Source organism: Carassius gibelio, chromosome B3 (assembly GCF_023724105.1).
Source record: "Carassius gibelio isolate Cgi1373 ecotype wild population from Czech Republic chromosome B3, carGib1.2-hapl.c, whole genome shotgun sequence".
NCBI classification, from domain to species: Eukaryota; Metazoa; Chordata; class Actinopteri; order Cypriniformes; family Cyprinidae; genus Carassius; species Carassius gibelio.
In genome coordinates, this window is record NC_068398.1 from 48,301,061 (window position 1) to 48,373,149 (window position 72,089).

The following is a 72,089-nucleotide window of genomic DNA, read 5'->3' on the forward strand; positions in this document are numbered from 1 at the left end:
TATGAAATAAAACTAAACAAAACAAAATACTATATATATTCAATATCTGGAAAAGCATGAATGAAAAAATATATTGTAATTATAGATGTATAATTCCTCATTTTGTTATTTTTCTAAAGTAGGTATACCTTGAGGACAAAGCAATCCCAGAATACATTGCAACAAGCTTAGTGAAAATACAAAATTGCAAAAAAAATTATGAAAATGATGATAAAACTATGATTTTAATCATGCAAAATTTTTAAAAATTTATGTAAAAGTAAATCATACTGTTTTTCTTCGGTTTTGAAGTGTTTGGAAATTAAAAATGCAGGAAAATTTATAATTCCATTATTACTGTCATGTAAAAAAATCACCACGACAAAACCATCCAAGCTATCCAAAACCCATTCACAATTTAAGTTCCTCAATGTTTTTTCAACATGTAGACAAAGTTTGGTGTGTATAGTGTTACTCTCCTCTGAGCAGTATGCATTAATTCACAGCTAAATGTAAAAAACAATCCACATTCAAATCAAAATAGCCGACTTCCTGTTGATCGTAGCTGATGACTGTGAATTAGAAAGTTGTCCGTCTTGATAAGAACAATTTTTGTACTGAGTTTGGTGTCTGTAGCTAAAACTAACCCCCCCACTTTTGACAAAAGGTGGCGCTATAGAGTGCCTCTTCCACGCCCTCTTATGAACTTTTGCCAGTGTCTATCTGTCACTAATACTGATATGTGTTCTGAGTTTGATGAAATTCTAAGCCTGCACTGCAAAAAACGCCCCCCTTGAAACAAGCAATATGTGCTTAAATCCAGTCAAAGTGTACTAAAATCAAGCAAAAAAATCTGCCAATGGGGTAAGCAAAACTGACTTGATAAGAATTCTTGAAAATAGCATACATTTCTAGTCACTAATAAATGCAATTGGATCTTAAAACTAGACAAAAATGCTTAAAGCTATGCAGTATTTTCTTTTTATAAGACTCTAATAATGAATAAATTTAGTCAAAATTGCATTAAAACTAGAATATTGTACTTAAATCTAGTCACTAAAAATACTGTAAGATCTTATAACTAGACAAACATGCTTATAATTATGTAACTTTCACTTTTTATAAGAACTGAATAAGTAATATTAATGCAGATATTTAACCTTAAATTCATCTTATTTTGATTTTTTAACAATGCTCAATAACCTGAAAATAGATAAAAATTCTTGAAACACCCCAATAAAGAAACTTAAAATGTACTAAATGAATAAACAAACAACTTACATTTGCTGAACATTTATTTAAAAAACTCGTCTTAAACAAATGGAGCATATAAGCAGGATGAACTGATTCCAAGACACATTTACACACACACACACACACACACACACACACACACACACACACACACGCACACACACACACACACACACTCTCACACACACACTCTCACACACACCAACAGCAAATGTTCTGCACAAAGAGATAGCATCAGTCTATAACCTGCATTCACTATAACCTCAAACAGCAATTACTCAATGAATGTATTGCATTTATGGCAAATTCAATAAACAGTACTGAAAACTGGGAGAAACTAAAAAATAGCACAATTAAAGTGCAAAACAAATAATAATAAAAAAAAAAAAAAAAAAAAAAAAAACTGCGGCTCTCACTGCCTTAGCCATACAACATATTAGAAAAGAAATTACTCAACAAACATTTTCCATTCATGAATGGCCTTCTTGTACGAGGAGGTTGCATCCTGCTCGTGGATGACATCTCCAAGTACTTGTGTTTGTAACACAGACAAGAGTGTGGCAATACACTTGGGATATGTCAGGTGAAATGCATAGTAATAGGCCAGGAGGTAGAGAGGTCCCTCGTAGAGCAAATCTTTCTCAAAAGTTACAACTGGAGTTGTACCTACAACCACAATGCAGTTCTGCTCACCAATCAGCAAGACAGGACTAGAAAGCACACGCCGGTGGATGTAGGTATCAGGATCCTCAGAGGGCTAGAAAACCAAATAAATACAGAATTTAGACTACAAACACAGCAAAAAAAAAGCAAAGTAAGTAATGTTTGTGTTTCATATGTTGTTGGGTGGACACGGTTAATGAGGAAAAGGAAACATCTTTTTCAAGTTTGAAGCTCTTCCCGGGTAAAAATGCATCTAATATAAAACATATAAATAAAGCTCAATTACACTTAACAGCATTTACACCCTTCTAAATGACTGGTTATTATGGGTATTTTTTCTACCAAAGGCGGGGTCAAGGTTATTTTTTTATTATTATTATTATTATTTGTTTCATGGCCAGTTTTTTGAGTAGCCCAATTAGGACGTTTTTTTTTTACCAAGTATTTTATTGACAGTGTAGGCATCTTAGGCACCTGCTAAGTTATCACTACTGAAGTTAAACTTACCGTGAGGACGTGGAAAAGAGCCTCACTGATTGGGACCAGTTTCTTAGGTGCTGCAGAGCCAGATGGGAAGAGCAGTGGCAGGGCAGTAAAAACTGCAATGGCATGTTCAACTAAAAAAACAAGAAAAAAAAAACAAGAGAGGAAATCGATATTGATATGCACTTAGGAATTAGGTTAACACTTTATTATAAACCATACAAGAATAAAGTACATCAAAATCATTAACAAACTATTAGTTTATAGTTAATTCGTAGTTAATATACATATATTAATATACAAATAGTGAGTACACTGTCACAGCAACTAGTTATTATTGTTTAATTAGCTCGTAGTAAAGGAATTGTTAATTAACTAGGAATAAATAGATTAATTCAGTTCAACTCACATTCATTTATATAGCGCTTTTCACAATACATAGTTTTAAAACAGATTTACAGAGAGAATGCATGTCAACATTACAATTTAGAATGATCTGTTATCAAATGGCTGTCCACTTTACAACATTAAAGTTGAATCACTGAACTCACTTGAGCTGTTTTAAATATGTCTTTAGTACCTTTATGGATCTCGAGAGGTTATAAAAAGTATAAAAAGTTTAACCCCTGTAGTCACATGAACTGTTTCTGAATCTTGAGAGGTGCAGTGTCATTACAGCTGGCAATAGAGGCCTCTCTGAACCATCATATTTCATCAAAAATATCTTTTGTGTTCTGAAGATGAAGGTCTTATGGGTGTACAACAACATGAGGGGGAGTAATAAATTACACCTTTTTTTGTTTTTGGGTGAACTAACCCTTTAAGTTGTAAACAAATCATAATAAATATTAACTAAGTTATTACTTATGAGCTAATTAAACAACAATAACTGTTAATTCCACTGAAAATGAATGAAGACTAATTGCATATAGCCTATTAATGTATTACCAATGTAGATACTACAATATAATAACTATGAATTAAATATAAACCAGTAAGTACTATAATGTTAAGTACTTTATTACTGTATACTTATTATAAATTATTACTGAAATCAGGTAGGTCAATCAATGAAATACATCTTTACCTCCATTTAATGTCCTTGGAGGCTTCATGACTTTCTTCATGACGCCATAAAACTGAACCTTGGAGTAGAAGTTCTCCCACCTGCCTTTCACCTCAGAAGTGTATTGGCTATTGTTTGGCTCAATGACTCTCCGCAGTTCATCCATTACCTGAGAGAAATATTGAAAGTTTTAAAAATCATTAATCTGTATGTCTGCAGTTAGGCAGATGATATGGGACATTTCTCACTCAGTCTAAAGTATGTTTCAATGTGTATACCCACATGGTCCAGTTCTTTGAAGCACGGGTATGCCTGTAAAATTTTTGTGGGTCGGTCTTGCTCCTTCAAAGCATTTGAGTCAATGAAATTTCTTCTGGACTGGAACTCCAGGTCTAATAGATGAGTTACAGCAGCTTTGTTTGGCTTCTTTGCTTTGTACATTTCTTGTAGAGTCCTGTAATGTCGTGCCTGTGTTTTCTGGCTGTCAAGGCTGTTGTCTGGACCGTCGGCTATAATTCAGGCATTCAATATAATTAGAACAAGAATGTATGCCATGCCACATAAAAATAAATAAGGCAGAATTAGGATTACATATATTACCAAATATTATGTTATTACTTACTGCAAATACTATACTTGTGAATTTTCTTGTAAATGGTAATGTACATACATGCTTCATCAATGCTGTCATTTTCTTGCTGTGGGGTGCTTGATCTTGAAGGTGGTGACAGATGAACTGTTGATGCACTGGAATCAGCATCATAGTCACTTGCCACTGCAGCAGATGGTACTTCATTCAGACGTGCTCTCTTGGATGGAGGGTGTTTGGCCTTCACAGGACTTCGGATATTTGAAAGTCGCTTCAAGAGCTTTTTGGCAACAGTGTCCTGTAAAAAAGAAGGAAGCATCAATGAATAGTTTTGAAACAATGTTAGCAGGAAAACATGTTTTGACTATAAATATTCAAGCAAATGAAGTCTCTCACCCACTCATGACTTGATCCAGTTGACTTATCTTTTATCATAGGGTAGTATTCCACTAACCGCTTTGCCATGGCAATAACTTCATGTTTAGTGGGATATTTGTAGTCATCTGAAGAGGCTCTTGCAATAGATATCATATTTGTCATGGTATTTCGGATGAGTCGGCAGAAGAGCTCCTTTGATAAGGTGACTTCACCCTCTTTTCCAAGACGTTGCTGCTCGAAGTATGCACGTCTCACATGTTGTAGTTCACTATCAGTGAAGAGAACGTATTCTGGGCTGGGTAACTTCAAAAACTTTGAAGTGCTGGGGTCATCTCTTTTTGGACTTCCATTATGTTCATCATCAGCTGATGAACCTTGGGGTTCAACAGGAATGGTGTGCTCCTAAAATACAAAATGTATACATTAATCAAATCAGAAAAGTAATTTATCATTTTATTCCAGAGGGTCACACTTGAATGTATAAGTGTTAATCTTTAACCACACCAATTTACATATAAATCCTCTGTGCTGAAAATGTAATTACCGATAACCGGTAAAAAACATCCAAAACACAAATATTTTAACCTTAACTGTCACTATCCCACTGATGGGACACTTGACACTCTTCTTATATATTGCCTTTTTTCATATAACATATTTTATTAATCAACACCACAATTAGGTCCGACCTAATAAAACCTTTTTAAATCGATGTGGTGTTACCATGGAAATGGTACTTTCATTTCTTTTAGTGAGCTCCTACCCTAGCAGGTGATGTCATGTTACAAATTACAATATTTAGTTTAGCTACTTTATAGTCAAATCTTGAAAAAACAAATAATGTTGGAAAAGTCTGAGTCTCACGGTTCAATATTTGCCAAATGTTTTGATATTTGGACAGACATTTATAAATTTGTAATAGTCATATAAAAATAATAGTAAAATGTATCAATAGTTAAAATAAAAAAAATAAAAAAAAATTAACAATGTCTGGGTTTAAGTAAAAATACCTGTTCTTCCTTATGAATAATAAGCCAAATGGCTTTGCGTCGCAGGAAGTGCTCAGGACCAGGAAAGAGATCTCGGATATCATCTCGGATATCATCCCGTGTGAGAGTTGGTAAAATGTCTTCCCCAATGTTAGCAGCTTAGAACACATGTAAATATGTTAGTTAGCATAGCTCAGGTGCATTATACATTGTATGCATAACTTTTTCAGATATTGTGAAAATGCATTCACTTGATTATAGTTATTTAATAAGAGAAATAGAGACATTTTTGTTTTATAACATGGTCCTAACATGGCAGAAATATTAAGTCTATGAAATGGCTTAATGAAGTGAAATAAACAGGCAATAATGATAAAATATTCTTAACACTTGACAAAAAGGTTATTTTTGTCAGCATCAGTAAATGCATTAGGTAATATGAAAAAGCAATAAACAGTTTTAGAGCATTTAAAAGTATTGGTATATGGTTGTACAAATGTTCATTGTATGTTCATTATGAAATAACTAATGTTGTGGTATGCACATTTAAAAAAAAGATCTATATATATTTGTCCATGAAACACAAGGATCAATAAGTGCTGCAAAACAAATGTTGTAAAACAGCTGACTATTGTCACTGAATACAAATTTATTATAAAGTGTTAACGATAAAACAACAGAAGTGATAGTTTAATTGAATTTGCCTCAGGGTGACGTCACAAAACAAATTGAGGTCATATTTGGATATAAGCCGCTTTTAATAAATTAAGTATTATTTAATTTGTACTAACTAGTACAACTAAAAAGATGGAAAGCAAAACGGGACAGGCTGAAATTTCAGACAAAAGATGTAACGTTACGTTAAGTTACTGAACATCTCAAGAAAAAGACTGAATGATCAGCTTCATTCAGTTACAGGAGGGCTGTTTCTGGTAGGAAAAATTTTAGATTACAATTCAACTTCAAATATACAGAATGGCCAATAGAATTAACTGATTTTCAAAAAATATGTATAAATTACTAACCTTTTAGAGTACAAATCGCAACTTCATCGAGTCCGTCCATCGTGAGAAACTGGCGGGAGGAAGTGCATTCGTTTCCTTCCTGCACTTTTGCGCGCTGATTGCGCATGCGTATTTCAAAACGTTAACACGTCACAGGATCGACGCACTGTTGCGCATGCACGCTCGCGCGTTTTTCTTATTTCCTGTGTTGTACGTTTTTAATTTGGCACGTTAAGAACGTTACAGTAGTTATTAAGGCTTTAACGTAGTTAATTGGTTACCTTTGAAAGATACATTTGACATTAGTTTTATACTCAACATCTCTTCTGTTTTATTTGAGGTCACTATGAAAGCTTGCTTTGATTTTACCGGAGAAAATGATTTGGCGCTGCATAATTAGGGCCCGAGCACCGAGGTGCGAGGACCCTCTTGTATCTGCTTTGTTTTTAGGGCCCGAGCACCGATGGTGTGAGGACCCTCTTGGAATTGCTCCGTTTATTATTATTATTATTATTATTATTATTATTAGGGCCCGAGCACCGATGGTGTGAGGACCCTCTTGTTTCTGTGTTGTTTATTAGGGCCCGAGCACCGATGGTGTGAGGACCCTCTTGGAATTGCTCCGTTTATTATTATTAGGGCCCGAGCACCGATGGTGTGAGGACCCTCTTGGAATTGCTCCGTTTATTATTATTATTATTATTATTATTATTATTAGGGCCCAAGCACCGATGGTGTGAGGACCCTATTGGAATTGCTCCGTTTATTATTATTATTATTATTCTTCTTCTTCTCCAAAATGAATCGCATTTTTGAGGGCCTAAACATACTCAAAAAGTCATGAAACTTTGCACACACCTCAGAACCGGCGAAAATTTACATCTGATATGGGTTTCAGAAGTGGGTGTGGCAAAATGGCTCGACAGCGCCACCTATACACTTTCAGCGGTGTGCGCCTCGAGCTATGTTTCACGTACATGTATGAAAATCGGTACACATATGTAACACACCAATAGCTACAAAAAAGTCTCCTGGTACAAAATCCGAATCCCAACAGGAAGTCGGTTATTTTTAATAATATGAGCAAATTTTGTGTCATTTTTGCCATTTCCATGAGTTGTATTTTAACGAACTCCTCCTAGAGACTTATTCAGATCAACACCAAATTTGGTATGCCTAATCTAAAGGCCTTTGCGATGTTAAATTGCGAAGATTTTGAGTTTTCGTCGAAGGACGTGTCAGTGGCGGCCTGGCGAATTTCGATGATTCGCCATGAAAAATGAAGTTGCTATAACTCAGACATACAATGTCCAATCTGCCCCAAACTTCACATGGTTGATAAGACTCTAGAACTGAACAGATTGACATGCCCATATTCAGTTATAGTCATAGCGCCACCTATTGGCAACAGGAAGTGTCATATTTTATGCTCCGAAGAACTACTCCTAGAAATTTTATGACATCAATGTCTTTTTTGTGGTCAGTCTAATCTAAAGGCCTGTGCAATGTTAAACTGTGAAGATCTTGAGTTTTCGTTAAAGGGCGTGTCCATGGCGCTGTGACAAAGTTCGATGTCTCGCCATGGGAGTAGAAGTTGTTGTAACTCAGGCATAAAATATCAGATCTTGCCCAAACTTCACCTGTTTGATAAGAGTCCTGGCCTGAACACATCTGAAGGCCAATATTCCATTGGGTGTGGCAAAATGGCTCGATAGCGCCACCTATACACATTCAACAGAGTGCGCCTCGAGCTATGTTTCACGTACATGTACAAAAATCGGTACACACATGTAACACACCAATACCTACAAAAAAGTCTCTTGGTAGGAAATCTGAATCCCAACAGGAAGTCGGTTATTTTGAATTTTCTCTGCAAAATTGGCATTGTTTTTGCCATTTTCAGGGGTTGTACTTTAACGAACTCCTCCTAGAGATTTATTCAGATCAACACCATATATGGTCAGTTAAATCTAAAGGCCTTTGCAATGTTAAATTGCGAAGATCTTGAGGTTTCGTTAAAGGGCGTGTCCATGGCGGCCTGACAAATTTCGATGTTTCGCCATGAAAAAGGAAGTTGCTGTAACTCAGACATACAATGTCCAATCTGCCTCAAACTTCACATGTTAGATAAGACTTCTGCCCTTAACAGATCTACATGCCCATATTCAGTCATAGTCATAGCGCCACCTGCTGGCAACAGGAAGTGTCATGTTTTACACTGCAAAGAACTACTCCAAGAAATTTTATGACATCAACATTTTATTTTGGTCAGTCTAATCTAAAGGTCTTTGCAATGTTAAATTGTGGAGATCTTTAGATTTTGTTAAAGGGCGTGTCCATGGCGCCATGACAAAATTTGATGTCTCGCCACAGCAAGAGAAGTTGTTGTAACTCAGGCTTGAAATGTTCGATATTCCCCAAACTTCACATGTTCGATAAGACTCCTAGCCTGAACACATCTGAAGGCCAATATTCCATTATAATGATAGCGCCACCTATTGGCAACAGGAAAATTGGCACAAATAAGTGACTTTGACATATTCCACTTATATTAACGATTTGAAATGCATATTTCTCACCTTCACCTTTTTACTAAAGCCATACGATTGCGGTGAGCCCGGGTGCGAGGGCCCGTTCATCGCTGCTTGCAGCTTTAATTATTATTATTATTATTATTATTATTATTATTATTATTATTATTATTATTATTATTATTATTCTCCAAAATGAATCGCATTTTTGAGGGCCTAAACATGCTCGAAAAGTCATGAAACTTTGCACACACCTCAGAACTGGCGAAAATTTACGTCTGATATGGGTTTCAGAAGTGGGTGTGGCAAAATGGCTCAACAGCGCCACCTATACATGTTCAACGGTGTGCGCCTCGAGCTACGTTTCATGTACATGTATGAAAATCGGTATACACATGTAACTCTCCAATACCTACAAAAAAGTCTCTTGGAGCAAAATCCGAAACCCAACAGGAAGTCAGTTATTTCTAATATTATGAGCAAATTTTGTGTCATTTTTGTCATTTCCATGCATTGTATTTTAACAAACTCCTCCTAGAGATTCATTCAGATAAACACCACATTTGGTATGCCTAATCTAAAGGCCTTTGCGATGTTAAATTGCGAAGCTTTTGAGTTTTCGTTGAAGGGCCTGTGTGTGGCGGCCTGGCGAATTTCGATGATTCGCCATGAAACAGGAAGTTGCTATAACTCAGACATACAATGACCAATCTGCCCCAAACTTCACATGTTTGATGAGACTCCTGACCTGAACAGTTTGACATGAACATATTCAGTTATAGTCATAGCGCCACCTATTGGCAACAGGAAGTGACATATTTTACACTGCGACAAACTACTCCTAGAAATTTTATGACATCAATGTCTTTTTTGTGGTCAGTCTAATCTAAAGGCCTGTGCGATGTTAAATTGTGAAGATCTTGAGTTTTCTTTAAAAGGCGTGTCCATGGCGCCATGACAAAGTTCGATGTCTCGCCATGGGAATAAAACATGTTATAACTCAGGCATAAAATATCTGATCTTGCCCAAACTTCACATGTTTGAAAAGAGTACTGACCTGCACAGATCTGAAGGGTAATATTCCATTGGGTGTGGCAAAATGGCTCGATAGCGCCACCTATACATTTTCAATGGAGTGCACCTCGAGCTACATGTCATGTACATGTACGAAAATCGGTAAACATATGTAACACACCAATAGCTACAAAAAAGTCTCTTGGTACGAAATCCGAATCGCAACAGGAAGTCGGTTATTTTTAATTTTCCCTGCAAAATTGGTGTTGTTTTTGTCATTTTCAGGGGTTGTATTTTAACGAACTCCTCCTAGAGATTTATTCAGATCAACACCAAACTTGATCAGTGTAATCTAAAGCCCTTTGCGATGTTAAATTGCGAAGGAATTGAGGTTTTGTTAAAGGGCGTGTCCATGGCGGCCTGACAAATTTCGATGATTCGCCATGAAAAATGATGGTGCTATAACTCAGACATACAATGTCCAATCTGCCCCAAACTTCACATGTTTGATAAGACTCTTGACCTGAACAGATCTACATGCCAATATTCAGTTATAGTCATAGCGCCACCTATTGGCAACAGGAAGTGACATATTTTACACTGTGACAATCTACTCCTAGAAATTTTATGACATCAATGTCTTTTTTGTGGTCAGTCTAATCTAAAGACCTGTGTGATGTTTAGTTGTGAAGATCTTGAGTTTTTGTTAAAAGGCATGTCCATGGCGCCATGACGAATTTCGATGTCTCTCCATGGGAATAAAAGATGTTATAACTCAGGCATAAAATGTCCGATCTTGCCCAAACTTCACATGTGTGATAAGAGTCCTGGCTTGAACACATCTGAAGGCCAATATTCCATTATAATGATAGCGCCATCTGCTGGCAACAGGAAGATTGGCACACATATGGAATAAACTTTGATATATTGCACTTATATTTATGAGTTTAAATGCATATTTCTCAACTTTCACCTTTTTACTAAAGCCACACGATGGCGGTGAGCCCGGGTGCGAGGGCCCGTTCATCGCTGCTTGCAGCTTTAATTATTATTATTCTTCTTCTCCAAAATGAATCGCATTTTTGAGGGCCTAAACATGCTCGAAAAGTCATGAAACTTTGCACACACCTCAGAACTGGCGAAAATTTACGTCTGATATGGGTTTCAGAAGTGGGTGTGGCAAAATGGCTCAACAGCGCCACCTATACATGTTCAACGGTGTGCGCCTCGAGCTACGTTTCATGTACATGTATGAAAATCGGTATACACATGTAACTCTCCAATACCTACAAAAAAGTCTCTTGGAGCAAAATCCGAAACCCAACAGGAAGTCGGTTATTTCTAATATTATGAGCAAATTTTGTGTCATTTTTGCCATTTCCATGCGTTGTATTTTAACGAACTCCTCCTAGAGATTCATTCAGATCAACACCAAATTTGGTATGCCTAATCTGAAGGCCTTTGCGATGTTAAATTGCGAAGCTTTTGAGTTTTCGTTAATGGACGTGTCCGTGGCGGCCTGGCGAATTTCGATGGTTCGCCATGAAACAGGAAGTTGCTATAACTCAGACATACAATGACCAATCTGCCCCAAACTTCACATGTTTGATGAGACTCCTGACCTGAACAGATTGACATGCCCATATTCAGTTATAGTCATAGCGCCACCTACTGGCAACAGGAAGTGACATATTTTACACTGCGATGAACTACTCCTAGAAATTTTATGACATCAATGTGTTTTTTGTGGTCAGTCTAATCTAAAGGCCTGTGCGATGTTAAGTTGTGAAGATCTTGAGTTTTTGTTAAAAGGCATGTCCATGGCGCCGTTACGAAGTTCGATGTCTCGCCATGGGAATAAAAGATGTTATAACTCAGGCATAAAATGTCCGATCTTCCCCAAACTGCACATGTGTGATAAGAGTCCTGGCCTGAACACATCTTAAGGCCAATATTCCATTATAATGATAGCGCCACCTGCTGGCAACAGTAAGATTGGCACATATATGGGATATACTTTGATATATTCAACTTATATTTAGGACATTAAATGCATATTTCTCAACGTTCACCTTTTTACTAAAACCACACGATGGAGGTGAGCCCGGGTGCGAGGGCCCGCTCATCGCTGCTTGCAGCTTTAATTATTATTATTAGGGCCCGAGCACCGAGGTGCGAGGACCCTCTTGTATCTGCTTTGTTTATTAGGGCCCGAGCACCGATGGTGTGAGGACCCTATTGGAATTGCTCCGTTTATTATTATTATTATTATTATTATTCTTCTTCTCCAAAATGAATCGCATTTTTGAGGGCCTAAACATGCTCGAAAAGTCATGAAACTTTGCACACACCTCCGAACTGGTGAAAATTTACGTCTGATATGGGTTTCAGAAGTGGGTGTGGCAAAATGGCTCAACAGCGCCACCTATACACGTTCAACGGTGTGCGCCTCGAGCTAGGTTTCATGTACATGTATGAAAATCGGTATACACATGTAACTCTCCAATACCTACAAAAAAGTCTCTTGGAGCAAAATCCGAAACCCAACAGGAAGTCGGTTATTTCTAATATTATGAGCAAATTTTGTGTCATTTTTGTCATTTCCATGCCTTGTATTTTAACGAACTCCTCCTAGAGATTCATTCAGATCAACACCAAATTTGGTATGCCTAATCTAAAGGCCTTTGCGATGTTAAATTGCGAAGCTTTTGAGTTTTCGTTGAAGGGCCTGTGTGTGGCGGCCTGGCGAATTTCGATGATTCGCCATGAAACAGGAAATTGCTATAACTCAGACATACAATGACCAATCTGCCCCAAACTTCACATGTTTGATGAGACTCCTGTCCTGAACAGTTTGACACGACCATATTCAGTTATAGTCATAGCGCCACCTATTGGCAACAGGAAGTGACATATTTTACGCTGCGACAAACTACTCCTAGAAATTTTTGACATCAATGTCTTTTTTGTGGTCAGTCTAATCTAAAGGCCTCTGTGATGTTAAATTGTGAAGATCTTGAGTTTTCGTTAAAGGGCGTGTCCATGACGGCGTGACAAAGTTCGATGTCTTGCCATGGGAATAAAATATGTTATAACTCAGACATAAAATGTCCGATCTTCCCCAAACTTCACATGTGTGATAAGAGTCCTGGCCTGAACACATCTGAAGGCCATTATTCCAACGGGTGTGGCAAAATGGCTCAATAGCGCCACCTATACACATTCAACGGAGTGTGCCTCGAGCTATGTTCCACGTACATGTACAAAAATCGGTACATATATGTAACAGTCCAATACCTACAAAAAAGTCTCTTGGTACGAAATCCGAATCCCAACAGGAAGTCGGTTATTTAGAATTTTCTCTGCAAAATTGGCGCTCTTTTTGCCATTTTCAGGGGTTGTACTTTAACGAACTCCTCCTAGAGATTTATTCAGATCAACAGCAAACTTGGTCAGTTAAATCTAAAGGCCTTTATGATGTTAAATTGCGAAGATCTTGAGGTTTCGTTAAAGGGCGTGTCCATGGCGGCCTTACAAATTTCGATGTTTTGCCATGAAAAAGGAAGTTGCAGTAACTCAGTCATACAATGTCCAATCTGCCCCAAACTTCAAATGTTAGATAAGACTTCTGCCCTTAACAGATCTACATGCCCATATTCAGTTATAGTCATAGCGCCACCTGCTGGCATCAGGAAGTGACATGTTTTACTGTAACTCAGACATACAATGTCCAATCTGCCCCAAACTTCACATGTTAGATAAGACTTCTGCCCTTAACAGATCTACATGCCCATATTCAGTTATAGTCATAGCGCCACCTGCTGGCAACAGTAAGTGACATGTTTTACGCTGCGACAAACTACTCCTAGAAATAGTATTACATTAATGTTTTTTTTGTGGTCAGTCTAATCTAAAGGCCTGTGAAATGCTAAATTATGGAGATCTTTTTTTTTTTTTTAAAGGGCGTGTCCATGGCGTCATGACAAAATTTGCTGTCTCGCCACAGTAAAGGAAGTTGTTGTAACTCAGGCATAAAATGTTCGATCTTCCCCAAACTTCACATGTTTGATAAGAGTCCTGCCCTGTACACAACTGAAGGCCAATATTCCATTATAATGATAGCGCCACCTGCTGGCAACAGGAAGATTGGCACATATATGGAATAACTTTGATATATTCAACTCATATTTATGAGTTTAAATGCATATTTCTCACCGCTCACCTATTTACTAAAGCCACTCGCTGCCAGTGAGCCCGGGTGCGAGGGCCCGTTCATCGCTGCTTGCAGCTTTAATTATTATTATTCTTCTTCTTCTTCTTCTCCCGAATGAATCACATTTTTGAGGGCTTTAACATGCTCAAAAAGTCATGAAACTTTGCACACGCGTCAAACCTGGTGAAAATTTTCGTCTGATATAGGATTCAGAAGAGGGTGTGGCAAAATGGCTCGACAGCGCCACCTATACTAAGAAAATCAACAGCCTTCCAGCTATGTTTCACGTACATGCACGAAAATTGGCACACATATGTAACACACCAATACCTACAAAAAAGACTCTTGGACCAAAATTCTAAACCCAACAGGAAGTCGGTTATTTTTAATATTATGAGCAAATTTTGTGTAATTTTGGTCATTTCCATGTGTTGTATTTTAATGAACTCCTCCTAGAGATTTCTTCAAATCAGCACCAAATTTGGTATGCCTAATCTAAAGTCCTTTGCGATGTTAAATTGCGAAGATCTTGAGTTTTTGTCGAAGGGCGTGTCCGTGGCGGCCTGGCGAATTTCGATGATTCGCCACGAAAAATGTAGTTGCTTTAACTCACACATACAATGTCCAATCTGCCCCAAACTTCACATGTTTGATGAAACTCTGAACCTGAACAGATTGACATGCCCATATTCAGTTATAGTCATAGCGCCACCTATTGGCAACAGGAAGTGTCATATTTTACGCTGCGACGAACTACTCCTAGAAATTTTTTGACATCAATGTCTTTTTTGTGGTCAGTCTAATCTAAAGGCCTGTGCGATGTTCAGTTGTGAAGATCTTGAGTTTTCGTTAAAAGGCATGTCCACGGCACCATGGCGAAGTTCGATGTCTCGCCATGTGAATAAAAGATGTTATAACTCAGGCATAAAATGTCCAATCTTCCCCAAACTTCACATGTGTGATAAGAGTCCTGACCTGAACAGATCTGCAGGCCAATATTCCACCGGGTGTGGCAGAATGGCTCGATAGCGCCACCTATACACTTTCAACGGAGTGTGCCTCGAGCTATGTTTCACGTACATGTACAAAAATTGGTACACACATGTAACTCACCAATATCTACAAAAAAGTCGCTTAGTACGAAATCCGAATCTCAACAGGAAGTCGGTTATTTTGAATTTTCCCTGCAAAATTGGTGCTGTTTTTTCCATTTTCAGGGGTTGTACTTTAACTAACTCCTCCTAGAGACTTATTCAGATCAACACCAAACTTGGTCAGTGTAATCTAAAGCCATTTGCGATGTTAAATTGCGAAGGACTTGAGGTTTCGTTAAAGGGCGTGTCCATGGCGGCCTGACAAATTTCGATGTTTCGCCATGAAAAAGGAAGCTGCTGTAACTCAGACATACAATGTCCAATCTGCCTCAAACTTCACATGTTAGATAAGACTTCTGCCCTTAACAGATCTACATGCCCATATTCAGTTATAGTCATAGCGCCACCTGCTGGCAACAGGAAGTGTCAATGTTTTACACTGCAAATAACTACTCCAAGAAATTTTATGACATCAACATTTTATTTTGGTCAGTCTAATCTAAAGTTCTTTGCAATGTTAAATTGTGGAGATCTTGAGATTTTGTTAAAGGGTGTGTCCATGGCGCCATGACAAAATTTGATGTCTCGCCATAGGAAGAGAAGTTGTTGTAACTCAGGCATTAAATGTTCAATCTTCCCCAAACTTCACATGTTCGATAAGAGTCCTGGCCTGAACACATCTGAAGGCCAATGTTCCATTATAATGATAGCGCCACCTGCTTACAACAGGAAAATTGGCAGATATATGGAATAAACTTTGACATATTCCACTTATATTTCTGAGTTTAAATGCATATTTCTCACCGTTCACAGATCTACTAAAGCCACTTACTGCCTGTGAGCCCGGGTGCGAGGGCCCGTTCATCGCTGCTTGCAGCTTTAATTAGGGCCCGAGCACCGATGGTGTGAGGACCCTCTTGGAATTGCTCCGTTTATTAGGGCCCGAGCACCGATGGTGTGAGGACCCTCTTGGAATTGCTCCATTTATTATTATTATTATTATTATTATTATTATACTTCTCCAAAATGAATCGCATTTTTGAGGGCCTAAACATACTCAAAAAGTCATGAAACTATGCACACACCTCAGAACTGGCGAAAATTTACATCTGATATGGGTTTCAGAAGTGGGTGTGGCAAAATGGCTCGACAGCGCCACCTATACACGTTCAACGGTGTGCGCCCCGAGCTATGTTTCACGTACATGTATGAAAATCGGTACACATGTGTAACTCTCCAGTACCTACAAAAAAGTCTCTTAGAGCAAAATTCTAAACCCAACAGGAAGTCGGTTATTTTTAATATTATGAGCAAATTTTGTGTCATTTTTGCCATTTCCATGCGTTGTATTTTAACGAACTCCTCCTAGAAACTTATTCAGATCAACACCAAGTTTGGTATGCCTAATCTAAAGGCCTTTGCGATGTTAAATTGCGAAGCTTTTGAGTTTTCGTTAATGGTCGTGTCCGTGGCGGCCTGGCGAATTTCGATGATTCGCCATGAAACAGGAAGTTGCTATAACTCAGACATACAATGACCAATCTGCCCCAAACCTCACATGTTTGATGAGTCTCCTGACCTGAACAGATTGACATGCCCATATTCAGTTATAGTCATAGCGCCACCTACTGGCAACAGGAAGTGACATATTTTACACTGCGATGAACTACTCCTAGAAATTTTATGACATCAATGTATTTTTTGTGGTCAGTCTAATCTAAAGGCCTGTGCGATGTTAAGTTTTGAAGATCTTGAGTTTTCGTTAAAAGGCGTGTCCATGGCACCGTCACGAAGTTCGATGTCTCGCCATGGGAATAAAAGATGTTATAACTCAGGCATAAAATGTCCGATCTTCCCCAAACTTCACATGTGTGATAAGAGTCCTGGCCTGAACACATCTGAAGGCCAAAATTCCATCAGGTGTGGCAAAATGGCTCGATAGCGCCACCTATACATTTTCAACAGAGTGCGCCTCGAGCTATGTTTCACGTACATGTACAAACATCGGTATACACATGTAACACACCAATACCTACAAAAAAGTCTCTTGGTACGAAATCCGAATCCCAACAGGAAGTCGGTTTTTTAGAATTTTCTCTGCAAAATTGGCGTTGTTTTTGACATTTTCAGGGGTTGTACTTTAACGAACTCCTCCTAGAGATTTATTCAGATCAACACCAAACTTGGTCAGTTAAATCTTAAGGCCTTTGAGATGTTAAATGGTGAAGATCTTGAGGTTTCGTTAAAGGGCGTGTCCATGGTGGCCTGACAAATTTCGATGTTTCGCCATGAAAAGGAAGTTGCTGTAACTCAGACATACAATGTCCAATCTGCCCCAAACTTCACATGTTAGATAAGACTTCTGCCCTTAACAGATCTACATGCCCATTTTCAGTTATAGTCATAGCGCCACCTGCTGGCAACAGGAAGTGACATGTTTTAGGCTGCGACAAACTACTCCTAGAATTTTTTTGAGATTAAAGTATTTTTTGTAGTCAGTCTAATCTAAAGGCCTGTGCAATGTTAACTTGTGGAGATCTTGAGTTTTTGTTAAAGGGCGTGTCCATGGCGCCATGACAAATTTTGATGTCTCGCCACAGTAAGAGAAGTTGTTGGAACTCAGGCATAATTTGTTCGATCTTCCCCAAACTTCACATGTTCGATAAGAGTCCTGCCCTAAACACATTTGAAGGCCAATATTCCATTATAATGAGAGCACCACCTGCTGGCAAAAGGAATATTGGCACATATATGGAGTAAACTTTGATATATTCCACTTATGATTTATGAGTCTTATGAGTGAGATGTTCTTCTTCTTCTTCTTCTTCTTCTTCTCCCGAATTAATCGCATTTTTGAGGGCTTTAACATGCTCAAAAAGTCATGAAACTTTGCACACGCATCAAACCTGGTGAAAATTTTCGTCTGATATAGGATTCAGAAGAGGGTGTGGCAAAATGGCCCGACAGCGCCACCTATACTAAGAAAATCAACAGCCTTCCAGCTATGTTTCACGTACATGCACGAAAATTGGCACACATATGTAACACACCAATACCTACAAAAAAGACTCTTGGACCAAAATTCTAAACCCAACAGGAAGTCGGTTATTTTAATATTATTAGCAAATTTTGTGTAATTTTGGTCATTTCCATGTGTTGTATTTTAACGAACTCCTCCTAGAGATTTCTTTAAATCAACACCAAATTTGGTATGCCTAATCTAAAGTCCTTTGCGATGTTAAATTGCGAAGATCCTGACTTTTCGTTGAAGGGCGTGTCCGTGGCGGCCTGGCGAATTTCGATGATTCGCCACGAAAAATGAAGTTGCTATAACTCACACATACAATGTCCAATCTGCCCGAAACTTCACATGTTTGATGAAACTCCGAACCTGAACAGATTGACATGGCCATATTCAGTTATAGTCATAGCGCCACCTATTGGCAACAGGAAGTGACATATTTTACGCTGCGACGAACTACTCCTAGAAATTTTATGACATCAATGTCTTTTTTGTGGTCAGTCTAATCTAAAGGCCTGTGCGATGTCCAGTTGTGAAGATCTTGAGTTTTCGTTAAAAGGCTTGTTCTTGGCGCCGCGACGAAGTTCGATGTCTCGCCATGGGAATAAAAGATGTTATAACTCAGGCATAAAATGTCCGATCTTGATCAAACTTCACATGTGTGATAAGTGTCCTGGCCTGAACAGATCTGAAGGCCAATATTCCATTGGGTGTGGCAAAATGGCTCGATAGCGCCACCTATACACTTTCAACGGAGTGCGTCTCGAGCTATGTTTCATGTACATGTACAAAAATCGGTACACACATGTAACACACCAATATCTACGAAAAAGTCTCTTGGTACAAAATCCGGATCCCAACAGGAAGTCAGTTATTTAGAATTTTCTCTGCACAATTGGCGTTGTTTTTGCCATTTTCAGGGGTTGTACTTTAGCAAACTCCTCCTAGAGATTTATTCAGATCAACACCAAACTTGGTCAGTTAAATCTTAAGGCCTTTGAGATGTTAAATGGTGAAGATCTTGAGGTTTCGTTAAAGGGCGTGTCCATGGTGGCCTGACAAATTTCGATGTTTCGCCATGAAAAGGAAGTTGCTGTAACTCAGACATACAATGTCCAATCTGCCCCAAACTTCACATGTTAGATAAGACTTCTGCCCTTAACAGATCTACATGCCCATTTTCAGTTATAGTCATAGCGCCACCTGCTGGCAACAGGAAGTGACATGTTTTAGGCTGCGACAAACTACTCCTAGAATTTTTTTGAGATTAAAGTATTTTTTGTAGTCAGTCTAATCTAAAGGCCTGTGCAATGTTAACTTGTGGAGATCTTGAGTTTTTGTTAAAGGGCGTGTCCATGGCGCCATGACAAATTTTGATGTCTCGCCACAGTAAGAGAAGTTGTTGGAACTCAGGCATAATTTGTTCGATCTTCCCCAAACTTCACATGTTCGATAAGAGTCCTGCTCTAAACACATTTGAAGGCCAATATTCCATTATAATGAGAGCACCACCTGCTGGCAAAAGGAATATTGGCACATATATGGAGTAAACTTTGATATATTCCACTTATATTTATGAGTTTAAATGCATATTTCTCACCGTTCACCTAATTAATAAAGCCACTCGCTGGCGGTGAGCCCGGGTGCGAGGGCCCGTTCATCGCTGCTTGCAGCTTTAATTATTATTATTATTATTATTATTATTCTTCTTCTCTAAGATGAATCGCATTTTTGAGGGCCTAAACATGCTCGAAAAGTCATGAAACTTTGCACACACCTCAGAACTGGCGAAAATTTACGTCTGATATGGGTTTCAGAAGTGGGTGTGGCAAAATGGCTCAACAGCGCCACCTATACACGTTCAACGGTGTGCGCCTCGAGCTACGTTTCATATACATGTATGAAAATCGGTATACTCATGTAACTCTCCAATACCTACAAAAAAGTCTCTTGGAGCAAAATCCGATACCCAACAGGAAGTCGGTTATTTCTAATATTATGAGCAAATTTTGTGTCATTTTTGTCATTTCCATGCGTTGTATTTTAACGAACTCCTCCTAGAGATTAATTCATATCAACACCAAATTTGGTATGCCTAATCTAAAGGCCTTTGCGATGTTAAATTGCGAAGCTTTTGAGTTTTCGTTGAAGGGCCTGTGTGTGGCGGCCTGGCGAATTTCGATGATTCGCCATGAAACAGGAAGTTGCTATAACTCAGACATACAATGACCAATCTGCCCCAAACTTCACATGTTTGATGAGACTCCTGTCCTGAACAGTTTGACATGACCATATTCAGTTATAGTCATAGCGCCACCTATTGGCAACAGGAAGTGACATATTTTACGCTGCGACAAACTACTCCTAGAAATTTTTGACATCAATGTCTTTTTTGTCGTCAGTCTAATCTAAAGGCCTGTACGATGTTAAATTGAGAAGATCTTGAGTTTTCGTTAAAGGGCGTGTCCATGGCGCCATGTCAAAGTTCGATGTCTCGCCATGGGAGTAGAAGTTGTTGTAACTCAGTCATAAAATATCAGATCTTGCCCAAACTTCAAATGTTTGATAAGAGTACTGACCTGAACACATCTGTAGGCTAATATTCCATTGGGTGTGGCAAAATGGCTCGATAGCGCCACCTATAAATTTTGAATGGAGTGTGCCTCGAGCTACATGTCATATACATGTACGAAAATCGGTAAACATATGTAACACACCAATAGCTACAAAAAAGTTTCTTGGTACGAAACCCGAATCCCAACAGGAAGTCGGTTATTTTTAATTTTCCCTGCAAAATTGGTGTTGTTTTTGTCATTTTCAGGGGTTGTATTTTAACGAACTCCTCCTAGAGATTTATTCAGATCAACACCAAACTTGGTCAGTGTAATCTAAAGCCCTTTGCCATGTTAAATTGCGAAGGAATTGAGGTTTCGTTAAAGGGCGTGTCCATGGCGGCCTGACAAATTTCGATGATTCGCCATGAAAAATGATGGTGCTATAACTCACACATACAATGTCCAATCCGCCCCAAACTTCACATTTTTGATAAGACTCTACACCTGAACAGATCTACATGCCAATATTCAGTTATAGTCATAGCGCCACCTATTGGCAACTGGAAGTGACATATTTTACACTGTGACAAACTACTCCTAGAAATTTTATGACATCAATGTCTTTTTTGTGGTCAGTCTAATCTAAAGACCTGTGTGATGTTCAGTTGTGAAGATCTTGAGTTTTTGTTAAAAGGCATGTCCATGTCGCCATGACGAAGTTCGATGTCTCGCCATGGGAATAAAAGATGTTATTACTCAGGCATAAAATGTCCGATCTTGCCCAAACTTCACATGTGTGATAAGGGTCCTGGCTTGAACACATCTGAAGGCCAATATTCCATTATAACGATAGCGCCACCTGCTGGCAACAGGAAGATTGGCACACATATGGAATAAACTTTGATATATTGCACTTATATTTATGAGTTTAAATGCATATTTCTCAATGTTCACCTTTTTACTAAAGCCACACGATGGCGGTGAGCCCGGGTGCGAGGGCCCGTTCATCGCTGCTTGCAGCTTTAATTAGGGCCCGAGCACCGATGGTGTGAGGACCCTCTTGGAATTGCTCCGTTTATTATTATTATTATTATTATTATTATTCTTCTCTAAGATGAATCGCATTTTTGAGGGCCTAAACATGCTCGAAAAGTCATGAAACTTTGCACACACCTCAGAACTGGCGAAAATTTACGTCTGATATGGGTTTCAGAAGTGGGTGTGGCAAAATGGCTCAACAGCGCCACCTATACACGTTCAACGGTGTGCGCCTCGAGCTACATTTCATGTACATGTATGAAAATCGGTATACACATGTAACTCTCCAATACCTACAAAAAAGTCTCTTGGAGCAAAATCCGAAACCCAACAGGAAGTCGGTTATTTCTAATATTATGAGCAAATTTTGTGTCATTTTTGTCATTTCCATGCGTTGTATTTTAACGAACTCCTCCTAGAGATTAATTCAGATCAACACCAAATTTGGTATGCCTAATCTAAAGGCCTTTGCGATGTTAAATTGCGAAGCTTTTGAGTTTTTGTTAAAGGGCCTGTGTGTGGCGGCCTGGCGAATTTCGATGATTCGCCATGAAACAGGAAGTTGCTATAACTCAGACATACAATGACCAATCTGCCCCAAACTTCACATGTTTGATGAGACTCCTGTCCTGAACAGTTTGACATGACCATATTCAGTTATAGTCATAGCGCCACCTATTGGCAACAGGAAGTGACATATTTTACGCTGCGACAAACTACTCCTAGAAATTTTTGACATCAATGTCTTTTTTGTCGTCAGTCGAATCTAAAGGCCTGTACGATGTTAAATTGAGAAGATCTTGAGTTTTCGTTAAAGGGCGTGTCCATGGCGCCATGTCAAAGTTCGATGTCTCGCCATGGGAGTAGAAGTTGTTGTAACTCAGTCATAAAATATCAGATCTTGCCCAAACTTCAAATGTTTGATAAGAGTACTGACCTGAACACATCTGGAGGCTAATATTCCATTGGGTGTGGCAAAATGGCTCGAAAGCGCCACCTATACATTTTCAATGGAGTGCGCCTCGAGCTACATGTCATATACATGTACGAAAATCGGTAAACATATGTAACACACCAATAGCTACAAAAAAGTCTCTTGGTACGAAACCCGAATCCCAACAGGAAGTCGGTTATTTTTAATTTTCCCTGCAAAATTGGTGTTGTTTTTGTCATTTTCAGGGGTTGTATTTTAACGAACTCCTCCTAGAGATTTATTCAGATCAACACCAAACTTGGTCAGTGTAATCTAAAGCCCTTTGCCATGTTAAATTGCGAAGGAATTGAGGTTTCGTTAAAGGGCGTGTCCATGGCGGCCTGACAAATTTCGATGATTCGCCATGAAAAATGATGGTGCTATAACTCACACATACAATGTCCAATCCGCCCCAAACTTCACATTTTTGATAAGACTCTTCACCTGAACAGATCTACATGCCAATATTCAGTTATAGTCATAGCGCCACCTATTGGCAACTGGAAGTGACATATTTTACACTGTGACAAACTACTCCTAGAAATTTTATGACATCAATATCTTTTTTGTGGTCAGTCTAATCTAAAGACCTGTGTGATGTTTAGTTGTGAAGATCTTGAGTTTTTGTTAAAAGGCATGTCCATGTCGCCATGACGAAGTTCGATGTCTCGCCATGGGAATAAAAGATGTTATAACTCAGGCATAAAATGTCCGATCTTGCCCAAACTTCACATGTGTGATAAGGGTCCTGGCTTGAACACATCTGAAGGCCAATATTCCATTATAACGATAGCGCCACCTGCTGGCAACAGGAAGATTGGCACACATATGGAATAAACTTTGATATATTGCACTTATATTTATGAGTTTAAATGCATATTTCTCAACGTACACCTTTTTACTAAAGCCACACGATGGCGGTGAGCCCGGGTGCGAGGGCCCGTTCATCGCTGCTTGCAGCTTTAATTATTATTATTATTCTTCTTCTCTAAGATGAATCGCATTTTTGAGGGCCTAAACATGCTCGAAAAGTCATGAAACTTTGCACACACCTCAGAACTGGCGAAAATTTACGTCTGATATGGGTTTCAGAAGTGGGTGTGGCAAAATGGCTCAACAGCGCCACCTATACACGTTCAACGGTGTGCGCCTCGAGCTACGTTTCATGTACATGTATGAAAATCGGTATACACATGTAACTCTCCAATACCTACAAAAAAGTCTCTTGGAGCAAAATCCGAAACCCAACAGGAAGTCGGTTATTTCTAATATTATGAGCAAATTTTGTGTCATTTTTGTCATTTCCATGCGTTGTATTTTAACGAACTCCTCCTAGAGATTCATTCAGATCAACACCAAATTTGGTATGCCTAATCTGAAGGCCTTTGCGATGTTAAATTGCGAAGCTTTTGAGTTTTTGTTAATGGGCGTATCCGTGGCGGCCTGGCGAATTTCGATGATTCGCCATGAAACAGGAAGTTGCTATAACTCAGACATACAATGACCAATCTGCCCCAAACTTCACATGTTTGATGAGACTCCTGACCTGAACAGATTGACATGCCCATATTCAGTTATAGTCATAGCGCCACCTATTGCCAACAGGAAGTGACATATTTTACACTGCGATGAACTACTCCTAGAAATTTTATGACATCAATGTATTTTTTGTGGTCAGTCTAATCTAAAGGCCTGTGCGATGTTAAGTTGTGAAGATCTTGAGTTTTCGTTAAAAGGCGTGTCCATGGCGCCGTCACGAAGTTCGATGTCTCGCCATGGGAATAAAATATGTTATAACTCAGGCATAAAATGTCCGATCTTCCCCAAACTGCACATGTGTGATAAGAGTCCTGGCCTGAACACATCTGAAGGCCAAAATTCCATCAGGTGTGGCAAAATGGCTCGATAGCGCCACCTATACACTTTCAACAGAGTGCGCCTCGAGCTATGTTTCACGTACATGTACAAAAATCGGTATACATATGTAACACACCAATACCTACAAAAAAGTCTCTTGGTACGAAATCCGAATCCCAACAGGAAGTTGGTTATTTAGAATTTTCTCTGCAAAATTGGCGTTGTTTTTGCCATTTTCAGGGTTTGTACTTTAACAAACTCCTCCTAGAGATTTAGTCAGATCAACACCAAACCTGGTCAGTGTAATCTTAAGCCCTTTGCGATGTTAAATTGCGAAGATCTTTAGATTTCGTTGAAGGGCGTGTCCATGGCGGCCTGACAAATTTCGATGTTTCGCCATGAAAAAGGAAGTTGCTGTAACTCAGACATACAATGTCCAATCTGCCCCAAACTTCACATGTTAGATAAAACTTCTGCCCTTAACAGATCTACATGCCCACATTCAGTTATAGTCATAGCGCCACCTATTGGCAACAGGAAGTGACATGTTTTACGCTGCGACAAACTACTCCTATAATTTTTTTGAGATTAACATATATTTTGTGGTCAGTCTAATCTAAAGGCCTGTGCAATGTTAACTTTTGGAGATCTTGAGTTTTTGTTAAAGGGCGTTTCCATGGCGCCATGACAAAATTTGATATCTTGCCACAGCAAGAGAAGTTATTGTAACTCAAGCATAAAATGTTCAATCTTCCGCAAACTTCACATGTTTGATAAGAGTCCTGGCCTGAACACATCTGAAGGCCAATATTCCATTATAATGATAGCGCCACCTGCTGGCAACGGTAAGATTGGCACATATATGGGATATACTTTGATATATTCCACTTATATTCAGGACATTAAATGCATATTTCTCAACGTTCACCTTTTTACTAAAGCCACACGATGGCGGTGCGCCCGGGTGCGAGGGCCCGTTCATCGCTGCTTGCAGCTTTAATTATTATTATTATTAGGGCCCGAGCACCGATGGTGTGAGGACCCTCTTGGAATTGCTCCGTTTATTATTATTATTAGGGCCCGAGCACCGATGGTGTGAGGACCCTCTTGGAATTGCTCCGTTTATTATTATTATTATTATTATTATTATTATTATTATTCTTCTCTAAGATGAATCGCATTTTTGAGGGCCTAAACATGCTCGAAAAGTCATGAAACTTTGCACACACCTCAGAACTGGCGAAAATTTACGTCTGATATGGGTTTCAGAAGTGGGTGTGGCAAAATGGCTCAACAGCGCCACCTATACATGTTCAACGGTGTGCGCCTCGAGCTACGTTTCATGTACATGTATGAAAATCGGTATACACATGTAACTCTCCAATACCTACAAAAAAGTCTCTTGGAGCAAAATCCGAAACCCAACAGGAAGTCGGTTATTTCTAATATTATGAGCAAATTTTGTGTCATTTTTGTCATTTCCATGCGTTGTATTTTAACGAACTCCTCCTAGAGATTAATTCAGATCAACACCAAATTTGGTATGCCTAATCTAAAGGCCTTTGCGATGTTAAATTGCGAAGCTTTTGAGTTTTCGTTGAAGGGCCTGTGTGTGGCGGCCTGGCGAATTTCGATGATTCGCCATGAAACAGGAAGTTGCTATAACTCAGACATACAATGACCAATCTGCCCCAAACTTCACATGTTTGATGAGACTCCTGTCCTGAACAGTTTGACATGACCATATTCAGTTATAGTCATAGCGCCACCTATTGGCAACAGGAAGTGACATATTTTACGCTGCGACAAACTACTCCTAGAAATTTTTGACATCAATGTCTTTTTTGTCGTCAGTCTAATCTAAAGGCCTGTACGATGTTAAATTGAGAAGATCTTGAGTTTTCGTTAAAGGGCGTGTCCATGGCGCCATGTCAAAGTTCGATGTCTCGCCATGGGAGTAGAAGTTGTTGTAACTCAGTCATAAAATATCAGATCTTGCCCAAACTTCAAATGTTTGATAAGAATACTGACCTGAACACATCTGGAGGCTAATATTCCATTGGGTGTGGCAAAATGGCTCGATAGCGCCACCTATACATTTTCAATGGAGTGCGCCTCGAGCTACATGTCATATACATGTACGAAAATTGGTAAACATATGTAACACACCAATAGCTACAAAAAAGTCTCTTGGTACGAAACCCGAATCCCAACAGGAAGTCGGTTATTTTTAATTTTCCCTGCAAAATTGGAGTTGTTTTTGTCATTTTCAGGGGTTGTATTTTAACGAACTCCTCCTAGAGATTTATTCAGATCAACACCAAACTTGGTCAGTGTAATCTAAAGCCCTTTGCCATGTTAAATTGCGAAGGAATTGAGGTTTCGTTAAAGGGCGTGTCCATGGCGGCCTGACAAATTTCGATGATTCGCCATGAAAGAGGAAGTTGCTATAACTCAGACATACAATGTCCAATCTGCCCCAAACTTCACATGTTTGATGAGACTCCTGTCCTGAACAGTTTGACATGACCATATTCAGTTATAGTCATAGCGCCACCTATTGGCAACAGGAAGTGACATATTTTATGCTGCGACAAACTACTCCTAGAAATTTTTGACATCAATGTCTTTTTTGTTGTCAGTCTAATCTAAAGGCCTGTACGATGTTAAATTGAGAAGATCTTGAGTTTTCGTTAAAGGGCGTGTCCATGGCGCCATGTCAAAGTTCGATGTCTCGCCATGGGAGTAGAAGTTGTTGTAACTCAGTCATAAAATATCAGATCTTGCCCAAACTTCAAATGTTTGATAAGAGTACTGACCTGAACACATCTGGAGGCTAATATTCCATTGGGTGTGGCAAAATGGCTCGATAGCGCCACCTATACATTTTCAATGGAGTGCGCCTCGAGCTACATGTCATATACATGTACGAAAATCGGTAAACATATGTAACACACCAATAGCTACAAAAAAGTCTCTTGGTACGAAACCCGAATCCCAACAGGAAGTCGGTTATTTTTAATTTTCCCTGCAAAATTGGTGTTGTTTTTGTCATTTTCAGGGGTTGTATTTTAACGAACTCCTCCTAGAGATTTATTCAGATCAACACCAAACTTGGTCAGTGTAATCTAAAGCCCTTTGCCATGTTAAATTGCGAAGGAATTGAGGTTTCGTTAAAGGGCGTGTCCATGGCGGCCTGACAAATTTCGATGATTCGCCATGAAAAATGATGGTGCTATAACTCACACATACAATGTCCAATCCGCCCCAAACTTCACATTTTTGATAAGACTCTTCACCTGAACAGATCTACATGCCAATATTCAGTTATAGTCATAGCGCCACCTATTGGCAACTGGAAGTGACATATTTTACACTGTGACAAACTACTCCTAGAAATTTTATGACATCAATGTCTTTTTTGTGGTCAGTATAATCTAAAGGCCTGTGCAATGTTAACTTGTGGAGATCTTGAGTTTTTGTTGAAGGGCGTTTCCATGGCGCCATGACAAAATTTGATGTCTTGTCACAGCAAGAGAAGTTGTTGTAACTCAAGCATAAAATGATCAATCTTCCCCAAACTTCACATGTTTGATAAGAGTCCTGGCCTGAACACATCTGAAGGCCAATATTCCATTATAATGATAGCGCCACCTGCTGGCAACGGTAAGATTGGCACATATATGGGATATACTTTGATATATTCCACTTATATTTAGGACATTAAATGCATATTTCTCAACGTTCACCTTTTTACTAAAGCCACACGATGGCGGTGAGCCCGGGTGCGAGGGCCCGTTCATCGCTGCTTGCAGCTTTAATTATTATTATTATTATTATTATTCTTCTTCTCTAAGATGAATCGCATTTTTGAGGGCCTAAACATGCTCGAAAAGTCATGAAACTTTGCACACACCTCAGAACTGGCGAAAATTTACGTCTGATATGGGTTTCAGAAGTGGGTGTGGCAAAATGGCTCAACAGCGCCACCTATACACGTTCAACGGTGTGCGCCTCGAGCTACGTTTCATGTACATGTATGAAAATCGGTATACACATGTAACTCTCCAATACCTACAAAAAAGTCTCTTGGAGCAAAATCCGAAACCCAACAGGAAGTCGGTTATTTCTAATATTATGAGCAAATTTTGTGTCATTTTTGTCATTTCCATGCGTTGTATTTTAACGAACTCCTCCTAGAGATTCATTCAGATCAACACCAAATTTGGTATGCCTAATCTGAAGGCCTTTGCGATGTTAAATTGCGAAGATCTTTAGATTTCGTTAAAGGGCGTGTCCATGGCGGCCTGACAAATTTCGATGTTTCGCCATGAAAAAGGAAGTTGCTGTAACTCAGACATACAATGTCCAATCTGCCCCAAACTTCACATGTTAGATAAAACTTCTGCCCTTAACAGATCTACATGCCCACATTCAGTTATAGTCATAGCGCCACCTATTGGCAACAGGAAGTGACATGTTTTACGCTGCGACAAACTACTCCTATAATTTTTTTGAGATTAACATATATTTTGTGGTCAGTCTAATCTAAAGGCCTGTGGAATGTTAACTTTTGGAGATCTTGAGTTTTTGTTAAAGGGCGTTTCCATGGCGCCATGACAAAATTTGATATCTTGCCACAGCAAGAGAAGTTATTGTAACTCAAGCATAAAATGTTCAATCTTCCGCAAACTTCACATGTTTGATAAGAGTCCTGGCCTGAACACATCTGAAGGCCAATATTCCATTATAATGATAGCGCCACCTGCTGGCAACGGTAAGATTGGCACATATATGGGATATACTTTGATATATTCCACTTATATTCAGGACATTAAATGCATATTTCTCAACGTTCACCTTTTTACTAAAGCCACACGATGGCGGTGCGCCCGGGTGCGAGGGCCCGTTCATCGCTGCTTGCAGCTTTAATTATTATTATTATTTTTCTGAAACTTTCTCGAAAAGTCATGAAACTTGGCACACACGTCAGAGCTGGAAAAATATTAGGTATGCAATGGTTTGCTAAGGTGGGTGTGGCAAAATGGCTCGACAGCGCCACCTATAAATTTTCAACGAAGTGCATCTTGAGCTACGTTTCACGTACTTGTATGAAAATCGGTACACACATGTAACACACCAATATCTTCAAAAAAGTCTCTTGGTACGAAATCCAAATCCCAACAGGAAGTCAGTTATTATTTTTTTTCTCATCCGAAATTTTGCAATTTTTGCCATTTCCGGGGGTTGTACTTTAACGAACTCCTCCTAGAGATTTATTCAGATCAACACCAAAGTTTGTCAGTGTAATCTAAAGGCCTTTGCGATGTTAAATTGCGAAGATCTAGAGTTTTCGTTTGAGGGCGTGTCTGTGGCGGCTTGGCGAATTTTGATGTTTCGCCATGAAAAATGAAGTTGCCATAACTTAGACATAAAATGTCCAATCTGCACCAAACTTCACATGTTTGATAAGACTCCTGACCTGAACAGATCAACATTCCCAAATTTAGTTATAGTCATGGCGCCACCTGCTGGCAACAGGAAGTGAATACCTTACGCTGCAATGAACTACTCCTAGAAATCTAATAAAATCTAAATTGTGTTATGGTCAGTTTAATCTAAAGGCCTTTGCGATAGTGAATTGTGATTATCTTGAGTTTTCGATAAAGGGTGTGTCCTTGGCGACGTGACAAAGTTTGATGTCTCGCCATGGGAATAAAATTTGTAACTCAGACATAAAATGTCTGATCTTCCCCAAACTTCACATGTTTGATAAGAGTCCTGGCCTGAACACAACTGAAGGCCAATATTCCATTGGGTGTGGCGAAATGGCTCCATAGCGCCACCTATACATTTTCAACGGAGTGCACCTCGAGCTATGTTTCACGTGCATTTACAAAAATCGGTACACACATGTATCACACCTATACCTACAAAAAAGTCTCTTGGTACGAAATCCGAATCCCAACAGGAAGTCGGTTATTTAGAATTTTCTCTGCAAAATTGGCGTTTTTTTTGCCATTTTCAGGGGTTGTACTTTGACGAACTCCTCCTAGAAATTTATTCCGATCAACACCAAACTTGGTCAGTTAAATCTAATGGCCTTTGCAATGTTAAATTGCGAAGATCTTGAGGTTTCGATAAAGGGCGTGTCCATGGCGGCCTGACAAATTACGATGTTTCACCATGAAAAAGGAAGTTGCTGTAACTCAGACATCAATGTCCAATCTGCCCCAAACTTCACATGTTAGATAAGACTTCTGCCCTTAACAGATCTACATAGATCTAAAAGTCCTGCCCTGAACACATCTGAAGGCCAATATTCCATTATAATGATAGCGCCACCTGCTGGCAACAGGAAGATTGGCACATATATGGAATAAACATTGATATATTCTACTTATATTTATGAGTTTAAACGCATATTTCTCAGTGTTCACCTATTAACTAAAGCCACTCGCTGCCGGTGAGCCCGGGTGCGAGGGTCCGTTCATCGCTGCTTGCAGCTTTAATTAGGGCCCAAGCACCGATGGTGTGAGGACCCTATTGGAATTGCTCCGTTTATTATTATTATTATTATTATTATTATTATTATTATTATTCTTCTTCTCCAAAATGAATCGCATTTTTGAGGGCCTAAACATGCTCGAAAAGTCATGAAACTTTGCACACACCTCAGAACTGGCGAAAATTTACGTCTGATATGGATTACAGTAGTGGGTGTGGCAAAATGGCTCAACAGCGCCACCTATACATGTTCAACGGTGTGCGCCTCGAGCTACGTTTCATGTACATGTATGAAAATCGGAATACACATGTAACTCTCCAATACCTACAAAAAAGTCTCTTGGAGCAAAATCCGAAACCCAACAGGAAGTCAGTTATTTCTAATATTATGAGCAAATTTTGTGTCATTTTTGTCATTTCCATGCGTTGTATTTTAACGAACTCCTCCTAGAGATTCATTCAGATAAACACCAAATTTGGTATGCCTAATCTAAAGGCCTTTGCAATGTTAAATTGCGAAGCTTTTGAGTTTTCGTTTAAGGGCCTGTGTGTGGCGGCCTGGCGAATTTTGATGATTCGCCATGAAACAGGAAGTTGCTAAAACTCAGACATACAATGACCAATCTGCCCCAAACTTCACATGTTTGATGAGACTCCTGACCTGAACAGTTTGACACGACCATATTCAGTTATAGTCATAGCGCCACCTATTGGCAACAGGAAGTGTCATATTTTACGCTGCGACAAACTACTCATAGAAATAGTATGACATCAATGTATTTTTTGTGGTCAGTCTAATCTAAAGGTCTGTGCGATGTTAAATTGTGAAGATCTTGAGTTTTCGTTAAAAGGCGTGTCCATGGCGCCCTGACAAAGTTCGATGTCTCGCCATGGGAATAAAACATGTTATAACTCAGGCATAAAATATCTGATCTTGCCCAAACTTCACATGTTTGAAAAGAGTACTGACCTGCACACATCTGGAGGCTAATGTTCCATTGGGTGTGGCAAAATGGCTCGATAGCGCCACCTATACATTTTCAATGGAGTGCACCTCGGGCTACATGTCATGTACATGTACGAAAATCGGTAAACATATGTAACACACCAATAGCTACAAAAAAGTCTCTTGGTACGAAATCCGAATCCCGACAGGTAGTCAGTTATTTTTTATTTTCCCTGCAAAATTGGTGTTGTTTTTGTCATTTTCAGGGGTTGTATTTTAACGAACTCCTCCTAGAGATTTATTCAGATCAACACCAAACTTGGTCAGTGTAATCTAAAGCCCTTTGCGATGTTAAGTTGCGAAGGAATTGAGGTTTTGTTAAAGGGCGTGTCCATGGCGGCCTGACAAATTTCGATGATTCGCCATGAAAAATGATAATGCTATAACTCAGACATACAATGTCCAATCTGCCCCAAACTTCACATGTTTGATAAGACTCTTGACCTGAACAGATCTACATGCCAATATTCAGTTATAGTCATAGCGCCACCTATTGGCAACAGGAAGTGACATATTTTACACTGTGACAAACTACTCCTAGAAATTTTATGACATCAATGTCTTTTTTGTGGTCAGTCTAATCTAAAGACCTGTGTGATGTTTAGTTGTGAAGATCTTGAGTTTTTGTTAAAAGGAGTGTCCATGGCGCCATGACGAAGTTCGATGTCTCGCCATGGGAATAAAAGATGTTATAACTCAGGCATAAAATGTCCGATCTTGCCCAAACTTCACATGTTCGATAAGAGTCCTGCCCTGAACACATCTGTAGGGCAATAGTCCATTATAATGAGAGCACCACCTGCTGGCAACACAAAGATTGGCACAAATATGGAGTAAACTTTGATATATTCCACTTATATTTATGAGTTAAAATGCATGTTTCTCACCGTTAACCTATTTACTAAAGCCACTCGCTGCCGGTGAGCCCATGTGCGAGGGCCCGTTCATCGCTGCTTGCAGCTTTAATTAGGGCCCGAGCACCGATGGTGTGAGGACCCTCTTGGAATTGCTCCGTTTATTATTATTATTATTATTATTATTATTATTATTATTATTATTATTATTATTATTATTATTATTATTCTCCAAAATGAATCGCATTTTTGAGGGCCTAAACATGCTCGAAAAGTCATGAAACTTTGCACACACCTCAGAACTGGCGAAAATTTACGTCTGATATGGGTTTCAGAAGTGGGTGTGGCAAAATGACTCAACAGCGCCACCTATACACGTTCAACGGTGTGCGCCTCGAGCTACGTTTCATGTACATGTATGAAAATCGGTATACACATGTAACTCTCCAATACCTACAAAAAAGTCTCTTGGAGCAAAATCCGAAACCCAACAGGAAGTCGGTTATTACTAATATTATGAGCAAATTTTGTGTCATTTTTGTCATTTCCATGCGTTGTATTTTAATGAACTCCTCCTAGAGATTCATTCAGATCAACACCAAATTTGGTATGCCTAATCTGAAGGCCTTTGCGATGTTAAATTGTGAAGCTTTTGAGTTTTCGTTAATGGGCGTGTCCGTGGTGGCCTGGCGATTTTCGATGATTCGCCATGAAACAGGAAGTTGCTATAACTCACACATACAATGTCCAATCTGCCCCAAACTTCACATGTTTGATGAGACTCCTGACCTGAACAGATTGACATGCCCATATTCAGTTATAGTCATAGCGCCACCTACTGGCAACAGGAAGTGACATATTTTACACTGCGATGAACTACTCCTAGAAATTTTATGACATCAATGTATTTTTTGTGGTCAGTCTAATATAAAGGCCTGTGTGATGTTTAGTTGTGAAGATCTTGAGTTTTCATTAAAAGGCGTGTCCATGGCGCCGTCACGAAGTTCGATGTCTCGCCATAGGAATAGAAGATGTTATAACTCAGGCATAAAATGTCCGATCTTCCCCAAACTGCACATGTGTGAAAAGAGTCCTGGCCTGAACACATCTGAAGGCCAACATTCCATCAGGTGTGGCAAAATGGCTCGATAGCGCCACCTATACACTTTCAACAGAGTGCGCCTCGAGCTATGTTTCACGTACATGTACAAAAATCGTTATACACATGTAACACACCAATACCTACAAAAAAGTCTCTTGCCACGAAATCCGAATCCCAACAGGAAGTCGGTTATTTAGAATTTTCTCTGCAAAATTGGCGTTGTTTTTGCCATTTTCAGGGGTTGTACTTTAACGAACTCCTCCTAGAGATTTATTCAGATCAACACCAAACCTGGTCAGTGTAATCTTAAGCCCTTTGCGATGTTAAATTGCGAAGATCTTTAGATTTCGTTAAAGGGCGTGTCCATAGCGGCCTGACAAATTTCGATGTTTCGCCATGAAAAAGGAAGTTGCTGTAACTCAGATATACAATGTCCAATCTGCCCCAAACTTCACATGTTAGATAAAACTTCTGCCCTTAACAGATCTACATGCCCACATTGAGTTATAGTCATAGCGCCACCTATTGGCAACAGGAAGTGACATGTTTTACGCTGCGAAAAACTACTCCTATAATTTTTTTGAGATTAACATACATTTTGTGGTCAGTCTAATCTAAAGGCCTGTGCAATGTTAACTTTTGTGATCTTGAGTTTTTGTTAAAGGGCGTTTCCATGGCGCCATGACAAAATTTGATGTCTTGCCACAGCAAGAGAAGTTGTTGTAACTTAAGCATAAAATGTTCAATCTTCCCCAAACTTCACATGTTTGATAAGAGTCCTGGCCTGAACACATCTGAAGGGCAATATTCCATTATAATGATAGCGCCACCTGCTGGCAACGGTAAGATTGGCACATATATGGGATATACTTTGATATATTCCACTTATATTTAGGACATTAAATGCATATTTCTCAACGTTCACCTTTTTACTAAAGCAACACGATGGCGGTGAGCCCGGGTGCGAGGGCCCGTTCATCGCTGCTTGCAGCTTTAATTAGGGCCCGAGCACCGAGGTGCGAGGACCCTCTTGTATCTGCTTTGTTTTTTATTATTATTATTATTATTCTTCTTCTTCTTCTCCCGAATGAATCGCATTTTTGAGGGCTTTAACATGCTCAAAAAGTCATGAAACTTTGCACACGCGTCAAACCTGGTGAAAATTTTCGTCTGATATAGGATTCAGAAGAGGGTGTGGCAAAATGGCTCGACAGCGCCACCTATACCAAGAAAATCAACAGCCTTCCAGCTATGTTTCACGTACATGCACGAAAATTGGCACACATATGTAACACACCAATACCTACAAAAAAGACTCTTGGAGCGAAATTCTAAACCCAACAGGAAGTCGGTTATTTTTAATATTATGAGCAAATTTTGTGTAATTTTGGTCATTTCCATGTGTTGTATTTTAACGAACTCCTCCTAGAGAGTTCTTCAAATCATCACCAAATTTGGTATGCCTAATCTAAAGGCCTTTGCGATGTTAAATTGCGAAGATCTTGAGTTTTCGTTGAAGGGCGTGTCCGTGGCGGCCTGGCAAATTTCAATGATTCGCCATGAAAAATGAAGTTGCTATAACTCAGACATACAATGACCAATCTGCCCCAAACTTCACATGTTTGATGAGACTCCGAAGCTGAACAGATTGACATGCCCATATTCAGTTATATTCATAGCGCCACCTATTGGCAACAGGAAGTGACATATTTTACGCTGCGACGAACTACTCCTAGAAATTTTATGACATCAATGTCTTTTTTGTGGTCAGTCTAATCTAAAGGCCTGTGCGATGTTCAGTTGTGAAGATCTTGAGTTTTCGTTAAATGGCTTGTTCATGGCGCCGCGACGAAGTTCGATGTCTCGCCATGAGAATAAAAGATGTTATAACTCAGGCATAAAATGTCCGATCTTCCCCAAACTTCACATGTGTGATAAGAGTCCTGGCCTGAACAGATCTGCAGGCCAATATTCCACCGGGTGTGGCAGAATGGCTCTATAGCGCCACCTATACACTTTCAACGGAGTGCGCCTCGAGCTATGTTTCACGTACATGTACAAAAATTGGTACACACATGTAACACTCCAATACCTACAAAAAAGTCTCTTGGTACGAAATCTGGATCCCAACAGGAAGTCAGTTATTTTGCATTTTCCCTTCAAAATTGGTGTTGTTTTTGCCATTTTCAGGGGTTGTACTTTAACGAACTCCTCCTAGAGATTTATTCAGATCAACACCAAACTTGGTCAATGTAATCTAAAGCCCTTTGCGATAATAAATTGCGAAGGACTTGAGGTTTCGTTAAAGGGCGGGTCCATGGCGGCCTGACAAATTTCGATGTTTCGCCATGAAAAAGGAAGTTGCTGTAACTCAGACATACAATGTCCAATCTGCCCCAAACTTCACATGTTGGATAAGACTCTTGACCTGAACAGATCTACATGCCAATATTCAGTTATAGTCATAGCGCCACCTATTGGCAACAGGAAGTTACATATTTTACACTGCGACAAACTACTCCTAGAAATTTTATGACATCAGTGTCTTTTTTGTGGTCAGTCTAATCTAAAGACCTGTGTGATGTTTAGTTGTGAAGATCTTGAGTTTTTGTTAAAAGGTGTGTCCATGGCGCCGTGATGAAGTTCGATGTCTCGCCATGGGAATAAAAGATGTTATAACTCAGGCATAAAATGTCCGATCTTGCCCAAACTTCACTTATGTGTAAAGGGTCCTGGCCTAAACAGATCTGAAGGCCAATATTCCATCGAGTGTGGCAAACTGGCTCGATAGCGCCACCTATACAATTTCAATGGAGTGCGTATACACTTTAAACGGAGTGCGCCTCGAGCTATGTTTCACGTACATGTACAAAAATCGGTACACACATGTAACACACCAATATCTACGAAAAAGTCTCTTGGTACGAAATCCGAATCCCAACAGGAAGTCAGTTATTTAGAATTTTCTCTGCAAAATTAGTGTTGTTTTGGCCATTTTCAGGGGTTGGACTTTGATGAACTCCTCCTAGAGATTTATTCAGATCAACACCAAACTTGGTCAGTGTAATCTAAAGCCTTTTGCGATCTTAAATTGCGAAGATCTTGAGGTTTCGTTAAAGGGCGTGTCCATGGCGGCCTGACAAATTTCGATGTTTCGCCATGAAATAGGATGTTGTTTTAACTCAGACATTAAATGTCCAATCCTCCCCAAACCTCACATGTTCGACAAAAGTCCTGCCCTGAACACATCTGAAGGCCAATATTCCACTATAATGATAGCGCCACCTGCTGGCAAAAGGAAGATTGGCAGATATATGGAATAAACATTGATATATTCTACTTATATTTATGAGTTTAAACACATATTTCTCACCGTTCACCTATTAACTAAAGCCACTCGCTGCCGGTGAGCCCGGGTGCGAGGGCCCGTTCATCGCTGCTTGCAGCTTTAATTAGGGCCCGAGCACCGATGGTGTGAGGACCCTATTGGAATTGCTCCGTTTATTATTATTATTATTCCGCTTCTCCAAAATGAATCGCATTTTTGAGGGCCTAAACATGCTCAAAAAGTCACCAAATTTTGCACACGCCTCCGAACTGGCGAAAATTTACGTCTGATATGGGTTTCAGAAGTGGGCGTGGTAAAATGGCTCGACAGCGCCACCTATGCACGTTCAGCGGTGTGCGCCTCGAGCTACATTTCACGTACATGTATGAAAATCGGTACACACATGTAACACATCAATACCTACAAAAAAGACTCTTGGAGCAAAATTCTAAACCCAACAGGAAGTCGGTTATTTTTAATATTATGAGCAAATTTTGTGTCATTTTTGCCATTTCCATGCGTTGTATTTTAACGAACTCCTCCTAGAGATTTCTTCAAATCAACACCAAATTTGGTATGCCTAATCTAAAGGCCTTTGCGATGTTAAATTGCGAAGATTTTGAGTTTTCGTTGAAGGGCGTGTCCGTGGCGGCCTGGCGAATTTCGATGACTCGCCATGAAAAATGAAGTTGCTATAACTCAGACATACAATGTCCAATCTGCCCCAAACTTCACATGGTTGATAAGACTCTGGAACAGAATAGATTGACATGCCCATATGCAGTTATAGTCATAGCGCCACCTATTGGCAACAGGAAGTGTCATATTTTATGCTGCGAAGAACTACTCCTAGAAATTTTATGACATCAATGTCTTTTTTGTGGTCAGTCTAATCTAAAGGCCTGTGTGATGTTAAGTTGTGAAGATCTTGAGTTTTCGTTAAAAGGCGTGTCCATGGCGCCATCACGAAGTTCGATGTCTCGCCATGGGAATAAAAGATGTTATAACTCAGGCATAAAATGTCCGATCTTCCCCAAACTGCACATGTGTGATAAGAGTCCTGGCCTGAACACATCTGAAGGCCAAAATTCCATCAGGTGTGGCAAAATGGCTCGATAGCGCCACCTATACACTTTCAACAGAGTGCGCCTCGAGCTATGTTTCACGTACATGTAAAAAAATCGGTATACACATGTAACACAGCAATACCTACAAAAAAGTCTCTTGGTACGAAATCCGGATCCCAACAGGAAGTCGGTTATTTTGAATTTTCTCTGCAAAATTGGCGTTGTTTTTGCCATTTTCAGGGGTTGTACTTTAACGAACTCCTCCTAGAGATTTATTCAGATCAACACCAAACCTGGTCAGTGTAATCTTAAGCCTTTTGCGATGTTAAATTGCGAAGATCTTTAGATTTCGTTAAAGGGCGTGTCCATGGCGGCCTGACAAATTTCGATGTTTCGCCATGAAAAAGGAAGTTGCTGTAACTCAGACATACAATGTCCAATCTGCCCCAAACTTCACATGTTAGATAAAACTTCTGCCCTTAACAGATCTACATGCCCTCATTCAGTTATAGTCATAGCGCCACCTATTGGCAACAGGAAGTGACATGTTTTACGCTGCGACAAACTACTCCCATAATTTTTTTGAGATTAACATATATTTTGTGGTCAGTCTAATCTAAAGGCCTGTGCAATGTTAACTTTTGGAGATCTTGAGTTTTTGTTAAAGGGCGTTTCCATGGCGCCATGACAAAATGTGATGTCTTGCCACAGCAAGAGTAGTTGTTGTAACTCAAGCATAAAATGTTCAATCTTCCCCAAACTTCACATGTTTGATAAGAGTCCTGGCCTGAACACATCTGAAGGTCAATATTCCATTATAATGATAGCGCCACCTGCTGGCAACGGTAAGATTGGCACATATATGGGATATACTTTGATATATTCCACTAATATTTAGGACATTAAATGCATATTTCTCAACGTTCACCTTTTTACTAAAGCCACACGATGGCGGTGAGCCCGGGTGCGAGGGCCCGTTCATCGCTGCTTGCAGCTTTAATTATTATTATTATTATTATTCTCCAAAATGAATCGCATTTTTGAGGGCCTAAACATGCTCGAAAAGTCATGAAACTTTGCACACACCTCAGAACTGGCGAAAATTTACATCTGATATGGGTTTCAGAAGTGGGTGTGGCAAAATGGCTCAACAGCGCCACCTATACACGTTCAACGGTGTGCGCCTCGAGCTACGTTTCATGTACATGTATGAAAATCGGTATACTCATGTAACTCTCCAATACCTACAAAAAAGTCTCTTGGAGCAAAATCCGAAACCCAACAGGAAGTCGGTTATTACTAATATTATGAGCAAATTTTGTGTCATTTTTGTCATTTCCATGCGTTGTATTTTAACGAACTCCTCCTAGAGATTCATTCAGATCAACACCAAATTTGGTATGCCTAATCTGAAGGCCTTTGCGATGTTAAATTGCGAAGCTTTTGAGTTTTCGTTGAAGGGCGTGTCCGTGGCGGCCTGGCGAATTTCGATGATTCGCCATGAAACAGGAAGTTGCTATAACTCAGACATACAATGACCAATCTGCCCCAAACTTCACATGTTTGATGAGACTCCTGACCTGAACAGATTGACATGCCCATATTCAGTTATAGTCATAGCGCCACCTATTGCCAACAGGAAGTGACATATTTTACACTGCGATGAACTACTCCTAGAAATTTTATGACATCAATGTATTTTTTGTGGTCAGTCTAATCTAAAGGCCTGTGCGATGTTAAGTTGTGAAGATCTTGAGTTTTCGTTAAAAGGCGTGTCCATGGCGCCGTCACGAAGTTCGATGTCTCGCCATGGGAATAAAATATGTTATAACTCAGGCATAAAATGTCCGATCTTCCCCAAACTGCACATGTGTGATAAGAGTCCTGGCCTGAACACATCTGAAGGCCAAAATTCCATCAGGTGTGGCAAAATGGCTCGATAGCGCCACCTATACACTTTCAACAGAGTGCGCCTCGAGCTATGTTTCACGTACATGTACAAAAATCGGTATACATATGTAACACACCAATACCTACAAAAAAGTCTCTTGGTACGAAATCCGAATCCCAACAGGAAGTTGGTTATTTAGAATTTTCTCTGCAAAATTGGCGTTGTTTTTGCCATTTTCAGGGTTTGTACTTTAACAAACTCCTCCTAGAGATTTAGTCAGATCAACACCAAACCTGGTCAGTGTAATCTTAAGCCCTTTGCGATGTTAAATTGCGAAGATCTTTAGATTTCGTTGAAGGGCGTGTCCATGGCGGCCTGACAAATTTCGATGTTTCGCCATGAAAAAGGAAGTTGCTGTAACTCAGACATACAATGTCCAATCTGCCCCAAACTTCACATGTTAGATAAAACTTCTGCCCTTAACAGATCTACATGCCCACATTCAGTTATAGTCATAGCGCCACCTATTGGCAACAGGAAGTGACATGTTTTACGCTGCGACAAACTACTCCTATAATTTTTTTGAGATTAACATATATTTTGTGGTCAGTCTAATCTAAAGGCCTGTGCAATGTTAACTTTTGGAGATCTTGAGTTTTTGTTAAAGGGCGTTTCCATGGCGCCATGACAAAATTTGATATCTTGCCACAGCAAGAGAAGTTATTGTAACTCAAGCATAAAATGTTCAATCTTCCGCAAACTTCACATGTTTGATAAGAGTCCTGGCCTGAACACATCTGAAGGCCAATATTCCATTATAATGATAGCGCCACCTGCTGGCAACGGTAAGATTGGCACATATATGGGATATACTTTGATATATTCCACTTATATTCAGGACATTAAATGCATATTTCTCAACGTTCACCTTTTTACTAAAGCCACACGATGGCGGTGCGCCCGGGTGCGAGGGCCCGTTCATCGCTGCTTGCAGCTTTAATTATTATTATTATTAGGGCCCGAGCACCGATGGTGTGAGGACCCTCTTGGAATTGCTCCGTTTATTATTATTATTATTATTATTATTATTATTATTATTCTTCTCTAAGATGAATCGCATTTTTGAGGGCCTAAACATGCTCGAAAAGTCATGAAACTTTGCACACACCTCAGAACTGGCGAAAATTTACGTCTGATATGGGTTTCAGAAGTGGGTGTGGCAAAATGGCTCAACAGCGCCACCTATACACGTTCAACGGTGTGCGCCTCGAGCTACGTTTCATGTACATGTATGAAAATCGGTATACACATGTAACTCTCCAATACCTACAAAAAAGTCTCTTGGAGCAAAATCCGAAACCCAACAGGAAGTCGGTTATTTCTAATATTATGAGCAAATTTTGTGTCATTTTTGTCATTTCCATGCGTTGTATTTTAACGAACTCCTCCTAGAGATTCATTCAGATCAACACCAAATTTGGTATGCCTAATCTGAAGGCCTTTGCGATGTTAAATTGCGAAGATCTTTAGATTTCGTTAAAGGGCGTGTCCATGGCGGCCTGACAAATTTCGATGTTTCGCCATGAAAAAGGAAGTTGCTGTAACTCAGACATACAATGTCCAATCTGCCCCAAACTTCACATGTTAGATAAAACTTCTGCCCTTAACAGATCTACATGCCCACATTCAGTTATAGTCATAGCGCCACCTATTGGCAACAGGAAGTGACATGTTTTACGCTGCGACAAACTACTCCTATAATTTTTTTGAGATTAACATATATTTTGTGGTCAGTCTAATCTAAAGGCCTGTGGAATGTTAACTTTTGGAGATCTTGAGTTTTTGTTAAAGGGCGTTTCCATGGCGCCATGACAAAATTTGATATCTTGCCACAGCAAGAGAAGTTATTGTAACTCAAGCATAAAATGTTCAATCTTCCGCAAACTTCACATGTTTGATAAGAGTCCTGGCCTGAACACATCTGAAGGCCAATATTCCATTATAATGATAGCGCCACCTGCTGGCAACGGTAAGATTGGCACATATATGGGATATACTTTGATATATTCCACTTATATTCAGGACATTAAATGCATATTTCTCAACGTTCACCTTTTTACTAAAGCCACACGATGGCGGTGCGCCCGGGTGCGAGGGCCCGTTCATCGCTGCTTGCAGCTTTAATTATTATTATTATTTTTCTGAAACTTTCTCGAAAAGTCATGAAACTTGGCACACACGTCAGAGCTGGAAAAATATTAGGTATGCAATGGTTTGCTAAGGTGGGTGTGGCAAAATGGCTCGACAGCGCCACCTATAAATTTTCAACGAAGTGCATCTTGAGCTACGTTTCACGTACTTGTATGAAAATCGGTACACACATGTAACACACCAATATCTTCAAAAAAGTCTCTTGGTACGAAATCCAAATCCCAACAGGAAGTCAGTTATTATTTTTTTTCTCATCCGAAATTTTGCAATTTTTGCCATTTCCGGGGGTTGTACTTTAACGAACTCCTCCTAGAGATTTATTCAGATCAACACCAAAGTTTGTCAGTGTAATCTAAAGGCCTTTGCGATGTTAAATTGCGAAGATCTAGAGTTTTCGTTTGAGGGCGTGTCTGTGGCGGCTTGGCGAATTTTGATGTTTCGCCATGAAAAATGAAGTTGCCATAACTTAGACATAAAATGTCCAATCTGCACCAAACTTCACATGTTTGATAAGACTCCTGACCTGAACAGATCAACATTCCCAAATTTAGTTATAGTCATGGCGCCACCTGCTGGCAACAGGAAGTGAATACCTTACGCTGCAATGAACTACTCCTAGAAATCTAATAAAATCTAAATTGTGTTATGGTCAGTTTAATCTAAAGGCCTTTGCGATAGTGAATTGTGATTATCTTGAGTTTTCGATAAAGGGTGTGTCCTTGGCGACGTGACAAAGTTTGATGTCTCGCCATGGGAATAAAATTTGTAACTCAGACATAAAATGTCTGATCTTCCCCAAACTTCACATGTTTGATAAGAGTCCTGGCCTGAACACAACTGAAGGCCAATATTCCATTGGGTGTGGCGAAATGGCTCCATAGCGCCACCTATACATTTTCAACGGAGTGCACCTCGAGCTATGTTTCACGTGCATTTACAAAAATCGGTACACACATGTATCACACCTATACCTACAAAAAAGTCTCTTGGTACGAAATCCGAATCCCAACAGGAAGTCGGTTTTTTAGAATTTTCTCTGCAAAATTGGCGTTTTTTTTGCCATTTTCAGGGGTTGTACTTTGACGAACTCCTCCTAGAAATTTATTCCGATCAACACCAAACTTGGTCAGTTAAATCTAATGGCCTTTGCAATGTTAAATTGCGAAGATCTTGAGGTTTCGATAAAGGGCGTGTCCATGGCGGCCTGACAAATTACGATGTTTCACCATGAAAAAGGAAGTTGCTGTAACTCAGACATACAATGTCCAATCTGCCCCAAACTTCACATGTTAGATAAGACTTCTGCCCTTAACAGATCTACATAGATCTAAAAGTCCTGCCCTGAACACATCTGAAGGCCAATATTCCATTATAATGATAGCGCCACCTGCTGGCAACAGGAAGATTGGCACATATATGGAATAAACATTGATATATTCTACTTATATTTATGAGTTTAAACGCATATTTCTCACTGTTCACCTATTAACTAAAGCCACTCGCTGCCGGTGAGCCCGGGTGCGAGGGTCCGTTCATCGCTGCTTGCAGCTTTAATTAGGGCCCGAGCACCGATGGTGTGAGGACCCTATTGGAATTGCTCCGTTTATTATTATTATTATTATTATTATTATTATTATTATTATTATTATTATTCTTCTTCTCCAAAATGAATCGCATTTTTGAGGGCCTAAACATGCTCGAAAAGTCATGAAACTTTGCACACACCTCAGAACTGGCGAAAATTTACGTCTGATATGGATTACAGTAGTGGGTGTGGCAAAATGGCTCAACAGCGCCACCTATACATGTTCAACGGTGTGCGCCTCGAGCTACGTTTCATGTACATGTATGAAAATCGGAATACACATGTAACTCTCCAATACCTACAAAAAAGTCTCTTGGAGCAAAATCCGAAACCCAACAGGAAGTCAGTTATTTCTAATATTATGAGCAAATTTTGTGTCATTTTTGTCATTTCCATGCGTTGTATTTTAACGAACTCCTCCTAGAGATTCATTCAGATAAACACCAAATTTGGTATGCCTAATCTAAAGGCCTTTGCAATGTTAAATTGCGAAGCTTTTGAGTTTTCGTTTAAGGGCCTGTGTGTGGCGGCCTGGCGAATTTTGATGATTCGCCATGAAACAGGAAGTTGCTAAAACTCAGACATACAATGACCAATCTGCCCCAAACTTCACATGTTTGATGAGACTCCTGACCTGAACAGTTTGACACGACCATATTCAGTTATAGTCATAGCGCCACCTATTGGCAACAGGAAGTGTCATATTTTACGCTGCGACAAACTACTCATAGAAATAGTATGACATCAATGTATTTTTTGTGGTCAGTCTAATCTAAAGGTCTGTGCGATGTTAAATTGTGAAGATCTTGAGTTTTCGTTAAAAGGCGTGTCCATGGCGCCCTGACAAAGTTCGATGTCTCGCCATGGGAATAAAACATGTTATAACTCAGGCATAAAATATCTGATCTTGCCCAAACTTCACATGTTTGAAAAGAGTACTGACCTGCACACATCTGGAGGCTAATGTTCCATTGGGTGTGGCAAAATGGCTCGATAGCGCCACCTATACATTTTCAATGGAGTGCACCTCGGGCTACATGTCATGTACATGTACGAAAATCGGTAAACATATGTAACACACCAATAGCTACAAAAAAGTCTCTTGGTACGAAATCCGAATCCCGACAGGTAGTCAGTTATTTTTTATTTTCCCTGCAAAATTGGTGTTGTTTTTGTCATTTTCAGGGGTTGTATTTTAACGAACTCCTCCTAGAGATTTATTCAGATCAACACCAAACTTGGTCAGTGTAATCTAAAGCCCTTTGCGATGTTAAGTTGCGAAGGAATTGAGGTTTTGTTAAAGGGCGTGTCCATGGCGGCCTGACAAATTTCGATGATTCGCCATGAAAAATGATAATGCTATAACTCAGACATACAATGTCCAATCTGCCCCAAACTTCACATGTTTGATAAGACTCTTGACCTGAACAGATCTACATGCCAATATTCAGTTATAGTCATAGCGCCACCTATTGGCAACAGGAAGTGACATATTTTACACTGTGACAAACTACTCCTAGAAATTTTATGACATCAATGTCTTTTTTGTGGTCAGTCTAATCTAAAGACCTGTGTGATGTTTAGTTGTGAAGATCTTGAGTTTTTGTTAAAAGGAGTGTCCATGGCGCCATGACGAAGTTCGATGTCTCGCCATGGGAATAAAAGATGTTATAACTCAGGCATAAAATGTCCGATCTTGCCCAAACTTCACATGTTCGATAAGAGTCCTGCCCTGAACACATCTGTAGGGCAATAGTCCATTATAATGAGAGCACCACCTGCTGGCAACACAAAGATTGGCACAAATATGGAGTAAACTTTGATATATTCCACTTATATTTATGAGTTAAAATGCATGTTTCTCACCGTTAACCTATTTACTAAAGCCACTCGCTGCCGGTGAGCCCATGTGCGAGGGCCCGTTCATCGCTGCTTGCAGCTTTAATTAGGGCCCGAGCACCGATGGTGTGAGGACCCTCTTGGAATTGCTCCGTTTATTATTATTATTATTATTATTATTATTATTATTATTATTATTATTATTCTTCTCCAAAATGAATCGCATTTTTGAGGGCCTAAACATGCTCGAAAAGTCATGAAACTTTGCACACACCTCAGAACTGGCGAAAATTTACGTCTGATATGGGTTTCAGAAGTGGGTGTGGCAAAATGACTCAACAGCGCCACCTATACACGTTCAACGGTGTGCGCCTCGAGCTACGTTTCATGTACATGTATGAAAATCGGTATACACATGTAACTCTCCAATACCTACAAAAAAGTCTCTTGGAGCAAAATCCGAAACCCAACAGGAAGTCGGTTATTACTAATATTATGAGCAAATTTTGTGTCATTTTTGTCATTTCCATGCGTTGTATTTTAATGAACTCCTCCTAGAGATTCATTCAGATCAACACCAAATTTGGTATGCCTAATCTGAAGGCCTTTGCGATGTTAAATTGTGAAGCTTTTGAGTTTTCGTTAATGGGCGTGTCCGTGGTGGCCTGGCGATTTTCGATGATTCGCCATGAAACAGGAAGTTGCTATAACTCACACATACAATGTCCAATCTGCCCCAAACTTCACATGTTTGATGAGACTCCTGACCTGAACAGATTGACATGCCCATATTCAGTTATAGTCATAGCGCCACCTACTGGCAACAGGAAGTGACATATTTTACACTGCGATGAACTACTCCTAGAAATTTTATGACATCAATGTATTTTTTGTGGTCAGTCTAATATAAAGGCCTGTGTGATGTTTAGTTGTGAAGATCTTGAGTTTTCATTAAAAGGCGTGTCCATGGCGCCGTCACGAAGTTCGATGTCTCGCCATAGGAATAGAAGATGTTATAACTCAGGCATAAAATGTCCGATCTTCCCCAAACTGCACATGTGTGATAAGAGTCCTGGCCTGAACACATCTGAAGGCCAACATTCCATCAGGTGTGGCAAAATGGCTCGATAGCGCCACCTATACACTTTCAACAGAGTGCGCCTCGAGCTATGTTTCACGTACATGTACAAAAATCGTTATACACATGTAACACACCAATACCTACAAAAAAGTCTCTTGCCACGAAATCCGAATCCCAACAGGAAGTCGGTTATTTAGAATTTTCTCTGCAAAATTGGCGTTGTTTTTGCCATTTTCAGGGGTTGTACTTTAACGAACTCCTCCTAGAGATTTATTCAGATCAACACCAAACCTGGTCAGTGTAATCTTAAGCCCTTTGCGATGTTAAATTGCGAAGATCTTTAGATTTCGTTAAAGGGCGTGTCCATAGCGGCCTGACAAATTTCGATGTTTCGCCATGAAAAAGGAAGTTGCTGTAACTCAGATATACAATGTCCAATCTGCCCCAAACTTCACATGTTAGATAAAACTTCTGCCCTTAACAGATCTACATGCCCACATTCAGTTATAGTCATAGCGCCACCTATTGGCAACAGGAAGTGACATGTTTTACGCTGCGAAAAACTACTCCTATAATTTTTTTGAGATTAACATACATTTTGTGGTCAGTCTAATCTAAAGGCCTGTGCAATGTTAACTTTTGTGATCTTGAGTTTTTGTTAAAGGGCGTTTCCATGGCGCCATGACAAAATTTGATGTCTTGCCACAGCAAGAGAAGTTGTTGTAACTTAAGCATAAAATGTTCAATCTTCCCCAAACTTCACATGTTTGATAAGAGTCCTGGCCTGAACACATCTGAAGGGCAATATTCCATTATAATGATAGCGCCACCTGCTGGCAACGGTAAGATTGGCACATATATGGGATATACTTTGATATATTCCACTTATATTTAGGACATTAAATGCATATTTCTCAACATTCACCTTTTTACTAAAGCAACACGATGGCGGTGAGCCCGGGTGCGAGGGCCCGTTCATCGCTGCTTGCAGCTTTAATTAGGGCCCGAGCACCGAGGTGCGAGGACCCTCTTGTATCTGCTTTGTTTTTTATTATTATTAGGGCTCAAGCCTGGAGGGCGAGAGCCCTATTGTTTTCCTTAGGATTATTTGTTATTATTATTATTATTATTTATTCTTCTAATTTTTTTCCAAGGTTTCGGGGGCTTTTGGGGTCCTTAACATGCTTAAAAAGTCTTGAAAATTGGCACACACATTGGAACCTGCGGCCATTAGGGCCGGGCAGAGACTGATACACGGGCGTGGCACAGGGGCTCTACAGCGCCCCCTGGAATACTGAGGGCCATATATCATACATACTTGCACGTAGACACACGAAACTCGGTACACATGTAGATCTCATCAAACCAAACAACTTTCGTACTGCATGTCATAGGCTCCGCCCAACAGGAAGTTGGCTATTTTGGGTTTAGTAGTCATATTTTTCGTCAAAGTTGTGGGGGCTTTTGGGGTCCTTAACATACTCAAAAACTCTTGAAAATTTGCACACACTTTGGAATCTGTGGCCTTTAGGAGCCTGCAAAGGCTGGGACCCGGGCGTGGCACAGGGGCTCTACGGCGCCCCCTGGATCACAGTCAGAAATGTTGATGTATAGCTCACACATACTTGCCAATATTCATATGAAACTCAGTACACATATAGATCTCATTGTGCCGAACAACTTTCGTTTTGAATATCATAGGCTCCGCCCAACAGGAAGTCAGCTATTTAGAGTTATGTAAAAAGCACATGCTCTGGAATTTGAAATACTTGTCATAGGTTTTTTACTCGATTGCCGCCAAACTCGGTCAACATGATCTCAAGACATTGGGGATGAAAAATTGCCAGGGGATTTTTGATATCTCGAACGGTTTGCTCGTGGCGAGGCTTTGAAATTATGGCGAGAAATGAGAAACAGGAAGTGTCTAATACCATCCACATACATTTCCTAATTTTAATCAAACTTCATCAGATTATTCATTGTATGATGTCGATCGCATATATGTGACTATTAGGAGTCAAAGTTATAGCGCCACCAACTGGCAGCAGGAAGTGTGTCATTTTCAAAATGCTTTGAATTCACCATCTTATTTTTACTCGATTTGCTTCAAACTTCATCAGAATAATGTTAAAACACAGCCGATATAAATCTGCAAGGGGGATATTGATATCTAAAAATATTGTTGCCGTGGCAACATGTCAAACTGGAATACTTCTCAGGTGATTTTGAGGCATATAACATGCTTAGAATTTCATCAAACTCAGAACACATATCAGTATTAGTGACAGCTAGACACTGGCACAATTTCATAAGAGGGCGTGGAAGAGGCACTCTATAGCGCCACCTTTTGTCAAAAGTGGGGGGGTTAGTTTTAGCTACAGACACCAAACTCAGTACAAAAATTGTTCTTATCAAGATGGACAACTTTCTAATTCACAGTCATCAGCTACGACCAACAGGAAGTCGGCTATTTTGATTTGAATGTGGATTGTTTTTTACATTTAGCTGTGAATTAATGCATACTGCTCAGAGGAGAGTAACACTATACACACCAAACTTTGTCTACATGTTGAAAAAACATTGAGGAACTTAAATTGTGAACGGGTTTTGGATAGCTTGGATGGTTTTGTCGTGGTGATTTTTTTAAATGACAGTAAAGATGGAATTATTAATTTTCCTGCATTTTTAAATTCCAAACACTTCAAAACCTTTTTTCATACAGAAAAAAAGTTATTCTGAGTAAATATGCATAGTTTCATGACTTTACAACACTGTATGGATAACAGAAAATTAAAAAAAACTGTCAGACATCTCATCTCACTCTGTCCATCTGTTTGAGTGTGTGTGCTTAGACTTCCATTGTCTGAGAGAAAATGTGCCCCTACAGGTGCAATTACCGGACTAAAAAAGGGAGGAGACTGTCTTTTGGTTTCACTTTTAAATCGGTTAAAATACAAATAAATACTTGGATTTAATTCACACTGACAAGCTAAACCAACATATATGATTATTATCAGGTCAGGGCTCATTAATAATTGATGTGTGCTCAGTGATACGTGAGAAACACGAGAGATGAATCACCGCTCTGAGCAGGAGCGTGTGGAATGATGAGCTCAGAAAAAACGAGTTTATTCTTGTTTTATAGCTATTAAAAATAAAGTATTGCAGCGATATCACGCAATTCACCAATTAGAGCACACCAAGAGCTAAATTAAGATGTTTTTGAACTGTTTGTGTGAAAATGAAATATTTGCGGCTGCCTATCTGAAATCACTGCCTCCGATCAGCGCGCACAGTGTCACAAGTTCAAAACTAACAAATTTATTCTTGTTTAAGAGCTTTTTAAAATAAATTATTGCCATAAATGCACACAATACATCCATTATAACACAACACGAGCTAAATGCAGGTGATTGTGACCCGTTTATGTGTGCAAGACTATTTGAAAGCGCGACTGGCAGAATAACATTGATCTCTCGAGCTGCAGGATTCGTCGTAAGAACGAACACATCACGGACAAGATTATTTCAAAATACATAATAGCTTGGCGAATATAAACGAAAACAGCCACGTGAACATAAACTGTTGAGAAATAAATCTGAAGTGGATCTACTGGATTTTAATATTAAGTGACCGCATATACCAGCTGCTTCTGTCTTCAATTTAATCTATATAAAAAATTAAACTCATTCATCTTGGCTGTTTTTTTAATGTGTGTACGTATTTAAACGCCTAAAAACCTAAAACATGCTCTATTATACTATTGTTAGCCATTTCTTTATCGTTCAATTTATCTGGTGTACACGCTTTTATTTTCATAATAAACTTGTTTGTTAGATTATACACAGTTACAGTGGTCTATAATAAATATTGACAGGTTTTATTCAAGCTGTTTAGAATGATTGCCATAGGCTAATTTTTTAAAATGTAAATCCAAAAAAAAAAAAAAAAAATTAAATAAATAAAAAAACATTGGAAAAGAATAACTTGTACTTTTTTATACATTTTGTATAGTTTCATAGTTTATGCATTATAGTTATAAAAACAAACAAATTTAGCCACTCACATAGAAATCTTGGGCCTTATCCTTTTCTGACAGTTTTAGGGATTTTTAAAAATCCTAAAAAACCTTATTTGTGCTGCAAATAATAATTTCAAACTAATTTGATACTGACCTCTGACATCCTGTGACATGATATTTATTTGAATTTACATAATCTCATGGATGTAACAGTAAATCTGTTCACCTCACAGATCAAGACTAAGCTGTAATGCAAGCAGAACTTTCACAAATGCTTATAGGTCAATAAAATCATTACAAAACACTTACAAATCATTTAAGGGATTTGATAACACTGTAAAATAATATTTAATTTGTTAACATTAGCAAATGCATTGATAACACTTTATAATAACTGCACTCATTTGTAAATAGTCAGTTCATGCTTTATAAAGCCTTGTCCCAATATTAATAGTCAGTAGTAAGCAGTTTATAAATACAGCTATAAATAGCTTGTTCTTGGTTTATAAGCACATTTATTAAAAAGGAGAGTAAAGGGTCAGTTATCTTCCTATGAAAAATAAAAAAATAAAAATAAACAAACAACAACACAGATTGATACAGAACTCAGAAATGTTATTGTGGATTTATGATAAAATCAGCCTGTAAATGAATTCATACTCCTCCAAGAAGACACAAGTAGTTCACACAAAACTTTTTTAACATGAAGCCAATATACTGAAGATGTTAAATTTCGAATGGGTTTAGGATACCTTAAATGGTGTGGCCATAGCGATTTATTAAAGTAACATAAAAAATACAATAGTTATTTTACTATATCTTTAAAATTTTTAATTCCAACTCTTCATAATTTTTTATATACCTAGAAATCATCATTTGAAGGAAGCACAGTAAGTTTCATAGCTTTATCATTTTCAAGAGCCAGCATAAAATTTAAACTATCATAACATATAAATCAAGCTTGCAATTCTTAGTACCAATAATGGCCACCAGATGGAGCTATAGGATTACTTTTAAATAATTATTGTAGAAACAAGTATGATTTAAATCATTTATAGAAATCTTTCAAAGAAAAATAATATGTATTTTATGTATTTTACTGATAAAATGACCCTCACTTAATTAGAATAACAAGCTGAAGTATTGTGAACTGTATATTAAGAATAATTCTTTATAGGCTTTATGGACAGATACGTTTTGAGTGACTCTTGAAGGTTCAGCACCACATCCTCTTTTACCACTGTTTAAAGAATTTATCTTACAGTACAGGTGCGGATGAATTTTGAATGGCTTGAATGGTTTTGTCGTGGTGATTTTTTGAAATAACAGTAAAAAAGTAACCAGTAAATGTCTTTTATTTTTTTAAGTGCAGCTTCTAAACGCTTCAATGCATGACCCAGTCAGCATTTTTGTACAATGGCCAAGTCTTAACTTATCCATTTCTGTATTGCATTTGTGTTTGATATTTCTCATGGGTATTTCATAATTTTCGACTTTGAGTTAAAACAGTTTGAGTTAAAACTCTTTTTTAGCGCATTTCATCTGTAAAAGAAAACATGCCTAATAATTCTGCACACATGAATATAAGGAGTTTTTCTCTTCCAGCTTTCCTGGACTATTGTATAGCACTCATAAATGATTAAATAAAAAATAATGGTAGTTAATAAGATTGATATGGTTTGGAATTGGTAAAATGTGCTTGGAAAAAAATCACAATAAAACAATGTTTTAATGTTTAAGTTTGGAATATTAACTGACATGAATGAATGCTATATAAATATTGTTCATGTTAACATAATGTTTATAAATGAAATCTTATTGTAAAGTGTTACTAAAAAAAAAAATATATATATATATATATATATATATATATATATATATATATATATATATATATATATATATATATATATATATTGTTCTGTGAATGTGATTTTAAAGTCTAGATGATTCGGATTAACCCTTTAACTGCCATATCCTTTAAAACCTCACTGCCAGAGGGATATTGTGAATGCATGTGCCCGCTGGGCACAGTTTACCTGATGCCACTGGGGTGGCGATGGCATTGGTGGCTTGAGCCCGCCATCGCTGCTTGCAGCTATATTTATTATTATTCTTCTTCTTCTTCTCCCGAATGAATCGCATTTTTGAGGGCTTTAACATGCTCAAAAAGTCATGAAACTTTGCACACGCGTCAAACCTGGTGAAAATTTTCGTCTGATATAGGATTCAGAAGAGGGTGTGGCAAAATGGCTCGACAGCGCCACCTATACCAAGAAAATCAACAGCCTTCCAGCTATGTTTCACGTACATGCACGAAAATTGGCACACATATGTAACACACCAATACCTACAAAAAAGACTCTTGGAGCGAAATTCTAAACCCAACAGGAAGTCGGTTATTTTTAATATTATGAGCAAATTTTGTGTAATTTTGGTCATTTCCATGTGTTGTATTTTAACGAACTCCTCCTAGAGAGTTCTTCAAATCATCACCAAATTTGGTATGCCTAATCTAAAGGCCTTTGCGATGTTAAATTGCGAAGATCTTGAGTTTTCGTTGAAGGGCGTGTCCGTGGCGGCCTGGCAAATTTCAATGATTCGCCATGAAAAATGAAGTTGCTATAACTCAGACATACAATGACCAATCTGCCCCAAACTTCACATGTTTGATGAGACTCCGAAGCTGAACAGATTGACATGCCCATATTCAGTTATATTCATAGCGCCACCTATTGGCAACAGGAAGTGACATATTTTACGCTGCGACGAACTACTCCTAGAAATTTTATGACATCAATGTCTTTTTTGTGGTCAGTCTAATCTAAAGGCCTGTGCGATGTTCAGTTGTGAAGATCTTGAGTTTTCGTTAAATGGCTTGTTCATGGCGCCGCGACGAAGTTCGATGTCTCGCCATGAGAATAAAAGATGTTATAACTCAGGCATAAAATGTCCGATCTTCCCCAAACTTCACATGTGTGATAAGAGTCCTGGCCTGAACAGATCTGCAGGCCAATATTCCACCGGGTGTGGCAGAATGGCTCTATAGCGCCACCTATACACTTTCAACGGAGTGCGCCTCGAGCTATGTTTCACGTACATGTACAAAAATTGGTACACACATGTAACACTCCAATACCTACAAAAAAGTCTCTTGGTACGAAATCTGGATCCCAACAGGAAGTCAGTTATTTTGCATTTTCCCTTCAAAATTGGTGTTGTTTTTGCCATTTTCAGGGGTTGTACTTTAACGAACTCCTCCTAGAGATTTATTCAGATCAACACCAAACTTGGTCAATGTAATCTAAAGCCCTTTGCGATAATAAATTGCGAAGGACTTGAGGTTTCGTTAAAGGGCGGGTCCATGGCGGCCTGACAAATTTCGATGTTTCGCCATGAAAAAGGAAGTTGCTGTAACTCAGACATACAATGTCCAATCTGCCCCAAACTTCACATGTTGGATAAGACTCTTGACCTGAACAGATCTACATGCCAATATTCAGTTATAGTCATAGCGCCACCTATTGGCAACAGGAAGTTACATATTTTACACTGCGACAAACTACTCCTAGAAATTTTATGACATCAGTGTCTTTTTTGTGGTCAGTCTAATCTAAAGACCTGTGTGATGTTTAGTTGTGAAGATCTTGAGTTTTTGTTAAAAGGTGTGTCCATGGCGCCGTGATGAAGTTCGATGTCTCGCCATGGGAATAAAAGATGTTATAACTCAGGCATAAAATGTCCGATCTTGCCCAAACTTCACTTATGTGTAAAGGGTCCTGGCCTAAACAGATCTGAAGGCCAATATTCCATCGAGTGTGGCAAACTGGCTCGATAGCGCCACCTATACAATTTCAATGGAGTGCGTATACACTTTAAACGGAGTGCGCCTCGAGCTATGTTTCACGTACATGTACAAAAATCGGTACACACATGTAACACACCAATATCTACGAAAAAGTCTCTTGGTACGAAATCCGAATCCCAACAGGAAGTCAGTTATTTAGAATTTTCTCTGCAAAATTAGTGTTGTTTTGGCCATTTTCAGGGGTTGGACTTTGATGAACTCCTCCTAGAGATTTATTCAGATCAACACCAAACTTGGTCAGTGTAATCTAAAGCCTTTTGCGATCTTAAATTGCGAAGATCTTGAGGTTTCGTTAAAGGGCGTGTCCATGGCGGCCTGACAAATTTCGATGTTTCGCCATGAAATAGGATGTTGTTTTAACTCAGACATTAAATGTCCAATCCTCCCCAAACCTCACATGTTCGACAAAAGTCCTGCCCTGAACACATCTGAAGGCCAATATTCCACTATAATGATAGCGCCACCTGCTGGCAAAAGGAAGATTGGCAGATATATGGAATAAACATTGATATATTCTACTTATATTTATGAGTTTAAACACATATTTCTCACCGTTCACCTATTAACTAAAGCCACTCGCTGCCGGTGAGCCCGGGTGCGAGGGCCCGTTCATCGCTGCTTGCAGCTTTAATTAGGGCCCGAGCACCGATGGTGTGAGGACCCTATTGGAATTGCTCCGTTTATTATTATTATTATTCCGCTTCTCCAAAATGAATCGCATTTTTGAGGGCCTAAACATGCTCAAAAAGTCACCAAATTTTGCACACGCCTCCGAACTGGCGAAAATTTACGTCTGATATGGGTTTCAGAAGTGGGCGTGGTAAAATGGCTCGACAGCGCCACCTATGCACGTTCAGCGGTGTGCGCCTCGAGCTACATTTCACGTACATGTATGAAAATCGGTACACACATGTAACACATCAATACCTACAAAAAAGACTCTTGGAGCAAAATTCTAAACCCAACAGGAAGTCGGTTATTTTTAATATTATGAGCAAATTTTGTGTCATTTTTGCCATTTCCATGCGTTGTATTTTAACGAACTCCTCCTAGAGATTTCTTCAAATCAACACCAAATTTGGTATGCCTAATCTAAAGGCCTTTGCGATGTTAAATTGCGAAGATTTTGAGTTTTCGTTGAAGGGCGTGTCCGTGGCGGCCTGGCGAATTTCGATGACTCGCCATGAAAAATGAAGTTGCTATAACTCAGACATACAATGTCCAATCTGCCCCAAACTTCACATGGTTGATAAGACTCTGGAACAGAATAGATTGACATGCCCATATGCAGTTATAGTCATAGCGCCACCTATTGGCAACAGGAAGTGTCATATTTTATGCTGCGAAGAACTACTCCTAGAAATTTTATGACATCAATGTCTTTTTTGTGGTCAGTCTAATCTAAAGGCCTGTGTGATGTTAAGTTGTGAAGATCTTGAGTTTTCGTTAAAAGGCGTGTCCATGGCGCCATCACGAAGTTCGATGTCTCGCCATGGGAATAAAAGATGTTATAACTCAGGCATAAAATGTCCGATCTTCCCCAAACTGCACATGTGTGATAAGAGTCCTGGCCTGAACACATCTGAAGGCCAAAATTCCATCAGGTGTGGCAAAATGGCTCGATAGCGCCACCTATACACTTTCAACAGAGTGCGCCTCGAGCTATGTTTCACGTACATGTAAAAAAATCGGTATACACATGTAACACAGCAATACCTACAAAAAAGTCTCTTGGTACGAAATCCGGATCCCAACAGGAAGTCGGTTATTTTGAATTTTCTCTGCAAAATTGGCGTTGTTTTTGCCATTTTCAGGGGTTGTACTTTAACGAACTCCTCCTAGAGATTTATTCAGATCAACACCAAACCTGGTCAGTGTAATCTTAAGCCTTTTGCGATGTTAAATTGCGAAGATCTTTAGATTTCGTTAAAGGGCGTGTCCATGGCGGCCTGACAAATTTCGATGTTTCGCCATGAAAAAGGAAGTTGCTGTAACTCAGACATACAATGTCCAATCTGCCCCAAACTTCACATGTTAGATAAAACTTCTGCCCTTAACAGATCTACATGCCCTCATTCAGTTATAGTCATAGCGCCACCTATTGGCAACAGGAAGTGACATGTTTTACGCTGCGACAAACTACTCCCATAATTTTTTTGAGATTAACATATATTTTGTGGTCAGTCTAATCTAAAGGCCTGTGCAATGTTAACTTTTGGAGATCTTGAGTTTTTGTTAAAGGGCGTTTCCATGGCGCCATGACAAAATGTGATGTCTTGCCACAGCAAGAGTAGTTGTTGTAACTCAAGCATAAAATGTTCAATCTTCCCCAAACTTCACATGTTTGATAAGAGTCCTGGCCTGAACACATCTGAAGGTCAATATTCCATTATAATGATAGCGCCACCTGCTGGCAACGGTAAGATTGGCACATATATGGGATATACTTTGATATATTCCACTAATATTTAGGACATTAAATGCATATTTCTCAACGTTCACCTTTTTACTAAAGCCACACGATGGCGGTGAGCCCGGGTGCGAGGGCCCGTTCATCGCTGCTTGCAGCTTTAATTATTATTATTATTATTATTCTCCAAAATGAATCGCATTTTTGAGGGCCTAAACATGCTCGAAAAGTCATGAAACTTTGCACACACCTCAGAACTGGCGAAAATTTACATCTGATATGGGTTTCAGAAGTGGGTGTGGCAAAATGGCTCAACAGCGCCACCTATACACGTTCAACGGTGTGCGCCTCGAGCTACGTTTCATGTACATGTATGAAAATCGGTATACTCATGTAACTCTCCAATACCTACAAAAAAGTCTCTTGGAGCAAAATCCGAAACCCAACAGGAAGTCGGTTATTACTAATATTATGAGCAAATTTTGTGTCATTTTTGTCATTTCCATGCGTTGTATTTTAACGAACTCCTCCTAGAGATTCATTCAGATCAACACCAAATTTGGTATGCCTAATCTGAAGGCCTTTGCGATGTTAAATTGCGAAGCTTTTGAGTTTTCGTTGAAGGGCGTGTCCGTGGCGGCCTGGCGAATTTCGATGATTCGCCATGAAACAGGAAGTTGCTATAACTCAGACATACAATGACCAATCTGCCCCAAACTTCACATGTTTGATGAGACTCCTGACCTGAACAGATTGACATGCCCATATTCAGTTATAGTCATAGCGCCACCTATTGGCAACAGAAAGTGACATATTTTACACTGCGATGAACTACTCCTAGAAATTTTATGACATCAATGTATTTTTTGTGGTCAGTCTAATCTAAAGACCTGTGCAATGTTAAGTTGTGAAGATCTTGAGTTTTCGTTAAAAGGCGTGTCCATGGCGCCGTCACGAAGTTCGATGTCTCGCCATGGGAATAAAATATGCTATAACTCAGGCATAAAATGTCCGATCTTCCCCAAACTGCACATGTGTGATAAGAGTCCTGGCCTGAACACATCTGAAGGCCAAAATTCCATCAGGTGTGGCAAAATGGCTCGATAGCGCCACCTATACACTTTCAACAGAGTGCGCCTCGAGCTATGTTTCACGTACATGTACAAAAATCGGTATACATATGTAACACACCAATACCTACAAAAACGTCTCTTGGTACGAAATCCGAATCCCAACAGGAAGTTGGTTATTTAGAATTTTCTCTGCAAAATTGGCGTTGTTTTTGCCATTTTCAGGGGTTGTACTTTAACGAACTCCTCCTAGAGATTTAGTCAGATCAACACCAAACCTGGTCAGTGTAATCTTAAGCCCTTTGCGATGTTAAATTGCGAAGATCTTTAGATTTCGTTAAAGGGCGTTTCCATGGCGCCATGACAAAATTTGATATCTTGCCACAGCAAGAGAAGTTATTGTAACTCAAGCATAAAATGTTCAATCTTCCGCAAACTTCACATGTTTGATAAGAGTCCTGGCCTGAACACATCTGAAGGCCAATATTCCATTATAATGATAGCGCCACCTGCTGGCAACGGTAAGATTGGCACATATATGGGATATACTTTGATATATTCCACTTATATTCAGGACATTAAATGCATATTTCTCAACGTTCACCTTTTTACTAAAGCCACACGATGGCGGTGCGCCCGGGTGCGAGGGCCCGTTCATCGCTGCTTGCAGCTTTAATTAGGGCCCGAGCACCGATGGTGTGAGGACCCTCTTGGAATTGCTCCGTTTATTATTATTATTATTATTAGGGCCCGAGCACCGATGGTGTGAGGACCCTCTTGGAATTGCTCCGTTTATTATTAGGGCCCGAGCACCGATGGTGTGAGGACCCTATTGGAATTGCTCCGTTTATTATTATTATTATTATTATTATTAGGGCCCGAGCACCGATGGTGTGAGGACCCTATTGTATCTGCTCTGTTTATTATTATTAGGGCTCAAGCCCAAAGGGCGAGAGGCCTATTGTTTTCCTTAGGATTATTTTTTATTATTATTATTATTATTTTTTTTTTTTTTTTCCAATGTCTCGGGGGCTTTTGGGGCCCTTAACGTGCTTAAAAAGTCTTGAAATTTGGCTCTACGGCGCCCCCTGGAACACAGTCAGAAATGTTGATGTATAGCTCACACATACTTGCACATATTCATATGAAACTCAGTACACATATAGATCTCATCGTGCCGAACAACTTTCGTATTGCATGTCATAGGCTCCACCCAACAGGAAGTCAGCTATTTAGAGTTATGTAAAAAGCGCATGCTCTGGAATTTGAAATACTTGTCATAGGTTTTTTTCTCGATTGCCGCCAAACTTGGTCAACATGATCTCAAGACACTGGGGATGAAAAATTGCCAGGGGATTTTTGATATCTCGAACGGTTTGCTCGTGGCGAGGCGTTGAAATTATGGCGAGAAATGAGAAACAGGAAGTGTCTAATACCGTCCACATACATTTCCTGATTTTAATCAAACTTCATCAGATTATTCGTTGTATGATGTCGATCGCATATATGTGACTATTAGGAGTCAAAGTTATAGCGCCACCAACTGGCAGAAGGAAGTGTGTCATTTTCAAAATGATTTGAATTCAGCATCTTATTATTACTTGATTTGCTTCAAACTTCATCAGAATAATGTTAAAACACAGCCGATATAAATCTGCAAGGGGGATATTGATATCTAAAAAATTGTTGGCGTGGCAACATGTCAAACTGGAATACTTCTCAGGTGATTTTGAGGCAAATAACATACTTAGAATTTCACAAAACTCTGAACACACATCAGTATTTCTGATAGGAACTTAAATTGTGAATGGATTTTGGATAGCTTGAATGGTTTTGCCGTGGTGATTTTTTTAAATGACCTTACAAAGGGAATCATTATTGTATTTTTAAATTGCAGCTTCCAAACACGTCAAAGAATTTTTTCATACAGATGAAAAAGTCATTCTGAGGAAATATGCATAGTTTAACGACTTTACAACACTGTATGGATAACAGAAAATTAAAAAACTGTCAGACATCTCATCTCACTCTGTCCCTCTGTTTGAGTATATGTGCTTAGACTTCCATTGTCTGAGAGAAATTGCGCCCCTACAGGTTCAATTCCCGAACTTTTACTTTCACTTTTAAATCGGTTAAAAATACAAATAAATACTTAGATTTAATTCACACTGACAAGCTAAACCAACATATCTGATTATTACCGGTTCAGGGCTCATGGATAAATTATTTCTGGCCAGAGATACGTGAGAAATAGGAGAGATGAATCACCGCTGTGACCACGAGCGTCTGGAGTAAAGAGCTCAGAAAAAACGAATTTATTCCTGTTTTAAAGCTTTTAAAAATAAATTATTACAGCGATATCACACAATCAACCAATTAGAACACACCAAGAGCTAAATTCAGATGTTTTTGAACTGTTTGTGTGAAAATGAAATATTTGTGGCTGCCTATCTGAAATCACGCCTCCGATCAGCGCGCACAGTGTCGAGCTCAAAACAAACGAATTTATTCTTGTTTAAGAGCTTTTTAAATAAAACATTACCACAAATGCACACAATAAACCCATTGTAACACATCAAGAGCTAAATGCAGGTGTTTGTGACCCGTTTACGTGTACAAGACTATTTGAAAGCGCGACTGGCAGAATAATATATATCTCTCGAGCTGCAGGATTCTGTCTTTCGTCGTACGAACGAACACATCACGGACAAGATTATTTCAAAACACATAATAGCTTGGCGACTATAAACGAAAACAGCCACGTGAACATAAACTGTTGAGAAATATATCTGAAGTGGATCTACTGGATTTTAATATTAAGTGACCGCATATACCAGCTGCTTCTGTCTTCAATTTTAATCTATATAAAAAAGGAAATTCATTCATCTTGGCTGCTTTTTTAATGTGTGTACGTATTTATTTATTTATTTATTATTTTTCTCTAACAAGAATTAATCTATATTTAATTAAATCAATTACATTTTATTTTACATTTGATTTGTCCATTTCTGCATCTAAACGCCTAAAAACATAAAACATGCTCTATTATACTATTGTTAGCAATTTCTTTATCGTCCAATTTATCTGGTGTACACACTTTTATTTTCATAATAAACTTGTTTGTTAGATTATACACAGTTACAGTGGTCTATAATAAATATTAACAGGTTTTATTCTAGCTGTTTAGAATGATTGCAGTAGGCTAATTTTTTTAAATGTAAATCCAAAAAAAAAAATAATAATAATAAATTTAATAAATAAAATACATTGGAAAACAATGACTGTTGTACTTTTTTATACATTTTGTATAATTTCATAGTTTATGCATTATAGTTATAAAAACAAATAAATGTAGCCACTCACATAGAAATCTTAGGCCTTATCCTTTTCTGACAGTTTTAGGGATTTTTAAAAATCCTAAAAAAACTTATTTGTGCTGCAAATAATAATTTCAAACTCAAAAAGTAAATAGTCAGTTCATGCTTTATAAAGCCTTGTCCCAATATTAATAGTCAGTAGTAAGCAGTTTATAAATACAGCTATAAATAGCTTGTTTTTGGTTTATAAGCACATTTATTAAAAAGGAGAGTAAAGGATCAGTTATCTTCCTATGAAAAATAAAAGATAAAAATAAACAAACAACAACACAGATTGATACAGAACAGAAAATTTTTTTTTATTGTGGATTTATGATAAAATCAGCCTGTAAATGAATTCATACTCCTCCTCATACTACTCCATACTCCTTTTACAACATGATGCCAATATACTGAGATGTTAAATTGTGAATGGGTTTAGGATAGCTTAAATGGTGTTGCCATAGAGATTTATTAATGTAACATAAAAAAATACAATAGTTATTTTACTATATCTTTAAAATTTTTCATTCCAACTCTTCATAATTTTTTATATACGTAGAAGTCATCATTTGAAGGAAGCACAGTAAGTTTCATAGCTTTATCATTTTCAAGAGCCAGCATAAAATTAAAACTATCATAACTTATAAATCAAGCTTGCAATTCTTAGTTCCAATAATGACCACCAGATGGAGCTATAGGATTACTTTTAAATAATTATTGTAAAACAAGTATGATTTAAATCATTTATAGAAATCTTTCAAAGAAAAATAATATGTATTTTATGTATTTTACTGATAAAATGACCCTCACTTAATTAGAATAACAAGCTGAAGTATTGTGAACTGTATATTAAGAATAATTCTTTATAGGCTTTATGGACAGATACGTTTTGAGTGACTCTTGAAGGTTCAGCACCACATCCTCTTTTACCACTGTTTAAAGAATTTATCTTACAGAACAGGTGCGAGTGAATTTTGGATAGCTTGAATGGTTTTGTCGTGGTGATTTTTTGAAATAACAGTAAAAAAGTAACCAGTAAATGTCTTTTATTTTTTTAAAGTGCAGCTTCTAAACACTTCAAAAAAATGTACACATAGAATACAAGTCATTCTGAGGAAATATGCATAGTTTCATGACTATACAACATTATATGGATGATAGAAAATTTAAAAACTATCATACATCTGATGTCACTCTGTCCCTCTGTCACTGTGGTTAATGTGTGTGTGTGTGTGTGTGTGTGTGTGTGTGTGTGTGTGTGTGTGTGTTTGTGTGTGTGTTAAGTGAATTAGGTGTGAAACTATCAGGGAGCATTTAGTCTCCAGCGCCAACATTTTACAGAACTGCCACTTTCCTGGAGTCTCAGAATTATAATGTGTCAGGTTTTGAGAGATCTAAGATTCCAAAAAATGATTTAATTAGAATACCATGAAGTATTGTGAAATACTATATATTAAGTCTTTATATATAGGCTTTATGAACAGATTAGAGTGACTCGTGAAGGACCAGCGCCACCTCCTCTTGTCCGATGGTTTGAGGAATATATCTTCCAGAATCTGGGATTAAGATTTAGGAGCTCATTTTTATTCCACCTCCTTTCCTGAAAGTCTGTCTTGCAGAATTGACTAAAAATTAATCTTCACATTAATTCCTAATTATTTTGCAATTCTTTTGTCAGTTCTTCTTGACCTGTTTTTCTCTTCCAGCTTTCCTGGACTATTGTATAGCACTCATAAATGATTAAATAAAAAATAATGGTAGTTATTAAGATTGATATGGTTTGGAATTGGTAAAATGTGCTTGGAAAAAAATCACAAAACAATGTTTTGATGTTTAAGTTTGGAATATTAACTGACATGAATGAATGCTATATAAATATTGTTCATGTTAACATAATGTTTATAAATGAAATCTTATTGTAAAGTGTTACTAAAGTTATATATATATATATATATATTGTTCTGTGAATGTGATTTTAAAGTCTAGATGATTCGGATTAACCCTTTAACTGCCATATCATTTAAAACCTCACTGCCAGAGGGATATTGTGAATGCATGTGCCCGCTGGGCACAGTTTACCTGATGCCACCGGGGTGGCGATGGCATTGGTGGCTTGAGCCCGCAATCGCTGCTTGCAGCTATATTTAGGGCTCAAGCCTGGAGGGCGAGAGCCCTATTGTTTTCCTTAGGATTATTTTTTTTTTTTTTTTTCTTTATTCTTCTAATTTTTTTCCAAGGTTTCGGGGGCTTTTGGGGTCCTTAACATACTCAAAAACTCTTGAAAATTGGCACACACCTTGGAACCTGCGGCCATTAGGGCCGGGCAGAGTCTGATACACGGGCGTGGCACAGGGGCTCTACAGCGCCCCCTGTAGTACTGAGGGCCATATATCATGCATACTTGCACGTATACATATGAAACTTGGTACATATATATAACTCATCAAACCAAACAACTTTCACACTGCATGTCATAAGCTCCGCCCAACAGGAAGTTGGCTATTTAGGGTTTTATGAAAAACACATGCTCTGGAATTTGATATACTCCTCTGAGGAACTCCACCCGTTCACCACAAAACTCGGTGAACACGATCTCAAGACATTGGGGATGCTATATTGCGAAGAGATTTTTGATATCTCGAACGGTTTGCCCGTGGCGAGGCGTTGAAATTATGGCGAGAAATGAGAAACAGGAAATGTCTAATAACATCCACATACATTTCCTGAATTTGATCAAACTTAATTTGTTTGTTCGTTGTATGATACCGATCGTATATATGTGACTATTAGGAGTCAAAGTTATAGCGCCACCAACTGGCAGCAGGAAGTGAATCATTTTCAAAACTCTTTGAATTCAGCATCTTATTTTTACTCGATTTGCTTCAAACTTCATCAGAATAATGACAAAACACGGCCGAAGAAAATCTGTTGTGGGGATATTGATATCTAATATAGTGTTGCCATGGCAACGTGTCAAACTTGAATGTTCTGTTCTGATGATTTTTAGGCAGACAACAAGCTCAGATTTACATGAAACTCGAAACAGATATCAGTATTAAAGATAGCTAAACCATGGCAAAAGCGTTGAAAAGGGCGTGGAAGAGGCACTCTATAGCGCCACCTTTTGTCAAAAGTGGGGGGGTTAGTTTTAGCTACAGACACCAAACTTGGTACATAAATTGTTCTTATCAAGACGGACAACTTTCTAATTCACAGTCATAAGCTACGATCAACAGGAAATCGGCTATTTTGATTTGAATGTGTATTTTTGAGATTTTACAGTTGTAAAATTAATGAATACTCCTCACAGGGGAAGTACACTATACACACAAAACTTTGTCTACATGAAGAAAAAACATCGAGGAACTTAAATTGCGAACAGATTTTGGTTAGCTTGAACGGTTTTGTCGTGGTGATTTTTTGAAATGACAGTAAAAAGTGAAACATTAATCGTCTTCTATTTTTAAATTGCAGCTTCCAAACCTTTAAAAAACATTTTTCATTTAGAAAACCAGTGATTCTGAGGAAATATGCATAGTTTCATGACTTTACAGCGCTGTATGATTAAAAGAAAATTAAAAAACTGTCAGACATCTGATCTCACTCTGTCACTCTGTTTGAGGAATGTATGAGTGCTGACTATGTGTGTGTGTGAGTGTGAGTGGGGGAGGGGTGTGAGCTGAGTGGCAGACAGACAGAGAGAGAGAGAGAGAGAGAGAGACTTAAACATCTCTTTAATCACCAGAAAAAAAAAACTGTTTTTTAAATTGTTATTTTTTTGTTGTTGTTGCTAATTGTGCTGTTTTCATTACAGCTTAAGAAATATCTTAGGCCTTATCCTTTTCTGACAGTTTCAGGGATTAAAAAAAATCCTAAAAAACCTTATTTGTGCTGCAAATAATAATTTCAAACTCATTTGATACTGACCTCTGACACCCTGTGACATGACATTTATTTGAATTTACATAATCTCAAGGATGTAACAGTAAAACTGTTCAGCTCACAGATGAAGACTAAGCTGTAATGCAAGCAGAACTATTTCACAAATGCTTATAGGTTAATGAAATCATAACAAAACACTTTTAAATTATTTAAGGATTTGGTAACACTTTAAAATAATGTCTCAATTGTTAACATTAGTAAATGCATTGGTAACACTTCATAATAGCTGCAATTCTTAGCTAAGCATTAGTAAATAGTCAGTTCATGCTTTATATAGCCTTCTCCCAAAATTAATATTTTAGTAAGCATTTTATAAATACAGCTATAATTTAATTGTTCATGGTTTATATGCACATTTATTTTGAGGAGATTAAAGGCTGTAATCTTCCTAAAAAAATGTAAAATAAAAAATAAAATAAATAAAATAAACAAACACAGAACTCATAAATATTTATTTCAAGATGCAATAAAAGAAAACTGTATACTTGAATTTTTTTTTATATATATATATATATATATATATATATATATATATATATATATATATATATATATATATATATATATATATATATATATATACACACACACACACAATTGCATAAGTTTATATTGAACATTTTTTATCAAGTGTACAGCTAATAATAGTAATAATAATAATGCATTTTATTTAGTTTTAGCTACAGACACCAAACTTGGTACATAAATTGTTCTTATCAAGACGGACAACTTTCTAATTCACAATCATAAGCTACAACCAACAGGAAGTCCACTATTTTGATTTGAATATGGATTTTTGGGAAGATTATTTTGTGAATTAATGAATGCTCCTCACAGGGGAAGTACACTATACACACCAAACTTTTTCTACATGAAGAAAAAACATTGAGGAACTTAAATTGCGAACAGATTTTGGTTAGCTTGAACGGTTTTGTCGTGGTGATTTTTTGAAATGACAGTAAAAAGGGAAACATTAATTGTCTTGTATGTTTAAATTGCAGCTTCCAAACACTTCAAAGCATTTGTTCATACAGAGATCAAATCATTCTGAGGAAATATGCATAGTTTCACGACTTTACAACACTGTATGGATAAAAGAAAATGTGAAAACTGTCAGACTTCTCAACTGACATGATCTCACTCTGGCCACTCTGTCTGTGTGAGGAAAGGGAGGGGGAGAGGGAGGGGGAGTGTGAGGGGGTTGGTGACTGTGAATTTTTGGTGATTGACAGTGTATGTGGACTGTAGGGAGGGGCTGTCTGGCAGAGAGAGAGAGAGAGAGAGAGAGAGAGAGAGACCTAATCATCCCTTTAATAATCAGGAAAAAAATCTGTATTTTAAATTGTTATTGTTTTTGTTGTTGCTAATGGTGGCGTTTTTTTCCTTTCATTACAGGTTAAGAAATCTCTTAGGCCTTATCCTTTTCTGACAGTTTTAGGGATTTAAAAACATCCTAATAATCCTTATTTGTGCTGCAAATAATAATTTCAAACTCATTTGATACTGACCTATGACATTCTGTGACATGACATTTATTAATCTCATGGATGTAACAGTAAAACTCTTCAACTGACAGATAAAGCTGCAATGCAAGCAAAACTATTTCACAAATGCTTATAGGTAATTAAAATCATTACAAAACACTAATAAATTATTTAAGGATTTGGTAACACTGTAAAATAATGTCTAATTTGTTAACATTAGTAAATGCATTGGTAACACTTTATAATAACTGCACTCATTAGCTAAGCATTAGTAAATAGTTCATGATTATAAATCCTTTTCCCTTAATAATAGTCATTATTAAGCAGTAATACATCTATAAATAAATTGTTCTTGGTTTAATTAAAAGCACATATATTACAAAGGAGATTAAAGTCTCAGTTGTCTCATAAAATAAATAAATAAACCCAACCCAGTTTGATTCAGAATTCAGAAATATTTATTTCAAGATGCAATAAAATGAAACTGTACACTTAAATAGCTTTTGAGCGATTCTTGAAGGATTAGCATCACCTCCTCTTGTACGATGGTTTGAGGAATATATCTTCCAGATAGTACCACCACTCCCTATATGCAGAGTATGCAGTCTTCGTAGGGCACCAACTCCCAGAGGGGGCACCATCCCAGTTGCTTTAAAAAAAAAAAAAAAAAAAAAAACATGCGCCATTCTCCCATCCGCGCTCGCGACCGCTCACACCTCATGTTTGCGGCTGAATGTTCGTAATTGATGGATGGACATCTATGCCTGGGTATAGGACATCAGCAATCCGGCACAGAGAAAAGAAAACTAAAAAAAAAAAAAAAAAAAAAAGGCATATAGCTGTCTTGACAGTGGACATTCAAGAGTCTCAAATTTAGGGACGGTCTCTAAAGTTACATGTGATATTGTTATACACTTTTCTAACGTCAGTAGCATTTGAAGAGAATTACTTACAAAAACAACTGTAATTGTTCATCTAGGTGACAGCTATAATGCACAATTAATTTGAATGTTTGATATTTATTACAACAAACTGTAAGTCATATGTAAATTTGCTACTTTTTCACATGGGCTCAAATGCAAATTTGAAGCTCAATAGCATTTGAGAAGAAAGACTTGCAGTCACAAAACAATTGTTTCATATAGGTGTCAGCTATAATGCACACCTTATACATTTTTTTTAAATATAAAAATAATGTGTTACTAAAGTTATATAAATTGTTCTGTGTATGTGATTTCAAAGTCTAGATTGGTCGGATTAACCCTTTAACTGCCGCATTCCTTAAAACTTGATTGTCAGAGGGTTACTGTAAATGCTTATGCCCGCTGGGCACAGTTTTCCCGATGCCACCGGGGTGGCGTTGCACTGATGGCTTGAGCCCGACATCGCTGCTTGCAGCTATATTTATTCTTATTCTTCCGCTTCTCCAAAATGAATCGCATTTTTGAGGGCTTAAACATGCTCAAAAAGTCATGAAACTTTGCACACGCGTAAAACCAGGTGAAAATTTTCGTCTGATATAGGATTCAGAAGAGTGTGTGGCAAAATGGCTCGACAGCGCCACCTATACGAAGAAAATCAACAGCCTTCGAGCTATGTTTCACGTACATGCACGAAAATTGGCACACATATGTAACACACCAATACCTACAAAAAAGACTCTTGGAGCAAAATTCTAAAACCAACAGGAAGTCGGTTATTTGTAATATTATGAGCAAATTTTGTGTAATTTTGGTCATTTCCATATGTTGTATTTTAACGAACTCCTCCTAGAGATTTCTTCAAATCAACACCAAATTTGGTATGCCTAATCTAAAGGCCTTTGCGATGTTAAATTGCGAAGATCTTGAGTTTTCGTTGAAGGGCGTGTCCGTGGCGGCCTGGCGAATTTCGATGATTCGCCATGAAAAATGAAGTTGCTATAACTCAGAGATACAATTTCCAATCTGCCCCAAACTTCACATGTTTGATGAGACTCCAAACCTGAACAGATTGACATGCCCATATTCAGTTATAGTCATAGCGCCACCTATTGGCAACAGGAAGTGACATATTTTACGCTGCGACGAACTACTCCTAGAAATTTTATGACATCAATGTCTTTTTTGTGGTCAGTCTAATCTAAAGGCCTGTGCGATGTTCAGTTGTGAAGATCTTGATTTTTCGTTAAAAGGCGTGTTCATGGCGCCGCGACGAAGTTCGATGTCTCGTCATGGGAATAAAAGATGTTATAACTCAGGCATAAAATGTTCGATCTTCCCCAAACTTCACATGTGTGATAAGAGTCCTGGCCTGAACAGATCTGAAGGCCAATATTCCACCGGGTGTGGCAGAATGGCTCTATAGCGCCACCTATACACTTTCAACAGAGTGCGCCTCGAGCTATGTTTCACGTACATGTACAAAAACTGGTACACACATGTAACTCACCGATATCTACAAAAAAGTCTCTTGGTACGAAATCCGGATCCCAACAGGAAGTCGGTTATTTTGAATTTTCCCTTCAAAATTGGTGTTGTTTTTGCCATTTTCAGGGGTTGTACTTTAACGAACTCCTCCTAGAGATTTATTCAGATCAATACCAAACTTGGTCAGTGTAATCTAAAGCCCTTTGCAATAATAAATTGCGAAGGACTTGAGGTTTCGTTAAAGGGCGGGTCCATGGCGGCCTGACAAATTTCGATGTTTCGCCATGAAAAAGGAAGTTACTGTAACTCAGACATACAATGTCCAATCTGCCCCAAACTTCAAATGTTGGATAAGACTCTTGACCTGAACAGATCTACATGCCAATATTCAGTTATAGTCATAGCGCCACCTATTGGCAACAGGAAGTTAAATATTTTACACTGCGACAAACTACTCCTAGAAATGTTATGACATCAATGTCTTTTTTGTGGTCAGTCTAATCTAAAGACCTGTGTGATGTTTAGTTGTGAAGATCTTGAATTTTTGTTAAAAGGCGTGTCCATGGCGCCGTGATGAAGTTCAATGTCTCGCCACGGGAATAAAAGATGTTATAACTCAGGCATAAAATGTCCGTTCTTGCCCAAACTTCACATGTGTGATAAGGGTCCTGGCCTAAACAGATCTGAAGGCCAATATTCCACAGAGTGTGGCAAAATGGCTCGATAGCGCCACCTATACACTTTCAACGGAGTGCGTATACACTTTAAACGGAGTGCGCCTCGAGCTATGTTTCACGTACATGTACAAAAATCGGTACACACATGTAACACACCAATATCTATGAAAAAGTCTCTTGGTACGAAATCCGAATCCCAACAGGAAGTCAGTTATTTAGAATTTTCTCTGCAAAATTAGTGTTGTTTTGGCCATTTTTAGGGGTTGGGCTTTAACAAACTCCTCCTAGAGATTTATTCAGATCAACACCAAACTTTGTCAGTGTAATCTAAAGCCTTTTGCGATCTCAAATTGCGAAGATCTTGAGGTTTCGTTAAAGGGCGTGTCCATAGCGGCCTGACAAATTTCGATGTTTCGACATGAAATAGGATGTTGTTGTAACTCAGGCATAAAATGTCCAATCCTCCCCAAACCTCTCATGTTCGATAAAAGTCCTGCCCTGAACACATCTGAAGGCCAATATTCCATTATAATGACAGTGCCACCTGCTGGCAACAGGAAGATTGGCACATATATGGAATAATAATTGATATATTCTACTTATATTTATGAGTTTAAACGCATATTTCTCACCGTTCACCTATTAACTAAAGCCACTCGCTGCCGGTGAGCCCGGGTGCGAGGGCCCGTTCATCGCTGCTTGCAGCTTTAATTAGGGCCCGAGCACCGATGGTGTGAGGACCCTCTTGGAATTTCTCCGTTTATTATTATTATTATTATTATTATTATTATTATTCTTCTTCTCCAAAATGAATCGCATTTTTGAGGGCCTAAACATGCTCGAAAAGTCATGAAACTTTGCACACACCTCAGAACTGGCGAAAATTTACGTCTGATATAGGTTTCAGAAGCGGGTGTGGCAAAATGGCTCAACAGCGCCACCTATACACGTTCAACGGTGTGCGCCTCGAGCTACGTTTCATGTACATGTATGAAAATCGGTATACACATGTAACTCTCCAATATCTACAAAAAAGTCTGTTGGAGCAAAATCCGAAACCCAACAGGAAGTCGGTTATTACTAATATTATGAGCAAATTTTGTGTCATTTTTGTCATTTCCATCCGTTGTATTTTAACGAACTCCTCCTAGAGATTCATTCAGATCAACACCAAATTTGGTATGCCTAATCTGAAGGCCTTTGCGATGTTAAATTGCGAAGCTTTTGAGTTTTCGTTAATGGGCGTGTCCGTGGCGGCCTGGCGAATTTCGATGATTCGCCATGAAACAGGAAGTTGCTATAACTCAGACATACAATGACCAATCTGCCCCAAACTTCACATGTTTGATGAGACTCCTGACCTGAACAGATTGACATGCCCATATTCAGTTATAGTCATAGCGCCACCTATTGGCAACAGGAAGTGACATATTTTACACTGCGATGAACTACTCCTAGAAATTTTATGACATCAATGTATTTTTTGTGGTCAGTCTAATCTAAAGCCCTGTGCGATGTTAAGTTGTGAAGATCTTGAGTTTTCGTTAAAAGGCGTGTCCATGGCGCCGTCACGAAGTTCGATGTCTCGCCATGGGAATAAAAGATGTTATAACTCAGGCATAAAATGTCCGATCTTCCCCAAACTTCACATGTGTGATAAGAGTCCTGGCCTGAACA

The 72,089-nt window shown here is 38.6% G+C and overlaps 1 protein-coding gene and 1 long non-coding RNA gene across 2 annotated transcripts; both read right to left on the minus strand.

Annotated features, from left to right (window-relative positions):
• Positions 1-1,347: 1,347 nt before the first annotated feature.
• On the minus strand, positions 1,348-6,466 carry LOC127953071 (uncharacterized). Its single transcript, XM_052551963.1, has 8 exons — positions 6,427-6,466; positions 5,423-5,559; positions 4,431-4,814; positions 4,116-4,332; positions 3,728-3,954; positions 3,467-3,614; positions 2,404-2,513; positions 1,348-1,990 (listed from the first exon to the last, which is right to left on the minus strand). The coding sequence occupies exons 1-8, from the start codon at positions 6,464-6,466 to the stop codon at positions 1,682-1,684; spliced, it is 1,572 nt and encodes a 523-aa protein (XP_052407923.1). The 3' UTR covers positions 1,348-1,681.
• A 2,766-nt stretch (positions 6,467-9,232) lies between these two features.
• LOC127952337 (uncharacterized) lies at positions 9,233-47,798 on the minus strand. The gene is made up of 5 exons (XR_008152916.1): positions 46,861-47,798; positions 39,495-40,146; positions 35,002-35,096; positions 24,056-25,535; positions 9,233-9,348 (listed from the first exon to the last, which is right to left on the minus strand). It is a non-coding gene; the product is annotated as an uncharacterized LOC127952337 (long non-coding RNA).
• Between the last annotated feature and the right edge of the window lie 24,291 nt (positions 47,799-72,089).

Excerpts from the sequence above, each read along its gene's own strand:
- LOC127953071 (XM_052551963.1), bottom strand. The coding sequence starts at position 6,466 with ATGGACGGACTCGATGAAGTTGCGATTTGTACTCTAAAAG. Across the intron at positions 4,815-5,422 it reads TTATTCATAAGGAAGAACAG|GAGCACACCATTCCTGTTGA; the intron begins GTATTTTTACTT and ends TTTGTATTTTAG. Across the intron at positions 3,615-3,727 it reads GCTTCAAAGAACTGGACCAT|GTAATGGATGAACTGCGGAG; the intron begins GTGGGTATACAC and ends TATTTCTCTCAG.